General features: G+C 36.5%; 2 protein-coding genes across 2 annotated transcripts; one reads left to right on the top strand and one right to left on the bottom strand.

The window, feature by feature from the left end:
- Positions 1 to 17,275: 17,275 nt before the first annotated feature.
- Positions 17,276 to 18,024, bottom strand: LOC129249863 (tigger transposable element-derived protein 4-like). The gene is made up of 2 exons (XM_054889530.1): positions 17,894 to 18,024; positions 17,276 to 17,834 (listed from the first exon to the last, which is right to left on the bottom strand). Exons 1-2 carry the CDS (start codon positions 18,022 to 18,024, stop codon positions 17,276 to 17,278), a joined length of 690 nt encoding a protein of 229 aa, XP_054745505.1.
- Positions 18,025 to 31,305: 13,281 nt separating this feature from the next.
- On the top strand, positions 31,306 to 32,249 carry LOC129250551 (putative nuclease HARBI1). The gene is made up of 5 exons (XM_054890172.1): positions 31,306 to 31,364; positions 31,420 to 31,597; positions 31,656 to 31,846; positions 31,909 to 32,058; positions 32,126 to 32,249. The coding sequence occupies exons 1-5, from the start codon at positions 31,306 to 31,308 to the stop codon at positions 32,247 to 32,249; spliced, it is 702 nt and encodes a 233-aa protein (XP_054746147.1).
- Positions 32,250 to 72,089: the final 39,840 nt, after the last annotated feature.

Genomic DNA, 72,089 nt, shown 5'->3' with positions numbered 1-72,089 from the left:
TAAAGTAAATGATTTAATAGAAAATAACAAAAAGCAGTTTACAACAAATTCTCAAATATTTAAAACAATTAAGGAATTAACACGGATATTAAAACAATTACAAGGTAGCTCTAATGAAAAAACTATATTAAAACAAAGAAATAAGTTAATAATTAATGAACTCGAAAATACAGTGGAAACAATTACATTGTCAAAAGTAGGAATATTGAATCCATTAATTTTGGATATAGCAGAAATAAAAGAAATAGTTAGCGAAGAAAGAGTTAATGTATATTAACAATATCAGACCTTATGGATGTTTCAAACTTTAAAATTGCACAAAAAAACAATTTAATAGTTATTTATATTAAGTATCCAAAAGTAAAAAATGTATGTAAATTATTTAAGGCAATAGCTGTGGCACAGAAAGATGGAAAATTGTGGATTGAAAATGAAATAATAAAATGTGAAAATAAATTTTATTCAGTAAAATTTTGTAAAAAAGAATTAAATGATGCATTTTGTATGATAAATGAAAATAATACATGTTTGTCAGATATGTTGAATAATAGACACGCTAATTGTACAAAAATAAATGAAAAAAATGAGCTAATAAAAATTGTAAAAGATGGTGCTATAATTGCATCAGGCACTCATACAGTAAATAATCATACAATAGATGGAGTTTATTTGATAACATTTCAGGATAATGTAACAATTGATAGTAAAAAATACGAAAATCCAACAGGAAAAATCTTAAACTATTTAAAAGATGGAAAATTTAAACCAATTTTTGTAAAAGAATACATTGAAACAAAAAATATTGATCTGAAATTGGACAATGTTAATATACTTACTCCAATGAAACAGGAAATAAAAAGAAACCCCATTTGGTGGTCATTTACGGCTTTGGTATTAATAACAATAACAACATATTTTGTCTATAAATTGATTATTTATATTAATTTTCAAATTCAATTGAAAAAATCAAAAGAAAAAGAAAAAATATTATTGAAGTTGTCAAATCAAATCAACCACTTAACAGCTTTATATTCGAAGACGGGACGCTTCGATTTAGAAGGGGGGGAGTTAACACCACCCATACCACACACTACTTACCAATAATGTAAACATTTAACCATAATTTAAAACCACACACAAAACCATAATTTAAGACCACACACAAATCCATAATTTAAGACCACACTCAAATTACCAATAATGTAAACATTTAACCATAATTTAAGACCACACTCAAATTACCAATAATGTAAACATTTAACCATAATTTAAGACCACACACAAATTCCCAATAAATAATAGAAGCACTTATGTATTAATAGCGAAAGTGTCAAATATGTCATTGACACTTTGCCAATGAGGGAAGCGGCCGTCACCTAACACTTACGGTCCGCTTTCCATAGAATTAAGATAAACATAGAATCCTAAGCCTCACACATATAAGCTAGGGTTACGAATGTATTAGTAAGAAAATATGTTATAAATAGGAAGGAATGAATAAAGAGACGAGACTTATTATTGAAACACCAAGCAAGGTGGTTTACTTTTTAAAAACCTTCCGCGCTCCGTGCGAACGTTAAGTTGCATACATTCAGACTTTGGATGAAGCCGAAAGTGCCGAACATTTAATATTGAAGTAATCACTGAAGCTTCTTTGAACTGTGCTCACCTACAATACTGTTCATAACAGCAGGGACCAAAGCCGCAAATTGTTAAACTAATATTATTCAGTCAATATGCATATCTTATTTCTAAAATTTACTACATACTTCTCCTCCTGAACATTAAAATTGACTTATCGAATATTAATCTTGTTTAGGCCACACCCCAAAATCTAATAAATGTTTAGCCCCCATAATGTTAATTGCGCCTACCGTTCCGACTGTTGAAAACCACCGATTCCCGTCGCTGCAACGTTAAGACCGTTAACCTCGGCATTTCCCCGCCGAACAGTTAAAATGTTTACTGTGTTAAACGCTGTTCGGCGAGGTTACTTTCGCCTTAATTTTAAAATTCAATTTCACTGCAATTTTAGTACAACAAGGACCAGGACGTGTCAGCCGACAGAGGTAAGGATAATTCCGAGTCATCATACATTATCTTATTATACATACATATACATATTAGTATATTAATACATACATAAAAAAAATAAATAAATAATTGGCGCGTACACTTCTGTTAGGTGTTTGGCCGAGCTCCTCCTCCTATTTGTGGTGTGCGTCTTGATGTTTTTCTACAAATGGAGGGACCTACAGTTTCAAGCCGACTCCGAACGGCAGATATTTTTATGAGGAGCTTTTTTCATAGCAGAAATACACTCGGAGGTTTGCCATTGCCTGCCGAGGGGCGACCGCTATTAGAAAAATGTTTTTATTAATTTTGCTTTCACCGAGATTCGAACCAACGACCTCTCTGTGAATTCCGAATGGGAATCACGCACCAACCCATTCGGCTACGGCGGCCATAAACCGTGTCATATTGTATCAAATATATAATATATGTAGGTACATTCATAGATTCCAAATATTAATAAAAAATTATAATAACACGCTTCTTTTCTCACTCTTTAAAAAAAATAAAAGTGGGGGCCCCACAGTTTAAACCTCGCACCTGCGTCGCCCTCCAATGATAAACATGGTCCTTCGAGTCGGATTCTTAAATTAACAAGCAATTCTTAAACCAGCACCTACACCAGTACCTATCACCAACCAGCAACTCAAACAAGGCAACGGAATCACCAATCAAACCAAAAAAAAAAGGCAGTGGTCAAAACATTCCTATTCCAGCATACAAAGGTACGTGGAATTTCTTGCACACATTTTTTTTGGTAATATAGAAAAAGTAATAACCATAAAAATAAAAATGAAAGAGTTCAACGACTCCGTCTGTCCGCAAATACACAATAAAAATATAAGTGCGCGAGTTACCAACGGGAGCTGGATGGTGTGTGTGTGGGTTTTGTCACTGCACATAAAACGTCTGCTCAATTCGAATGAAAAACAGAAGTGATATTTTATTTTAATGTTTTCAGGAGGATGGTTCCATGTGTAGAAGTACACGCAAGTGGGGAAAGTTATTGATCGCCATTCACTTGGGAGTTGCCAGGACGATTCTTCTGCATATGGTTCAAGCAGCTCACAACGTCCGAGATTAGCCCACGTATCTTCTAGGTACTTCCGAACACTCGTTCGGGAGTGAGCTAACGTGAGAAGGCGAAGCATTCCAGGATAGCTGGTTGTGCGCCAGGCTTGGGACCCGCCACGAAAAATCCCCCCAAATGAAAAGACTCACAAGCCCTGGATGAAAACTAAATTTCCTGATGACGAAATAAGGATAACGATTTGAGGGCATGCACCTGGAATGTCCGGTCCCTGGTTGATGTCCTCGTGAGAGTAAAGGCTGACATAACTGCCATTCAAGAAATGCGATGGACGGGGCAAGGCAAGAAAACTATAGGACCTTGCGACGTGAACTACAGCTGCCATGTAAAGAAGCCCGAATTCGCTGTCGGATTTGTTGCGGGAGAGAGACTTCGTCGCCAAATACTGTCGTTCACTCCGGTGGACGAGCGTCTCACAATAATCCGCATCAAAGCCCGCTTTTTTTACATCTCGCTAATTTGCGCCCACGCCCGATGAAGAGGAAGGAAGATGCGACCAAAGATTCCTTCTATGAGCGCCTGGAACGTTCCTATGAGCGCTTCCCTCGCCATGACATAAACATTGTGCTTGGTGACTTCAACGCCAGGGTGGGCAAGGAGGGAATTTTTGGTCCCACAGTCGGAAAATTCAGCCTGCACAACGAAACATCCGGTAACGGACAGAGGCTGATCGACTTCGCCGGGCCCGAAACGTGGTAGTCTGCAGCAAGAGATTCCAGCATAAAAAAATACACCAAGCTGCCTGTCTGTCTCCTGATCGAAAAACACGAAACCAGATCGATCATGTTGGGATAGATGGAAGACACGCTTCTAGTGTATAAGATATACGTACGATCCGAGGTCTCAACATCGACTCGGATTCCGGCGAACCCGAAAAAACAATTGGTACGACGAGGAATGTCATGCTGCCACAGAAAGAAAGGATGCCGCCTATAGAGCCACGCTGCGGATCGGGCGCAACGCGAGCCATGTGGATCGCTACAGAGAGCTGAAAAAGGAAGAGAGACGTATTATCCGAAAGAAGAAACGAGAGGCCGAAATACGTGAGTGCGAAGAACTTGAAATGCTGGCCAACAGGAACAACGCCCGAAAATTCTACCAGAAAGTTTGGCGGGTTACAGAAGGTTTTAAGACCGGGGCGTTTTCCTGTAAGAACAAAGACGGCGAACTGGTGACTGACATCCAGAGCAATCTTAAATTATGGAGGGAGCACTTCTTGAACCTGTTAAACACTGACAGCTGCGCTTCTCACAGAGAATGTGAAGATCCCGATACCCCAATCGACGACGACGGAATTGTCGTTCCGCTACCCGACCATGACGAGGTGAAAATAATAATGAAAATAACGCGACTAAAGAACAACAAAGCCCTGGGCGCCGACGGAGTGCCGGCTGAGCTATTCAAACATGGCGGCGAGGAGCTGATAAGGTGCATGCATCAGCTCCTATGCAAAATATGGTCGGATGAAAGCATGCCTGCCGATTGGAATTTAAGTGTGCTCTGCGCAATCCATAAGAGTGGTGATCCTGCAATCTGTGCCAATTAATGCGGGATTAGTCTTCTAAATATCGCCTATAAGGTTCTAGAGAGTGTATTGTGTGAAAGGCTGAAGCCCACCGTCAACCAACTGGTTGGACCTTATCAGTGTGGCTTGAGACCTGGAAAGTCTACCATCGACCAAATATTTACAATACGCCAAATCTTGGAAAAGACCCACGAAAGGAGAATGGACACACACCATCTCTTCGTCGATTTCAAAGTTGCATTCGACAGTACGGAAAGGAGTTACTTGTATGCCGCGATGTCTGAATTTGGTATGCCCGCAAAAAAAATTCGGCTATGCAAGATGGCGTTGCTCAACACCAGCAGCGCCGTCAGAACTGGGAAGGACCTCTTCGAGCCGTTTGATACCAAACGAGGTTTCAGACAGGGTGACTCCCTGTCGTGTGACTTCTTTAACCTGATGTTGGAGAGCATCGTACGAGCCGCAGAACTGAATCGCTGAGGCACAATATTTTATAAGAGCGTACAATTGTTGGCGTATGCCGATGATATCGATATCACCGGCCTTAACCACCGCGCTGTTAGTTCTGCCTTCTCCAAACTGGATAAAGAGGCAAAGCGAATGGGTTTGGTGGTGAACGAGGACAAAATGAAGTACCTCCTGTATTCAAACAAACAGTCGGCGCGCTCGCGTATCGGCACCCACGTCACTGTTGACAGTTATAATTTCGAGGTTGTAAAAGACTTCGTCTATTTAGGAACCAGCATTAACACCGATAACAATGTCAGCCTTGAAATCCAACGTAGAATCTCTCTTGCCAACAAGTGCTACTTTGGACTAAGTAGACAACTGTGCAGTAAAGTCCTCTCTCGACGAACAAAACTAACACTCTACAAGACTCTCATCATGCCCGTCCTAACGTATAGCGCAGAAGCTTCGACGATGACAACATCCGATGAAGCGATGCTAGGAGTGTTCGAGAGAAAGATTCTGCGTAAGATTTTTGTACCTTTGCACGTTGGCAATGGCGAATATCGCAGACGATGGAACGATGAGCTGTATGAGCTTTACGACATCATAGACATAGTGCAGAGAATAAAGATCCAGCGGCTACGTTGGCTGGGTCATGTCGTCCGAATGGATACAAACGCTCCGGCTTTGAAATTATTCGATGCGGTACCAGCTGGTGCCAGCAAGGAAGGCCTCCTCTTCGTTGGAAAGATCAGGTGGAGAAAGACTTGGCTTCACTTGGTGTGTCCAATTGGCGCCGGTTAGGACGAGAAAGAAACGACTGGCACGCGTTGTTAAACTCGGCCAAAATCGCGTAAGCGGTTATCGCGCCAATTAAGAAGAAGAAGAATGCATCGTGAGATAGGTCATTGTTGCTGCAGTGCATATGAATATATGTATGTAACACTATACGAATTGAAGATGCAATTGAACTTTTGCAAAAATATAAGTAACATAATATACATATGAACATATATATTGATATACATACATTAGGGCGGGTCGATTTAAAAATCGCTCATTGCTCTGTGAAAATCGTATTCTAGGGATCAAAATAAGAAACTTTGCTGAAGGAACCATACCTCTAAAACGAATTCTGATGTCCCCCATTTCAAAATATCACCATTTTTGGCCTTTACATGAAAAAATCAGCTAAATGGCTATGTGATTTCTTTATTTTTATTTATTTATAATAATATCTATTTTGTCTCTTAAGAAATTTATTTAGTCAGAATATATGTAAATGAAAAAATTAATTTAAGTGAGTTATAGAAAAGAAACTAAAAAGTTCGACCCAGATTGGGGGACATCAGAATTCGTTTTAGGGGTATGGTTCCTTCGGCAAAGTTTCTTAGTTTGATCCCTAGAATATGATTTTCACAGAGCAATGGGCGATTTTTTTGCCTTCCCACAAAAGACACTAAAAGTTCGACCCAAATTGGGGGACATCAGAATTCGTTTTAGAGGTATGGTTCCTTCGGCAAAGTTTCTTATTTTGATCCCTAGAATATGATTTTCACTGAGCAATGGGCGATTTTTTTGCCTCCCCACAAATCGACCCGGCCTAACATACATATATATTCATCCATATACCACTATGTTCTTTGAATTCTTGTCTAGAATTAATTTCGACTCGAAAAATCAGTAAAAATTTTCATCGAATTTGTATGAAGTTTTAAATTTACTAAAACGCACAGAACAAAATGTGAGGTCGTTTTATGATGTATTTTGTTTAAATTCTTCTTTTTAAATTAAATCAACAAACATTAAAGTTACTTTGATTTGAAATGTTGGCGCACAATTTCAAATCTTTATTTGCATTGTATTTGTTTGAAAATATAAATTGAATAAATTTTCGTTTATCAAGGGAACATAGAAATGCACAAGGAAATGCCTTGCAAAATGCTGTCGGCATTCGTCAATTTGATTTCATACAGAAACCAAAAACTGAGCAGAGCCAATGCACTTGTACATAATCCACTGTAACCAGCTCTGTTAAGAAGTTCCCCGCTGCCGAGTTGAGCGAGGTGAAAAAGTCTTCGCGGTTTCACTTCATTTTTGACAATTCACACTATTCGTAGCTCGTGAGACTTCTCTATAGGTACATTAACGTTCTCTGCGAATAGTACGCGAAAATTGTAGGAAGTTGGACACATAGAATAATCGACGACAAAAGTCGGGGATGTAAACCTTTAGATAACTCAGTTTCTCTCTGACCACGGTTATTTCAGGCAATACCTTTTCAACATGGGCAAAGTCGATTCTGCCGCCTGTATGTGCGATGACGGTTAATTAGATGACGCAACCCACACATTTTTTGAATCGTAATAGGAATTGTAACAGCCAAAAATATAGTCTCAACAATGATAAAAAAAGAAGAAAACCGCGAAAAAATAGTTTTCTATATTAAAAGATAGCTTTCTACAGAAAACATTTTACGCAGGAAAAAGCGCGATATGTGACATTTGGACGCCCATATCTTTTCTCCAACCAAATTCTCAAAACGTAAAAATTCCAATACTTCTTTCCTTGGAGCGAACAATCCATTCATGGAATAATCGCGGCTTAAACATCAGACTTCCGTGAACATTTTAAGATCTTAATATCTGACATTAGTACTTTTTGAAAATGACATAAATTTCCTGTGAATAAGGTAGTAATACCCTTCCACTATTTTTTTTTAATTATCTCTTCTCTAGTCTAAAAAATTGCTTAAAAATTGTGAGTTCAGAGGGAGTTTATGAATTATTAGATGAATGAAATTATGAACATCGTACTTTTTTAGCTGATCCACAAAACCATGACGTTTGCACCATCTGTACATACCACAGCGAATATACGTAATTCTACTTCAGCTAGAAGTTTTTCATAAACGATGTCCAGCACTAAGCCACCAATCACGTTTCTGTAAAAAACAAGTTTGGAAAATAAAAGCTGAGAATAAATGCTCATCTTCTTCTTGTTAATTGGCGCGATAACCGCATGACAAAGCGCGCCAGTCGTTTCTTTCTAGTGCTAACCGGCGCCAATTGGACACATCAAGTGAAGCTAAGTGTAAAGCGGAGCGTTTGTATTCATTCGAACGACATGACCCAGCCAACGTAGCCGCTGGATCTTTATTCGCTGCGCTATGTCTATGTCGTCGTAGAGCTCATACAGCTCATCGTTCCATCGTTCCATCGTCTGCAATATTCGCCGTTGCCAACGTGCAAAGGTCCAAAAATCTTACGCAGAATCTTTCTCTCAAACACTCCAAACGTCGCTTCATCGGATGTTGTCATCGTCCAAGCTTCTGCGCCATACGTTAGGACAGGCATGATGAGAGCCTTGTAGAGTGTTAGTTTTGTTCATCGAGAGAGGACTTTACTACTCATTTGCCTGCTTCGTTCAAAGTAGCACTTGTTGGCAATAGAGATTCTATGTTGGATTTCCAAATATACGAAGTCTCTTACAACTTCGAAATTATAAGTGTCAACAGTGACGTGGGTGCCATACGCGCATTTTGCTCTCATTTACCACCAGACTCAGACTTATTCTCCTTTTTAAACTACAATCTGGTAAATATAAACAATAAGTAATTATTTTTAAAGTTGTATTGGAATTCTTTGTTCTCTAACGAATGCTAAATAAACATTCAATTTTGCTTCAGATTATGCTACATTATATAATTTTCTTAGTGTTATAATTATTGTTATTATTATTATTATTAATTATTAATTATAATTTTTTCTTCTTGTTTTGTTAAATTGTGAGTTCTGTTAGAGTTAATCGTTTTAATATTCGTTCTCCCGCTGTCTCCGAGTGTGGTAGTTTGCGCATTTGTTCATTTAGATGATTTGTCAGTCGTTGTATATGCGTGATGCTTGATGTATTTTCTAATTGTGTCATCTATTGTGTCGATATTTAGGTCGCTGTGGATCACGTCCTTTGGTATATACCAGTCTGCTTTTGTTATTGTTCGTAGTATTTTAGATTGGGTCCTTTGAATTATTTTGATATTGGATTTTTTTGCTGTGCCCCAGATTTCTAGCCCATATTTCCAAATGGGTGAGATTATAGCTTTATATATCCCTACATTGTTGTTAAGGCTTAGTTTTGAATTTTTAGCCAACAGCCAGTATAGTTGCCTGAACTTGTTTTTGATTTCATTTCGCTTGTTTTCTATATGTCGTTTCCAACTTAGTTTTTCATCTATAGTTATGCCAAGGTACTTTGCACTAGGAAGGATTTATATTTCATTGTTTTTAGTGTTAGTTTGAGTTTCTTAGGCTTTCTTTTTGTATAAATTACTTGTCCATTTTATCTTTGTTGACTTCTATTCCCCATTTATCGAGAAATGATACAGTGTCATTTATAGTTTGTTGAAGTATGTCAGTAGCTTTTTTTCTATTTTATCTGATGCCATTAAAACCGTGTCATTCGCGAATGTGGCTATCATGCAATTTTTTGTTGTTTGGATCGGTATATCTGCTGTAAATATCAGGTAAAATGGAGGGCCTAGGACACTAACTTGGGGTACACCTGCTGTCATTTCCATCATGCTTGAGCATTCGTCTTCAAACTTTATAAACAATGTCGGTTTTCCAGGTAGCTTTTGAGAATGGTGAAGTGATTCCGTGGTAATTTTTCGCTTAGCTTATGCAGTAGTCCCTTATGCCACACCCTGTCAAAAGCTTTTGCAATATCTAGGTAGACAGCTATGCAGAACCTTTTATTATCCATATTATTTAGTATTTGGTTTATAACTCTGTGGACTTGTTGCACAGTTGAGTGCTGTCGTCTAAATCCATATTGAAGGCTTAGTATTATATTTTTTCCTATCAGAATTTTGTCTTATCTGGCAAAGAATATTTTTTCAAACACTTTTAAAAGAATGGGCAAGAGTCTGATGTGGCTATATGATGTTGTTTCTGATGCATTTTTACTTGGTTTGGGGATTGCCGTTATTTGTGGAACCTTCCAGAGGCGTGGGAAGCATTGTGTCCTTAATATGCTGTTGAATATTTGTCGTATACATGTGGGTAGTTCTTTTAGTATTTTACCATTTTTTAGATCGTAGCCTGTTACTGTTCAGATTTTTCAAATGATATTTGATTTCTGCTGAGGCTGTCATTTTCATTTTCTTTTCTGGGTTACTCGTATTTACATTTTGTTCAATGTCTTGATTGTCTTTTTCGTTTGAGAATATTGTTTTAAAGCGTTCAGCTAGTGTGTTTGCCTTCTCTTTATTGGTCTTTGCCCAAGTTCCGTGTTGTGTTTTGATGCGAGGTTTATGTGGAACTGCTTTGACTAAGATTTTAGTTGCTTTCCATAGAGAATTATTGTTGCCGTGACCCCCAAGTTATGTATGTAATTTTCAAGCTTTTTATTTTGGTGTTGTTTTAATAATGCTTTTAATTCAGTTGATGATTTGTTAAGTTTTGTCTTATCTTCGAGATGTTTAGTAGTTTGCCACTTTTTACGGAGTTTCCTTTTTTGTTGTATTTTTTGTTTGATATGTATTGGAATATACTCATTTTGTAGAATTTTTATAGTTGGTGTCGAAAGGGTGAGGGCTTTGATGATGGAATCGTTGAAAAAAGTTATTGCTGAGTCAATTTCGTTTTCCGTTTTTAATGAAATATTTATAGTCAATTGTGCTTCCACACTTTGTCGAAAATAATTCAAGTCTGTTTTATTATTATATAGTGATGTAAAAGCTTGTTGGTGTAGATTTCCAAGAATTGTCATTAGGAGTGGTGAATGATCCGACGATAGCTCCAAACATGACTTAATGGTCAGATGGGCTTCGGGAATATTTTTAACAATACATAAATCAATTAAATCTGGTTGTTTTCTGATATCTGTAGGGCAGTATGTCGGCTCTCCGGTGCTTATGAAGTGTCCATTGTTTTCTCTTATAGCGTCTAATAATTTTGGGCCTTTAGAAGTTATTAACCTTCATCCCTAAAACGAACTTTTCGCATTGTAGTCACCTCCAGCGATATATTGACTTCCTAGTCCGTTTAAATAGTCCAGATATTGATCTTTTGTGTTATAGAATTTTGGCGGACAGTATACTGCTGATATTGTTATTGGTCAATTTGAGCTATTTATTGAAACTGTTGTTGCTTGTATGTAATTTTTTCTATAACCATCAAATTCGTAGCATTTAATTGTATTTTTGATGATTAGTGCAGCTCCTCCGTGAGCCTTGTTATCTGAGTGATTTGTGTAGTCTATGTTGTAATTAGGTATATTTTCAAAAGTTTTGTGAGTTGCATCAGTCTCGGATATTAGCATAATATCAATTGCTTTATCCAGAATAAAAGCCTTGAGTTCTAATGCGTGGAGCGTAAGTCTGTTTGCGTTCAAATTGCAATTTTTATTTTACTTAGTGCGTCCATCTAGCTTCGATACCAGTATGGTTACAATGTTCATCATGATGGCCATTTGTGTTATTAATTGTTTCATCATAGTTTTAAGTTCAGTTAAATCATCGTTCTTTGATGTGGTAGTATTAGAGTTGTTAAATTCATTTGTTAAGGTTTTCGTTGATGTTGCTTGTGCATAAGAAACGCCTGGTATAAGGGTTTGATTTGTATTTGTGCCAAGGTTTTTCTGGTGAGGTTCATTATTGCTTTGTTCTTATGCAGCATGAATTTCTTTGTGGCGTAGTGTCGGATCTCTTTGTATTAGGAGTCTTTTGTAGATTTTGCAGCCTCTATAATTATCTGTAGGGTTTTTGCCACAATGAGCACATTTAATTTGGTCTCTTCCCACTTTGTTCTTAATTTTACACATATTTGTCTTGTGTTTGCCGGCACATTTTACGCAGACTGGATCCACCATACAGTAGTTTTTTGTATGTCCGTATCTCTGACAGTTTGCACATTGAGGAATTGTTCTTTTTTGACGCGGTGGCTTCAACTAATTTTACAGTGGAGTAGATGAGTTATACTGTATATGTCTTTATTGTTTTCGTTTAATTTTAGCTCAATTGGAAATAGTGACAGAGGTTGTTTTATTCCTGAAGCGCTTTTTATTTGTATGTTGTGAATATTTGTTGTTTCATGACCTAGTTCAAAAAGTTAATTTTTTATGTCTTCGATAGGAGTCGAGTGATGCATCTGTCGTAAAAATACTCTAAACCCTTGTTGCTTTTTTGGTCTAAATGTATAAACATTTTTTTTTTTTGTTTATATTTGTATACAGTGAAATTCCTTATAACCGGACACTTACCGTCGCAGTGTTTTTGTCCGGCTATGGGAGATGTCCGCTTATAAGGGATGAAGTAACAAAATATATACCACACATATAAAAAAGAATATTTGCATACTTTAGTATTACATATAAATACTTATATGTACATATATCGATTAAGTACAAGCAGAGAATGTTAATGCAATGAGAAGGTGCAAATGTTACTGTAAGCTTTTTTTAGTACAATTGAGATCTGAAAGATTTGTAATAAGGTCATTTAGCACACCGAGTTTATAGACACCTCACTGACTTTTGCCCACACAAAAATTAGAAACACCACACATCTTTCACCTCAACACACAACACATTTCTCACCTCGACATTAAACCAATTAAATTTGTACTATTTTCGTATTTTTGAAATAATAAGCGAATACGTAAAATTTATTACATAATTTTTTTTTTTCAATTACATTAAAAAAAAAAACGATTTTAAAAAATAAAATTTATAAAAAAAAGTTTGCACCGGGAATTGAACTCGAGTCTAACATGTGGCGAGGAAAAATAGGCGGTGCGTTTATTTCTTCGACTGCTTATTTTTTGACCATTTTGTTACTTTTGAAATGATAAGCGGATACATAAAATTTATTAAAAATTTTTTTACGATTACATTAAAAAAAAAATTTAAAAACGAAAAAAAAAATTTGCACCGAGAATTGATGCCGAGTCACGTGGGGAGGATAAATACATTAAACTAATTAAATTTTTACTATTTTCGTATTTTTTGAAATAATAAGCGAATACGTAAAATTTATTACATAATTTTTTTTAATTACATAAAAAAACGAATTTAAAAAAAAAAGTTAATAAAAAAAGGTTTGCACTGGGAATTGAAATCGAGCCTAACATGTGGCGAGGAAAAATAGGCGGTGCATTTATTTCTTCGACCGCTTATTTTTTTACCATTTTGTTACTTTTGAAATGATAAGCGGATACATAAAATTTATTAAAAATTTTTTACGATTACATTAAAAAAACACATTTAAAAAAAAAAAAAAAATTGGCGCCGAGAATTGATGCCGAGTCACATGGGGAGGATAAATACGCAGTGCGTTTATTTCTGCGCCTGCGTTGTGAACCAAGGTTTTGTGCATGCGCGCGACGCGAATTAATTTTAATAAAGTTCTGAAAGTAATTCATGAAGTTTTTCATTACATACATTCATAAATGAACGTATACTCTATATGTACATAAATGATGGTATATGACAATATACATACATACATAATATGTATGTACATGTCAATAGGAGGTATTTGCATTAAGAAAAAAAAAAAACGGTTTAAGATAAATCAACACTTATTTTATATTGTATGCCAATTTATAGTTTATGTATTCGACAGCATTTACATACATATGTAGGTATGTACATTTGTATATTATATGAAAAACAATAATGCACAAGCGCAAGAACATCATCTTCCTTTCATACATATGTACATATGCATGTATGCCCAAATAACCTTGACTTATGTATGTACACAAGTCACAGCACATCACATTCTTACAAGACAAATACACATACGCACTAGCGAGTTTCTTCCTAACAAGTGCAAAAACAATTCTGCTCTATGTATGTATTATGTCCTAGCATATATACATACATATATACCTACTTGCCTTCTAAACTTCCTACAAAATAATTGTATTCATATGTTACTACATCCATGCACGTTCATACATTCATGCATATGTATATGCGCGAGCACAGCTCTCCCTTCTTGCTTCCGTGTACTTTTGTCTTTCACCAGTCGATATTCCTAATATTGTACTTACAAAAACACGATATGTACTTTGATAGACGCAAAAGCAACAGCAAGCGCAACGCCATGGCCGCTTTGCCACCGCACATTCTAAAATGTTCTAGAACACAACAAAAACACATACCTCACATGCGCATGTCGCCCAAAGCTAAAATCTAAGCCTGGCGACTACAAAAATAAAATACATTCGTAGACGCAGTCGCAGCGGCCATAATTCTATCAGCGACTGCGCTGAACAATTTAGAAGAAAAACAAAAAGTTCATTCATAAGTTAGAGCTCATATTTCAATTTCATTGATAAAACGAGCCGCCCATATGCCAATTTTCGCGACCATTCGAAAATAGTCAATATTGGAATATTTCGCGTGGAATTATTTGCCAATATTTGATAAATCTTAAATTTTTGTCATGTCGAGTGGCCGCGGCTCCGTATGTATGTATGCACCCTTATATGTATGTAAATATGTCTTCTAACTGTGCGACAGTCGAGAGTTAATGCGACTTCCAGCGAATCACACATTGCTGTCCGCAAAGCCGCAAGTATGTACCTTATGATCAGAAAGTACCGGGAATGTTTAAATTAAACAAAACAGAGTTAAATTTAAGGCAAATTTATATTATCTTCTTCAAAATATGACCCGTCTGAAGCAACACACATGTGCCAACGTTTAACCCAGTCCTCCAAACACCCCCGGCAGGCCGATTTGTATTCTCTTTGATCAGTGCGATGGCGCGTTATCATCATGCAAAATCTGAGAATTGTTTGCTCACATTTCCGGCGGTTTGCAACACACAGCATCTCTCTAAGGTTTCAAAACGGATAAATAATATTCTCTATTGACTGTCTGGCCCGATGGAAGGTACTCATGGTGGACTATGCCTTGGCAATCGAAGGAAGCAGTCAACATCACCTTCCCGGTTCTTTTTGCTCATAGGGTATACATATCCCATGTGTCAAGTGTGCGCAGAAGCTTGTGTTCTGGGTTTTGTTAGAATGGTGGTGGTTTGTGCATATATTTAAACACATATGTGAGTATGCGCGTTAGGCTTCCTGGATGGATATTAGAATATTTTCTCTTCAATATGTGTATGTAAGTAGTTCAGATTTGACTGAAGAAATTAAATATAGGAATGCATATTCATATGATTGACTTTATGGCTGTTTTACATATAAATCAATTCAAATGAATAATGTTATATAGAAAATAAATTTCTAAATAACTGGTATTAGAAAAACCTGAATACACTATTTTAAATCAATTTCAATTAAACCAAATATAAAAAATGAAATAAAAATATCGAATAAAAAACTGTGCACAGGATTTGAACCTGAGTCAAATATGAGACGATGTACTGCATATACGACACGTCTTTCACGATTGCGCTAAACCACAATTATTAATGATCTTTTCTAAATCACTCATTTATTCGATTCGCAGTTTTATATGTACATATTCTGCGTTAGTTGAAAGTTTGTATGCGTAATTATATGAATATGCATCTGTGTATGCGCGTTTGGCTTTCTGGACGGATATTAGAATGATATTTTCTCATCAATATAATTTGGATTTGATGAAATAGATTATAGACATATGTACATATTTTCTGTTTTGATTGATTTATATAAAAATCAGGTCATATCCAGTATGAACTATTTTATACCGAAAAGAAATTTCCATTTATAAAATACAAAAAACAGTATTTTAAAGAAATTTTAATTAAAATAAACTCAAAAATTTTACCACACTTTCCTGGTTTGAATTGTAAAAAAAAAAAATGTGCAAGAAAAAAAATATGACTTCAGGATTTGAACCTGAATTATATACGTGCCAAAAAACAAAACGAATAATTCCGCCGACTTTAGCTTCTGCACCACAAACTAACTACCGCGCGGTCTTCTTAATCGCAATTTTATTCGCTTCGATTTCCTTAGTAGTGTGCCGAAAAATCTTATGAACGTCCTCAATAGTATGGTAAACGCAGAAAATATCTGAATTCTTGGCCTAGCGTGGTAAGTAAATATAGAAACCCTCCACTCGCGTCACTCGCGTGGTAAATATCTGCAATTGCGACCTCTTCAGGAAAGTTGAATTTGAAATGACCTTATTATGAATCTATAAATTAGAACTCGAAAAAAGCTCATTTAACATTTGTTCCTTCTCATTGCATTAACATTCTCTGGTACAAGTCTTTTCATTTCAATACTAGTTTGATTGAAAAAATTCGGTAATGCTTGATTGCTTAAACATTGATTGCTTTAATTTAAAATGTTCATTTTCAAAGTGACTCTCGATATTTTTAATGTGCTGAAAAGCTGCATAGTCATTTTTTGCAAATTGTTTCAACCCCGCAACAAGTTTTAAAGCCTCATCATACGATGTTATAGGCTCACTTATTTCTTCTGAAAATTCATCTTCTGAATCACTTATGTCCATAGTATCATCTTGTTGGTCAAATTGAATTTCTATATTGTTGTCCTCAGTGAAAACATTTTGAGAAAACCTTCCAAATCATTTGCCAAGTCTAGTCCTTCCAGAAGCCTAGTATAGATTGCCAGTGGAATATCATCTTCAGAATCAAAATCTGGAAGATCGTTATAAGTTTCCAAAAATCCTGCTTTACGGAAGCAATTTCGGACGGTTGTGCCTTCCACTTTATCCCAAGATGCTTTGATGAAATACACAGCTTCTAGTACATTAATCGATTTTGAAAGCTCTGAGGCTGAACTTGTCAAGGCTGGCATTGGCTGAGGCTGAATAGTCAATTTTAGATAGCAAGTGTTTTAAAACTAAGCTTCTATACAAAGTTTTAAAATTTTGGATTATATCTTGATCAAGGGGTTGCCTAACTGCCGTTGTATTTGGCGGCAAGAAAATAAGTTTTATGTTGGTTAAGTTTAATTCCTTTGGGTGAGAAGCCACGTTATCTAAAAACAAGATAATTTTTCGATTCTGGGCTTTCATTCTTCGATTGAACTGCTGCAGCCATTCACTCATTACACATCGAGTCATCCATGCTTTTTAATTAGAATTCCAATCCTTTGGCAGTTTTGTGATTGGAACATGTTTAAAAGATCGAGGACGGGCTGCTTTACCTATATCCAAAAGCAGCTCCTTATCTCTAGCCATGTTAGCACAGAACAAAATTGTGAGTCTTTCCTTTGATAGTGTACCGCCCACGCATTTTTCGGATTTAAGAGCGAGGGTTTTGTCAGGTAAGGCACGAAAAAAAGCCCACTTTCGTCTGTGTTGTAAATGTCTTGAGGCTTGCAACCGGTCAACAGAGATGGCAGTTTTGTCCTAAACTGTTCGACACCGTCCTGGTTTACATCTGCAGCTTCACCAGATACGCATTTGAAAGCAACATTATTCCTTATTCGCCATTTGTTTAACCATCCATCTGAAGCATTAAAATTAGGTACGCCCAGTTTGCCAGCAATTTCCATTGCCTTTGCTTTCAAAATGGGACCAAAAATCGGAATGTTTTGACTTCTAGCCTTAGCGAACCAATTTAAACACATCTTGTCTATTTCAGAGCCGCCTTCTTTAAGAAAGCTTCGCTTTTGATGAACATTAACTCCAGACTCCCATTTAGAACGAATTTTTTCTTTATTTTTATTGATTTCAGCAGCTTGTGTTTTGCCAATAGTGAACCTTTCAAAGCAAAAGAAACGTGTACCTACCATTAAATTTTTGGGCTCACTATACTTTACCTTTTTGCAATTCCACGTACTGATAATTTATCTTTTTCGAAAACATTAATAATTTCCACTTTTTCTTTAATAGAAAGTACGTTCTTTTTCGGCGCCATATTATTACGAACTTTGAACGCAACCATTCGCATGCAAATGACTTAACAAACTGAATGGAAAACTACTGTTAATTTAAAACACAGGGCTTGAATGTGTGCATACATGTTAAAAGGGGAATCACCTATTTCATTTTTATAATGAACAACAAAGCTTGCTTGTGATATTTTTGAATTTTGTCCGTTTATGAGAAATTTTTTTATGAAAATGGTTTGAAATACTTTGTCCGCGTCCGGTTATTAGAGTGTCCGTTTATTAGGATGATATTTGCATGAAAAAATGAATGAAAAACCTGTGTGCCCAAAATTTGTCCGGTTATTGGAGCTGTCCGGTTATAAGGACTGTCCGTAATGGGGAATTTCACTGTAATGTGTTGTTTCTTTCGGTTGTATTTTAGTTTCGTTTCGGCTAAGAACTTTTATTTCAAATTTAGTATTTGACAGGGAATTTAAAGCCTTTGTTAGAGTATTCATTTTCTACATTTTGTACATATATTGGTGGCGGTTTTTGTGCACGCTGCGTACCTGGAGCTTTTTCTACTGGGTTGCTTTCTAGCTCATTGATATTTGGTTCGTTATCTACATCCAAGAGATTGAACCTATTTGATGAAGCTGGATTGCCTAACCTATACTCTTGTAGAGTTGTTTGTGTAGAGCTTTGCATTTTATTCTTTTGTTTTTTGTTCTTACTTGAGAGTTCGAATTTGTTTGGCGATTGCTTATCGCGGTTTCTCTTTAACTCTGATTGCAAAAAGTCTTTTTTCTCATTTTGAATTTGCATTCTTGTATTGTGCGTTGCTGGTGATGACGATGCGATCAATGTAGTTGGTGCGCTACATTCAGCACTACGTGTTGCGGTTTGAATGAGAGTTTAATGTGTAGGGATCGGTTTAGCAGAAGTGGATGAAGTTTTTGTTGTTGTTGAGCCTACAGCTGTTGCTGATGTGGTGACAATGGAGCAGTGAGTACCTGTTGCTGTCGTGCATGATGTTACTGCTGTTTCTTGCGGATAGTATAGTAGTCTTTATTGCTGGACTCTCCAATTCTGACGGCACTGCTGGTGTTGAGCAACGTCATCTTGCAAAGCCAAATTAGTTTTGTGGGGATACCAAATTCAGACATCGCGGCATACAAGTAACTCCTTTCCGTACTGTCGAATGCAGCTTTGTAATCGACGAAAAGATGGTGTGTGTCGATTCTCCTCTCGTGGGTCTTTTCAAAGATTTGGCGTATTGTAAATATTTAGTCGATGGTAGACTTTCCAGGTCTAAAGCCACACTGATAAGGTCCAATCAGTTGGTTGACGGTGGGCTTCAGCCTTTCACACAATACGCTCCCTAGAACCTTATAGGCGATATTTAGAAGACAAGTCCCGGGATAATTGGCACAGATTGCAGGATCACCCTTCTTTTGGATTGGTCAGAGTACACTTAAATTCCAATCGGCAGGCATACTTTCATCCGGCCATATTTTGCATAGAAGCTGACGTATGCACCTTACCAGCTCCTCGCCGCCATGTTTGAATAGCTCAGCCGTCAGTCCGGCGTCCGGCGCCTGCGGCTTTGTTGTTCTTTAGTCGCGTTATTTTCATTATTATTTTCACCTCGTCATGGTCGGGTAGCGGAACGACAATTCCGTCGCCGACGATTGGGGTATCGGGATCTTCACATTCTCTGTGACATGCGCAGTTGTCACTGTTTAACAGGTTCGAGAAGTGTTTCCTCCATAATTTAAGCATGATCTGGACATCAGTCACCAGATCGCCGTCTTTGTTCTTACAAGAAAACGCCCCGGTCTTAAAACCTTCTGTAACCCGCCGAACTTTCTGGTAGAACTTTCGGGCGTTGTTCCTATTGGCCAGCATCTCATGCTCCCCGCACTCACGTATTTCGGCCTCTCGTTTCTTCTTTCGGGTCATACGTCTCTCTTCCTTTTTTAGCTCTCTGTAGCGGTCCCACATGGCTCGCGTTGCGCCCGATCGCAGCGTGGCTCTATAGGCGGCATCCTTTCTCTCTGCGGCAGCATGACATTCCTCCATGCGGGAGCAATAAGAATACAAAGTTTTCCTCTTTCGCTCAATTATTAAAAAGCAATAAGCGGCAGAAATAAACCAATTCTAGCGATGCAATTACGATTTCTGTTGCTCCTACAAATTCTAAACTTCCACTTGTAATCTCTAACTCACGTCCTCAAACCTTTGTTGCTCTACAGTTCACTTTCAACAACATTCATAACAAAAAGGGAAATAAACTCCTGCTCATCACTAACTAACAGGCCTCTCTCAATGGGTCCGTTGAGGCAACGAATTTGACTGAAGGCGTTGTGATAGGCCTATAACACATTACCAGACTTCATCAGTGAACTCCAATCACAATCTCACCACACTCAAAACTCAACTCTCAGCAATACACAAACCAACTCAATAGCATGTATTTATAGTGCATAGCATGCATAGTGGGTGTAGACCTGTTCGTGTGTGTAGACGTGATTTTTACTGCCCTCCGCGTTTTTAAGTTTTCTCACTCTACGATGGACATTTAATTTACCAATTTTTGTATTTTAACATGCTCGAGATAGTGACTCTTTTATTCGATAATTATTCAAAATACGTTACACTTGCATTTATATATAAAATGCCTTGTGTGTGCGGATTAAAGGTTGAACGCAACCGAGCTAAAGTACAGTGCGGAAAATGTAACGCATTTTTTTATTTGGATTGTGTTGATGTTTGCCAGCTGATTTAGTATTCCTTCTCAGCTCGGACAATAAGTTTTTTTGTAAAACCTGTGCGGCCGCTCGCCGAAAGGCTATCCGCTCTCCTACTCCTTCCGTTAATGGAGAAACATCAAAAATCATAATATCGCTAAAATTAATAATTGCAGTATTCCACCGGTACAACTAATGCCTAATGAGCCTCAACTGCTAAGTGATAAAGAAATTGAAAATATTTCACCAATTTCCCTACAAACCGTTCTTAATGAGATTGCTGCTCTTGAAGCTGAGTATCGAAAAAACTGAAGCACTGCACTCAGAATTGAGAGCCATGCATAATAATAGCATCGAAGGTGTCACCTCTACTCTTGCCTTGCTTACTACCGAGGTTAACGAACTCCGTGGTTATATACATGCATGCAATTGTCATGTTAAGAAAGCTTCAAAATAACTCTCCTACACCTGCTGTAAATGCGAATGCTATCTCGCCCTCTCACGCAACTAGTGTTTTAAATGACACTAATGCTGCAAACAGTCACCGACGTAAACGTAGTCCCCTGTCAGCTGTTTCGATCAAACTAATGAGTGCCCCACGTAAATTAAATATTACTTCCCTTCCAAAATTAATTACATCCCTTCTGAGGATTGCTCTTTCTCCACACAGTGTTGCCAAACAGTACATTTCGAAATCATTTACAAAATAAACTTAGAAAAATTTTAATTTTTGTTAAAATAATTTAAAAATACTGTTGAATAATGTTAATTATAGATAAATGAACTATATGAATTTGTTGGTTTTTGGCTTTGGCTTATTAAACAATGAAAAATTGTAACTGATAACGCGGATGTGTGAAAAAGTGTGTAAGCAAAAGTATCAATGGCAGCATTGTGTAGATACAACCAAACACATACGTACACAAACCGATGTATTGTGTAAATATGTAACTACGGGATGAGTTTTGCTCAATTTTGTGCTCTCTAGGGGCTACGGTAAGGAACTACGATACGTAGGGGACTGTTTTCAGCATTAGTGTATTGACGCCGACTTATGCACCCACTGCTACGCTCAGTTATGCTGCTGCTGCCGCTGCTAATATCAACATATCAACTCCACCTACTCTCTCTGCTTCCTTAACTAATGCTGATGGTGCTGCTGCTCACATTAACATGTCGACTGCGGGAGCCAAACAAAGTACATAGCGAACAAATGCATACTCAAACTTCGTGGACAACTATTCAAGAGCGAAGGCGTAAAAATAATAAAAGATCTCGGGATGTAGTTATTGGTCTTAATTCAAGTACTGAGCTGGATGTAATAGCTACGAATAAGTGCTCACATCTTGCGTCCTTTAAATTTTATGTAACTGAGGATAATATAATTTCTTATGTTGCTAAAAATTGAAATATCGATAAAAATCTAGTTCTATGTTGTATGCTGACAAAAAGGATTCTGATATCCATAGTAAAAAAAAAATTAATTTTAAGCTTGGAATTCCGCCATCATTGTTTGACGAAATTCTAAAACCGTCTGTTTGGCCTGCCGACGTCAAGGTACGCCCTTTCAATTTTTTTCATAAGGTTCTGGATTGAAATTTCATTCACAAATAAAATTTGATAAATGCGGTTAACCTCTTTTTATATACGTACATCAACGTTGTCAAGGCGTGGTTTCTTCGAAAAGTAATGACGGATGTCCATTTTTGCTATTTCACTCAAATGTTTGCTATTTCACTGGGTTTCGACGTCCAAAAAGCATCATGTCACTTTAATGCTTAACGTTGAGTTTTACGAGCTTGCGAGTAGTAAACAAGACGAGACAATAGCTTTCAATTTCTCCTCTTGTGACTTTTCTACGTTAAACAGCATTTTACATGACATCAATTGGGAAGATTGGCTTTCTGGGTTAGATATTGTTCAGTGCTATTCTACCTTCAACCCTTTCGGTACGGAACTTTATGCGCAGTAGTAGATTTCGCTTAATGCAAAAAAGGAGTTGCTTGGGCACCAAATAAAATTTCTTTGGTGTCGAAAGGGACGTGGGATAAGAGGCTGATTGGGGGGGTGGTGGTTAACCATTGTACCATCCGGGATGTTATGTGGTACATATGTGTACCAACTACAAAACATACTAGACCATATTTTTTCTTACAAAAATAGAACGAAATAATTCATTTTTTTGCATGTAAATAATATACAAAATTAGCAATTTTATAAAGAATCAAACAATTAGTAATCAAATACATAGATGGTAATTCAAAGCAATGTAATAATTTTAAATAAAATTATGTATGAAATGATGCAAAGCAAAACTTGTCAAGGGAACTTGGCACTCCTTACATATTGCTTTTGTACGTGTTTGTTTTTTTATTTGCTGCAACTAATACAACGCCGTCGAGTATCGCCTTCAATAGGTAGATGTTTCTGTCCTGTAACCCGACGTACTGGTCCTGGCCCTACCGACCTAGGAACAGATGTGACTTTGGAGCCTTCATCTATGAGTGTCTCTGCCAAGGTCACCAAAAACGATTTGAAAGGCATTTTTCCCCTTCTAAGTTCATTATAAATGATCCAAGCGCTTACGGCTGCCATCATAAGAAAGCGGTAAAAAACCTTCTTCCACCATTTATCCGACTTCCGATCATATTCGTAAAGTCCACTTATTTGATCGGCTAAATCGACACCTCCCATAATTTGACGATAAAATTGAATTGCGTTTGGACATGCCACTTGGATCTTTTCCTCAGTTTTTAAAGTTTTTGTAACAAACGCCATGGCTGGTTCGTGGCAATTTCTTATTACCGAAACCCCCTTCGTGTCCTGCCATTTTACGCATATAAGACCAGATGATGCACTTTTGAATTCTGCTTCTCCCCGCTCAAGTTTCTTACTTGTAAACTCGGGAACGGTTTTTCTGTTACGAATTGCAGTACCAACGGCTGGATAAGGTAAAGTATTTAACAGATTAAGTGATGTGAAAAAGCGATCGAAATACAAAGTAACATCATTTTCTGCGACTGAGCTGATGAGTTTAGTTACAAATCTTTCTCCAAGGGTTCCCGAGTGTTCTTCAAGGTCTTTTCCACAATAAATATTGAAATCGTACGTGTAACCTGTTACAGCGTCACACCTAAGCCACATTTGTATACCTCTTTTCACCGGTTTTAGGGGCATGTATTGCTTCAGTGAACTGCGGCTCTTGAATTTTGTCATCGATTCGTCTATACTTTGGAAGCTGCTGTCGTGTCTACACTTTTGGAAAGTTTTTTTAGACATTCTACCAAATCGTCTAGGTAATAAGTCTTACTAGAGTCTAATGGTTTTTCCGGGCATGTGAAATACATCTTAGATGTGATAAATAGGAATCGATCCCTAGCAATTGCTTCTTGAATAGATTTATTACCCAGAGATTTATGAAGGGACCAATAATCTTTCACGCAAGGAAGTCGATTATAATGCATGTATAATGAACATGCATTCAACAATTACTTTTATTTCGCCAGCATTAGTTCTAGTCAGTTTTGGTTTTTTCTTGCTGATTGTTCACTTTCTAGTATCTGTATACGCTCAATCGTGCAGTGAGCTATGTATAGATAAAGGGATTTCGGTATAAGTTTTTGAAAAGTGTTACCAATACTTGCTGTGCGAGGTATATCTGATGAAATTTTGCAATACGGGAAGTGCTTGCAGTTCGCTTAGGACCAAAATCTTCCGGAGACTTCCAGTCAAAATTTTCATCGTGTGGTTGGTATCGAATGTGTTTGTATCGAATTCATTTATATCCCCTATATCCTCGTTTATGATGTCATTATCTAAGCCTTCCGCACTGGAAGAGCTTGACTTATAGTTTTCGCTTGGAACAAGGTTATCAGAGCTTCCGGATGAAAAGTCTTCCAAATCGCTGCAACTTTCATCTTTCTCCTCCAACAACTTACGTATGTCGTCCTGGTTCATGTTACTGACTAAATTCTGTGTGGAATCTATTGAAAAATAAGTTGCATTCACCGGACTACTGGTACTAATATGTACCAATTAAGAAGACTACTGGTACACATACGTACCACCTGTAGAATTTGCACTAAAATAACACTTTTATTTACATTTCTTACCGGATTTACTTCAAATATGTGGTATAATCCTTAGTTCTCTAAAATATGTTGTTATCTGCCAATAAATCTCTATGAATGCACAAATATCTTTCACAAAACGTCCACGCGCTGCACTTTTCAAATACTCTCAATAGAAATAACATGAATCTGAGCATAACGGGAATGTAAAACTGTACTCTAAAGGCACGTGCGGATTGCGAAAAGCTCAACAGATGCACAGTGGCGTTGGCGGACAAAATTCAAAAACTCATTTAATTAAGCTGAAAATATATATTTAGGGGTTTTAAGGATCAGTGATGACGAATCTGACCTTAGTTTTAGAAAATTTTAAATTCATTGAATACTATATTATAAATACATTTTTACTCCCGTAATTCGCAGATGAGTTCATTTTTACATTTTTCACGACCCCAGAGAGTACCACGTGGAGGTTTACGGTAAGGTTATTCTCTCCTCATTTTTTTTTTTTTTTGTTTTTAGATTTTTTTTATTTAAAAATTTTTTTTTTCAATTTTAATTTTTAATTTTTTTTTATTTTTAATTTAAAAAATTTTTTTTTGTTTTAGTTTTTAAATTTTTTTGGATATTTAGTTGTTTTTTTGTTTTTCATTTTTAATTTTTTTTATGATTCAAAATCCTCCGTTTCTGATGAGCTGTTTTCTGAGGCTGGATCATTTTTCAAATTTAAAAGCGCAAGAACCTTTTTTGAAAATGGTTTTGGCTTGTTTTTCGGAACCTTAGTTTTTGATATTATAACTACATCTGATGAACAAAGCAAAGCATTTAATAAATCTGTCATTGTGTCAGTTCTCGACATTTTTCGTGTATTGTTTTGTCTAAAATTTTTCAAATCCTTATTGCGTGCTTCCTGAGCCTCTTTGGAGAGGCAGCAAAGCATGTTTAATAATTAAACTCCCATGAATTAATATTTTGTGCACGGAAGCCGGCATGTAATACCAATCATATAGTTGGACAAATAGTTTAGCAGAATCAAGGGCATATTTTTGAAATGCTTCAATATTAATCTTAAGACCAGACGATAATGTTTGTAAAATAGTGTCAAACCGCTTGATGAAATGAATATCAATTCCAGTAATTTCTGATGATACTTCAGGATCATTAAAAAACCGGCGAGCCGTGTTCCCATCATTTGTCGTTCCACTACCACCCGTTTAAGGAATATCCACCAATAACCCCAATAATCCCGACTTTTGAGTGCTGCTTGGACAGATGTCCTTTTATTTTTTAAACTATTTTTTTCTTCTAGACTTCTAGCCTGCCATTTTTTGAACTCTAATCGATATGATATGTGTAGTAAACATTCGAAAAATCTTATCCATGCATGTAAAGTGGGCAAGCCAAACTGAAATGTAGATGGATCGGTTTCCTTTAGAATTGATTCTTCGATTTTGTTCATCATTATTGGCGTTGACCCACATACATAGCATTTTTGAGATGATAATGTGTGGGTAAGAGCATTGTATACTTTGCCATCTACCATGGTGAGTAGCATTTTATGCTTGTCTTTGCTATGTCTTTTTCTGTCTTTTACACAAAATTGCATAAGCCATATGTAACGTTTTGCCTGTGGGTAAATGCACAAAAGCTACATTATTTTTAATTTGCGCAACTTTGCGCAACAGGTTTCAGTTTGAGATCATAGCTGAAATATGTAGCTACATCACACATGTTGATTTCAAGTGGACCGGTGTGGACCACTCGAAAAAATGATCTTTAAAAAAAAATTTTTCGAAAAATTTTGAAATTTCAAAAAAAAAATTGGATTTTGTACCACAACTTAAGAGAATTACTACTGTTTCCGTTAATAATTATATTCAATTATATATTTTTTTTCAATATTTGGTTAACAATCAAATGGTAATATTTATTTGCAGACATGAAAATGAATCTCTTGTATGAAGTACGATTTACATACAATTTCATGTTTAAAGTCAAAAAACTACAATGAAAAATATTTTAAATTAAGTAATATTTTCAGGAAATCTGCCTTGAATATTTAAGAAAACATCTGCATTATCAAATTTTTATTTCAAAAATGTTGAAAAATTTAATTTTGTCCGGCCGCCGGACCACTGTGAGATGGCACGGTACATTTCGAAACTCGATTGATTGTAAATTAAACATTTTAGGCACGTTTAAACTTTGGTACCAGCCGTACCGAAAGGGTTAAGGCGCAGTTGCTCTAAATTTTTATGAAATATGTATCACAATTTAAAAAACAATCTTTTAAATTTCCACGGTACACTTATCAACTTAAAAAACTTAAAAATAAGCTTCACAAGCAATTTTTAGAATCTAAGAACAGCCAGAAGATTCGCCACTCGACCCTCACTCCTGCTCTCAGAGAGAACTGCCCAACAAACCGGCATGCACGAGCAATGAAGCAACATTTCTCGTTCCCTACGTACCACCGCCGAAGAAGAAATCGGATTCCGGCGAACCCGAAAAAACAATTGGTACGACGAGGAATGTCATGCTGCCACAGAAAGAAAGGATGCCGCCTATAGAGCCACGCTGCGGATCGGGCGCAACGCGATCCATGTGGGATCACTACCGTGAGCTAAAAACGGAAGAGAGACGTATTATCCGACAGAAGAAACGAGAGGTCAAATAACATGAGTGCGAGGAGCTTGAGATGCTGGCCAATAGGAACAACGCCCGAAAATTCTATCAGAAAGTCCGGCGGCTTACAGAAGGTTTTAAGACCGGGGCGTTTTCCTGTAAGAACAAAGACGGCGAACTGGTGACTGACATCCAGAGCAATCTTAAATTATGGAGGGAACACTTCCCGAACCTGTTAAACAGTGATAGCTGTGCATGTCACAGAGAATGTGAAGATCCCAATACCCCAATCGTTGACGACGGAATTGACGTCCCGCTACCTGACCATGGCGAGGTGAGAATAGCAATAGTGCGGCTAAAGAACAACAAAGCCGCAGGCGCCGACGGCCGCCATATGCAAAATATTGTGTGGATGAAAGCGTGCCTGCCGATTGGAATTTAAGTGTGGTGTGCCCAATCCCTGCAATCTGTGGCAATTGCGGTGGGATTAGACTTCTAAATATAGCCTATAACTTCTAGCGAGCGTATTGTGTGAAAGGCTGAAGCCCACCGTCAACCAACTGATTGGACCTTATCAGTGTGGCTTTAGACCTGGAAAGTCTACCATCGACCAAATATTTACAATACACCAAATCTTGAAAAAGACCCACGAAAGGAGAATCGACACACACCATTTTTTCGTCGATTTCAAAGCTGCATTCGCCAGTACGAAAAGGAGTTATCTGTATGCCGCGATGTCTGAATTTGGTATCCCCACAAAACTAATACGGCTATGCAAGATGACGTTGCTCAACACCAGCAGCGCCTTTAACGTGATGTTGGAGAGCATCGTACGAGCGCAGAACTTAATCGCTCAGGCACAATATTTTATAAGAGCGTACAATTGTTGGCGTATGCCGATGATATTGGCATCATCGGCCTTAACAACCGTGTTGTTAGTTCTGCCTTCTCCAAACTGGATAAGGAGTCCAAGCGAATGGGTTTGGTGGTGAACGAGGACAAAACGAAGTACCTCCTGTCTTCAAACAAACAGTCGGCGCATTCGCGCATCGGCACCCACGTCACTGTAGACAGTTATAATTTCGAGATTGCAAAAGACTTCGTTTATTTAGGAACCATCATTAACACCGATAACAATGTCAGCCTTGGAATCCAACGTAGAATCTCTCTTGCCAACAAGTGCTTCTTTGGACTAAGTAGGCAAATGAGTAGTGAAGCCCTCTCTCGACGAACAAAACTAACACTCTACAAGGTTCTCATCATGCCCGTCCTAACGTATGGCGCAGAAGCTTGGACGATGACAACATCTGCGTAAGATTTTTGGACCTTTGCACGTTGGCAACGGCGAATATCGCAGACGATGGAACGATGAGCTGTATGAGCTTTACGACGACATAGACATAGCGCAGCGAATAAAGATTCAGCGGCTACTTTGGCTGGGTCATAAGTAAAAAACCTGTTTCGCACTTTTGGTTTCTTGCAAAATAAAAAATTTTCAACTACTTTTTTGCAATTGTTTCTGCATAAAGTCGCTCGTGTTAGTAATTACAATTATTGTGAACCCAGAACCATTCAAATCGGCTAACACGAGCGACTTTATGCAGAAACAATTGCAAAAAAGTAGTTGAAAATTTTTTAGTTTGCAAAAAACAAAAAGTGCGAAACAGGTTTTTGCTCAAAAATTCATTACTCAAAAACAACTCATTTTAGTTACTGGGCATTCAGGTAAATTGAAGTTTGAAGTGTCCTCTTGATTTGGAAAAAGTTATAAAAAAAAAACTACACTTTTTGAAATATTGAATTTCGAAAAAATTTCAATTTTTTTTCTTTTTTGCAAAATAAAAAAATTTCAACTACTTTTTTGCAATTATTTCTACATGAAGTCGCTCGTGTAAGTAATGACAATCATTTTGAACCCAAAATTATTAAAATCGGTTTATTTTTGACTAAGTTATTAGCATTTAAAAAAAAAATCTTATATTATTAAAAAAAAATTGATTTTGAGCCGAAAAACAAAATTGCCGATAAAGCTTGAAAAAATTTTTTTTCGGGCGAACAAAAAAATACGGGTCTCATTATTTTGACCAGAGAGCAACATATTTGAGTTACATCGAAATCGAAGAACATGTCCCGAATAGCCCTTTTGAATTGAAATGGAAAGAATCTATATAAGAAAATTTTTTTTAATTACTCATAACTTAGTCAAAAATAAGCCGATTTGAATGGTTCTGGGTTCAAAATAATTGTAATTACTAACACGAGCGACTTTATGCAGAAACAATTGCAAAAAAGTAGTTGAAATTTTTTTATTTTGCAAAAAACAAAAAGTGCAAAACAGGTTTTTTACTCAAAAATTCATTACTCAATAACAACTCATTTTAGCTACTGGGCATTCAGCTTAATTGAAGTTTGAGGTGTCCTCTTGATTTGGAAAAAGATATAAAAAAAAAAATACACTTTTTGAAATATTGAATTTCGAAAAAATTTCAATTTTTTTCTTTTTTGCTAAATAAAAAATTTTCTACTATATTACTTTTTTGCAATTGTTTCTACATGAAGTCGCTCGTGTAAGTAATTACGATCATTTTGAACCCAAAATTATTAAAATCGGTTCATATTTGACTAAGTTATGGGCGTTTAAAAAAAATTTTTTCTTATACAATTAAAAAAAATCGAGTTTGAGCCGAACAACAAAATTGCCGATAACTCTTGAAAAATTTTTTTTCGGGCGAACAAAAAAATACTTATCTCATTATTTTGACCAGAGAGCAACATATTTAAGTTTCATCGAAATCGAAGAACATGACCCGAATAGCCCGGTTCAATTGAAATGGAAAGCATCTATAATAATTATTATTGTGTTGCTCGTCTTATTTTAGAATTTAGGGGTTGTTTGAGCGTGTGGTGATAAGTGTGTTACCATTATCTTGTTCAAAGAATCTTGGTGTTAACTTATTTCTACGATTTTCTTTCCTAAATATGCTATCATTGGTGGATAAGGGTGCTGCGGATTGCCTGGCTTCATTAAGTTTCTCCAGATTGTTTTTGGTATTTGTATGTAACATTTCCTTTTACCATAATGTTGAATTAGATTAGCCTTGATGTCATCCCAGATGGGTCCAGTGTCGGACATTTTTAAAGCGTCATTACCTCTACTCACGATTTTATTCCTGATGGCTCTTAGTAGAAGAGAGCTGTATGGTGTCTGGTCTATTCCATTAATCAATTTGATTACTTCTTCCATTAACGATGAAGTCTTGCAGTTGATTAGGGGTTCCGTCAAAGGTTGGTAGCTCTTTGATGAAAACAAGGATGTCAGTTGGATTTGAAGATGTTTGTATGTAGGCCATGTTGCTTATTGTAGGCGCCCCGTTTGAATTCGATATAGTAGTGGGAAGTGATACCGAGGCGTTGCTAGGGTTTTCGCTTATTTGTTTTGGAATTCGTCTGCCAGATGTTCTTGTTGTGGTGCTGCGGAATATAGATCTTCTTTATCTGATAATTGGAATAAATTAACTGAAATCGAATGAAATTTATGTTAACGTGATTTTTGTAACGTCAACGTTTGTTTGGAAACTGCATAACGATTGATTCCGTTCCATTTGGCAATGTACTTTTTTTTATGAGTTTGGTTCTGCTGTGGTAACGATTATCAACGGTTGATTCCGATACATTTGGCAATGCATATTATACACAGTTAAGTTTTATTTTCTACTGCACTTTACTTATGAAACAATAAGATAATGATACTTATGCCCGAATTCTGTAAGCAGTCTCAAGTCACTAATTGAGACTTTTCGTGGTGAAATTTGATTTTGAGACTAGTTGGTATTCAGTAAGCAATCTCACGTCATTAGTCTCAAAAAAAAGTCACTAATTAGTGATCTACTTCTGAGCAGCTCACAAAACGAAAAATATGGAAGAGGAATTAATTATTTTATATATATTGCAAAAAAAACGCGAAAATGAAGCGAAGTAATATAAAAATTTCTTAAGAACACGAATAATTGTGTATTTATTGACGTTTTAGAAACATGCGTAGACGGATTCTGGCAAGTTTACGCAGCAGGGAAGACCCATTCCTTCTGGAAGAAGACGTTTTCAGGAGGTTTTTAAGATTCCCGAAATCCTTCTGCTGGGAGCTTATTCAAGATCTCAAACCACTTGACAAGTTTGAGCGGAGTTCGAGAATTCCATTTGAACTTCGGGTGAGCTTGATATAGTAATAAAAATATATAGGTAGGCTTTACAACATATTACTTTCAGTTTGTTTCAGTACTATATTTTCTGGCAAATGGCTCCTACCAAAGCGTTATTGGAAACTGCCACTTCTCGGCAATGAGTCAACCAAGCGTGTCGAGATGTATTGAGCAAATTTGCAAGATGGTAGTGGAACACAAACACTTTGAAATTAGTTTTCCCAATGAGGCGGAGCATTACAACAGCATAAAGAGGGGGTAAGTTTTAAACATGGTACAAAATATGCATTTGCACCATTTCAACGGCTTAAAATTTGCAGCTTCCATAACAAATTCGGAATAAAAGGCGTCATAGGTGCTATTGACTGCACACATATTGCAATACTTTCCCCGCAATCTTTAATTGCTGGAGTAGTACCTCATGAGTATATGAATCGCAAGGGATACTACAGCATTAATGTTGAAGCCGTGAGTTTATAAAAAATAAATACTGGTTTATCAACATTTTGTAATGTTTATAACTAATAACCCCATTCCTTGCAACGACGAACTAATTTTTCAAAACGTCAATGCACGATTCCCGGGATCTTGTCATGACGCCGGTATATGGACAACTTCGCCGGTGAGAATCAAACTCATCAGGGAACACATTGTGGATTAGAGTAGTTATAAGTAGATCCATTCCTGAGCCGGCTGCGCCAGTTACCAACGAGAGCTGGATGGTGTGTGTGTGTGTGGGTTTTGCCACTGCACGCAAACCGTGTGCTGAATTCGAATGCAAAAACAGAAGTGATATTTTATTTCAGTATTTTAAGTTTCTTACATTTAAAGGTGCTTGTGTGTTTTTACAAAGAATCAAGGTATATGTGGTTGCGTGTTGTTGAGTTCCGTTCCAGGGAATTTTTGAGTTTCTTACATTTATATGTGTTTGTGTGTTTTTGCAAAGGACCAATGTTTATGTGTTTGTGTGTTGTTGAGTCTCGTTCCAGGGAACTAGTGGCTGGGGTGTTGGGTTAGTAACTCGCACGGCAGTTATTTTCAATCTAAACTCACTAAAAGCGCATTGTTGGGAATTTCTTCAATTTTCTTATTCCATTTATTTTGTTTGCACGTTCCCGCTGTGAAGCTGAATACACAACTACACAAACAACGCTGCGTTAATATAAAATTGATCCCAGCTCACTTTTGCTACGGTATATATACATATGCACTTATTATGGTTTGGGTGGAGAACTTCATTTATATATAAACACTAGTAAACCCGGCCCCCTTCGCTGGGCACACTAAAATAGAATAGATATGGTTTAGAACAGAAAATATATGATTTCATATTATTTATTTCTTTATTCTTTATTCAAGCGCTTTGGCATAAACAATATTTTTTGTTTTTCTATTTGTTTTTGAGTAAATATAAAATATAAATTGAAAATCAGGAAAAAAGAAGATTGTTTTTAAATTTCAAATCAACGCATATGAATAAACAGTCGTCTTTTTTCCTGATCATCCATGAATTTTTCGTTTCAATTTATATGTTTAAGCATTGGAGCTTTTTTAACCATTATCCATTTATATTTTTCAGAAAAAAAAACGAAAAAAATTGTTTTTTCCTCGAACACATAATTTCATTCGGATTTCACATTAAATTCTCAAATTTCGTAAGAAATTATTCACTGTTCCAAAATCCACTCCAAAAAAATTCACAAACAATTTTTACATGTTGCACTTACGTTTTTTTCTTATGGCATCCAAATCAGAAAGAAATATTGACACATTGTAACTCACACTGTCAATTTGACAGTTCAGTTCCGCCCCAAGCGTTAAAAAAGTAAACGACATTATGGCTGGTTCAAAAGAACGCTGTACCCGTTGCCCGTGCTCCGAATTACAACCAAACTTTACGAAACCTATTTTCAATACTTACTTAACAATGTGTGTAAGTTTGGTTTAATTCGGTGCAAAGACACGGCGGGTCCACGTTTTGGCATATATTTCGAGACCCTAGTCATCAATAGGTATGAAAATTACCCCGTATTAAAGCACTTATCAATAGCTTTCATTTGATACCCATATTGTACAAACACATTCTAGGGTCCACGTTTTGGTCTCTATCTCGAGACCCTAGTCACGGAGCGGATGGAAATACTCTGAACTAAAGCATTCACCAACAGCTTCCATTTGATACCCGTATTGTACATACACATCCGAAGGTTACCCGGGTCCTCGTTTTGACCTATATCTCGAGACCCTATCTACCAATAGGTATCCAAACTATACGGCAACCATCTTCCATACCTCCTTAACAATGTGTGTAAGTTTGGTTTAATTCGGTGCAAAGACACGGCGGGTCCACGTTTTGGCATATATTGCCAGACCCTAGTCATCAATAGGTATGAAAATTACCCCGTATTAAAGCACTTATCAACAGCTTTCATTTGATACCCATATTGTACATACACAACCAAAGGTTACCCGGGTGCACGTTTTGACCTATATCTCGAGACCCCAGTCACGGAGCGGCATGAAAAATACTCTGTACTAAAGCATTCACCAACAGCTTCAATTTGATACCCATATTGTACAAACACATTCTAGGGTCCACGTTTTGGTCTCTATCTCGAGACCCTAGTCACGGAGCGGCATGAAAAATACTCTGTACTAAAGCATTCACCAACAGCTTCCATTTGATACCCATATTGTACATACACATCCGAAGGTTACCCGGGTCCACGTTTTGACCTATATCTCGAGACCCTATCTACCAATAGGTATCCAAACTATACGGCAACCATCTTCCATACCTCCTTAACAATGTGTGTAAGTTTGGTTTAATTCGGTGCAAAGACACGGCGGGTCCACGTTTTGGCATATATTGCCAGACCCTAGTCATCAATAGGTATGAAAATTACCCCGTATTAAAGCACTTATCAACAGCTTTCATTTGATACCCATATTGTACATACACAACCAAAGGTTACCCGGGTGCACGTTTTGACCTATATCTCGAGACCCCAGTCACGGAGCGGCATGAAAAATACTCTGTACTAAGGCATTCACCAACAGCTTCAATTTGATACCCATATTGTACAAACACATTCTAGGGTCCACGTTTTGGTCTCTATTTCGAGACCCTAGTCACGGAGCGGCATGAAAAATACTCTGTACTAAAGCATTCACCAACAGCTTCCATTTGATACCCATATTGTACATACACATCCGAAGGTTACCCGGGTCCACGTTTTGACCTATATCTCGAACCCTATCCACCAATAGGTATCCAAACTATACGGAAATCATCTTCAATACCTTCTTAACAATGTGTGTAAGTTTGGTTTAATTCGGTGCAGACACGGCCGGTTAGCGAACACACACAAAAAGATGACTTTATTTTATATATAAGATTTTTTTCAGTTTGTATCCGAAAAATCCAAATATCTTACGGAACCCTATTTTTTTCCAAAATAAAATGTAATCCATGTTACTCTTGGATAATGTAGTTTTCGAATGGTGAAAGAATTTTTAAAATCGGTCCAGTAGTTTTTGAGCCTATTCGTTACAAACAAACAAAGTTTTCCTCTTTATAATATTAGTATAGATTAACTTAATAGCCTCATTGTTATTTTTGTTTACTACTTAAATTATTTTTATCGCTTCAGGCTTGGTTTCTTTGTGATTACTTCGTAAAAATGAATGTGATACTTTATCAAGGACTAGCAAACCCGGCCCCCTTCGCTGGGCACACTAAAATAGAATAGATATGGTTTAGAACAGAAAATATATGATTTTCATATAATTTATTTCTTTATTCTTTATTCAAGCGCTTTGGCATAAACAATATTTTTTGTTTTTCTATTTGTTTTTGAGTAAATATAAAATATAAATTGAAAATCAGGAAAAAAGAAGATTGTTTTTAAATTTCAAATCAACGCATATGAATAAACAATCGTCTTTTTGCTGATCATGCATGAATTTTTCGTTTCAATTTATATGTTTAAGCATTGGAGCTTTTTTAACCACTATCCATTTATATTTTTCAGGAAAAAAAACGAAAGAAATTGTTTTTTGCACGAACACATAATTTCATTCGGATTTCACATTAAATTCTCAAATTTCGTAAGAAATTATTCACTGTTCCAAAATCCACTCCAAAAAAATTCACAAACAATTTTTACATGTTGCACTTACGTTTTTTCCTTATGGCATCCAAATCAGAAAGAAATATTGACACATTGTAACTCACACTGTCAATTTGACAGTTCAGTTCCGCCCCAAGCGTTAAAAAAGAAAACGACATTATGGCTGGTTCAAAAGAACGCTGTACCCGTTGCCAGTGCTCCGAATTACAACCAAACTTTACGAAACCTATTTTCAATACTTACTTAACAATGTGTGTAAGTTTGGTTTAATTCGGTGCAAAGACACGGCGGGTCCACGTTTTGGCATATATTTCGAGACCCTGGTCATCAATAGGTATGAAAATTACCCCGTATTAAAGCACTTATCAACAGCTTTCATTTGATACCCATATTGTACATATACAACCAAAGGTTACCCGGGTCCACGTTTTGACCTATATCTCGAGACCCCAGTCATGGAGCGGCATGAAAGATGCTCTGTACGAAAGCACTTACCAACAGCGTTCATTTGATACCCATATTGTACATACACGTCCGAAGGTTACCCGGGTCCACGTTTTGACCTATATCTCGAGACCCTATCTACCAATAGGTATTCAAACTATACGAAAATCATCTTCAATACCTACTTAACAATGTGTGTAAGTTTGGTTTAATTCGGTGCAAAGACACGGCGAGTCCACGTTTTGGCATATATTTCCAGACCCTAGTCATCAAAAGGTATGAAAATTACCCCGTATTAAAGCACTTATCAACAGCTTTCGTTTTGACCTATATCTCGAGACCCCAGTCACGGAGCGGCATGAGAAATACTCTGGACTAAAGCATTCACCAACAGCTTCCATTTGATACCCATATTGTACATACACATCCGAAGGTTACCCGGGTCCACGTTTTGACCTTTATCTCGAGCCCTATTTCCAAAATAAAGTATAATCCATGTTACTCGTGGATGATGTAGCTTTCGAATGGTGAAAGAATTTTTAAAATCGGTCCAGTAGTTTTTGAGCCTATTCATTACAAACAAACAAACAAAGTTTTCCTCTTTATAATATAATATTAGTATAGATAATATATTATTTTTTAATATATATTTAAATATATATGTAATACAAAATATTGGACTGTAATCTCGGTGGTGCATTTGGGCTTGGGTCTCGTTACAAATTCGTCTCCATTTCGTGAAGGAGCAATTTCTTATACTGCGCAGTTCGTATCACATACGTACAATATGGATACATACATATATTCGTGTAGTCGACGCCGTGACGGAATTCGAATCCGATTTTAATGGCACACCGTCAAGTGACCATTCGAAATTTTCACTACGGATCCTACAGGAGGAGTTAAAAGCAATGTGGGAAAAAGAAAAAGCGGCTTACGAGAACTTGCTTTCAACTGAAACTATTACTCCTAAGGATCTTGCCGCGATAAGAAAGAAAAACAAAATGTGTTACCACACATATATGCGCGGCATGTCGACTATGACTGATCTCTCTGCGAGGCTGGAAAAAGCAGACCAGGAAGGCGAAAATTTAGCAGTGATGTCCACTACGCGTACTTGGTTGTCGGATCCGGGATGTAGTTTTACCACTCGTCCCATTCTCCATTCGTTTGGTGGTAGGTTGCCCTCCTTAATGGTGACAAGGTCACCTACCTTGATGTTAGGCTTTTATGTTTCCACTTTGTGCGTTTTTGCATTTCGATGAGGAATTCGCTTTTCCATAGTTTGCAAAAAGTTTGATGGAGGGCCTTCAAAACCTGCCGCCGATTCACTGTTGGTCTGACTGTTTCGGCTCGATGAAGATGACATCATGCGGGCAGGCGGTCGTCTGGGCGCATCTCTCAACTTATCATATAACGAGCTCCTATCATCTTTCCATAAAATAGCAGGTTATCACGCCTAATAACCAAACTCATTCACGAAATATCACTGCACTCGAACTCAGTACTGGATACCGCGAGTTAAAAATATGATTCGATCCATCATCCATAATTGTAAGGTCTGCACGATCTATAAAAAACGATCGCAAACCCAACTTATGCGAATTCTTCCTCAGGTACGCACCACTTTTTCGCGTGCTTTCACCAATACAGGAATAGACTTTGCAGGTCCATTTGACATGAAAAGCTTTCGCGGCAAAGGATGTCGCATTTCCAAAGGCTACGTCTGTCTATTCATTTGTTTTTCCACCAATTAGAGACCACCAATGACCTAAGTACCCCACGGTCTCTACGATCAGAATTTAAAGCATTTATTGCGGATGCACGCAGCCACACGATTTCAAAATAAGCCAACCAAGCATTAACATGGCACTTCATACCTGCCGCAGCCCCTCATACGGGCGGACTGTGGGAAGCAGGTGTAAAAGCTTCAAAGCCCACTTCAAAAAGATTGCCTCTGGTCTGAAATATACTTTTGGGGAGTTTAATACACTCTTATGCCGAATTGAGTCCTGTCTCAATTCGCGACCCTTAAGTCCCTCTTCCAATGAGCCATCCGATCTAGAGCCTCGCACTCCTGGTCACTTTCTGGTTGGCGGACACCTCCTAGCTCCGCCAGAAACAGAAACCAGCGTGTCATATTGCATCATACATATAGGTACATTCATAGGTACATACATATGTACAACCAAACACCAAAAAAAAAGCAGTGGGCAAAGAATTTCAAATCGAAATCAATCGACAAGCACTGTTCCAGATCTACCAAGGTATGTGGACTTTATTGCGCACACTTTTTTTTGGTAAAAAATAATAATAAAGACCATGTTTATCATCGGAGGGCGACGCAGGTGCGAGGTTTAAAATGTTGGGCCTCCACGGTCGCTCCGATGATATTTTTTTTGAAGAGTTATTATCATTTTTTTATTAATATTTGGATGTACATATGTATTAATGAATATACTTATATGTATGGTACAATATGACACGGTTTATGTATGTAATAATATACTAATATGTATATGTATGTATAATATGATAATATCTAATGATGGCCCGGAATTATCCTTACCTCTGTCGGCTTACCCTTGTTGTACTAAAATCGCAGTGAAATTGAAATTTAAAATTAAGGCGAAAGTAACCTCGCCGAACAGCGTTTAACACAGTAAACATTTTAACTGTTCGGCGCGGAAATGCCGAGGTTAACGGCCTTAACGTTGCAGCGACGGGAACCGGTGGTTTGCAACAGTCGGAACGGTAGGCGCAATTAACATTATGGTGGATAAACATTTATTAGACTTTAGGGTGTGGCCTAAACAAATGTACAAATGTACTACTTCATAGTATAGACCTAAAAATATGTTTAAGTAAATTATGAACGAATTTTGTTGACTCATCATAGTTCATAATTTTGGCACAATGCTGTGCCTATGAATGTACACAGGATTTCTTGAGACTTTTTAGCGAACCGTAATATTTTTTGCTGTGTGAAGTGCACGCAGCCGCATATGTACAGATACATATATAAATTCACATATTTGATTTGGTTGAACGGAATTCAACAAAGTTTTAACTGCTGTTTAATTTGTCCAGTTGAGTATATTTCTGTTAACGTTTGGTAAAAAATATGTCTGTGGTGAATCACGGGCGCAAAATGAGTACCCCTCAAAATTCCATGTGTTCCCGCCATTGAGACTTCTCTATACATTAACGTTCTCTGTGAGAGAAACTGTATCAACGTTCTCTGGTATTATGTTGTTGCATTTGATATGCTATATTTCGTTTATTATAAGTCTAAAAGGTAATTATTGTTTTTACAAACCACTTAGATCTAATATGAGCTTAAATTACTATTATATTACTATAAATATTAAATAAATTAGAATAAAGAGTTTAGAAATTTATGAAATTCATTCTTTTAAACCGAAAAGTCAAACGGAATAGAACTCGAGAGCTCATTGAATTATCTTAAAGCGCGTGCAATAGGAGCGTTACGCGCATAATTCGTGTTAACACATTCGCATCGGGCTATTTTTAACACACTTTTATTAGGACGGGTTGTATGTATGTATGTAACGGAATCTTTGAGCTTAATTTTCACTGACTTCTAAAAATCTGATCGACTTGAAATTTTGCACACCTATCAAGGACCGATGACAATGCAATAATTTGATAAAAGTTTTCCATTATCCTTGTTAGGATTGCCAGGATTAATATTTTCTTTTTTTTACTGTGGGCAAAAAGTAAGGTGAATTTGGTTGTAAAATGAAAAATCTTTATCTATTCTTGTAAATCAGTTTCTCAGGCTCCCTCCACGAAATAAGTTCTTAATCCCGATTACTTCTTTATCACGGCCGATAACTGCATAGCTTTAGACTCACAGTCGATAAGAAAGGAATTAAATATAACACGAATATATCGAATCATTTATTCACTGACTGCAATGATAACAATAATTTTCATTCATAATAAATAAAAATAGTTTAAAGAAACTAAAAAATTCGCTTTTTTGCTAATCGAACTAAAAAGTAGAAAATAAAAAATAGTTTAAAAAAACTAAAAAACAAGCTTTTATTGCTAATCGAACTAAAAAGTAGAAAATAAATTTTAATGACAAAGAGGCCTATAATGAAGCAATAGCAAATCGAACGATCAGTCATAGTCAACTACCTCAGAACAAAATTATAACAAAAATTAAGATACAAATAGAATAATTAACACACTTCTATTAGCTCGGGTTGTATGTATGTAACGGAATCTTTGAGCTTAATTTTCACTGGCTTCTAAAAATCTGATGGACTCGGATTCAGATCTAGATGACTAGATAGGAAACTCTTTTTCTCGTGAGAGCGCTGAAAAATGTTCATTTTATATAACATTTCCCAATATTGCCACACCGGTAGAAACATGAATTGGGTATTTTTTTAAACAAAAATTTTTTTAAATAAAAAATAGTTAAAAAAAAACTAAAAAACACGCTTTTTTGCTAATCGAACTAAAAGGTAGAAAATAAAAAATAGTTTAAAAAAACTAAAAAACAAGCTTTTATTGCTAATCGAACTAAAAAGTAGAAAATAAATTTTAATGACAAAGGGACCTATAATGAAGTAATAGCAAATCGAACGATCAGTCATAGTCAACTACCTCAGAACAGAATTATAACAAAAATTAAGATACAAATAGAATAATTCAAATTAGAGTTAAAAGCGTGGGATGCTTGATATAGTAAATATTACAATCATTCTATTGGCAACTATATTACCTATGTACAGAGGGTTATGAAAGTGAAGCAAAATGCATCCCACGCTTTTAACTCTAATTTGAATTACTCTATTTGTATCTTAATTTTTGTTATAATTCTGTTCTGAGGTAGTTGACTATGACTGATCGTTCGATTTGCTATTACTTCATTATAGGTCCCTTTGTCATTAAAATTTATTTTCTACGTTTTAGTTCGATTAGCAATAAAAGCGTGTGTTTTAGTTTTTTTAAACTATTTTTTATTCCTTAATTTTCATAGAAATCGGGGTATTTTAGCAATGTAAAGATATTTAAAAATATATGTCCAACTGCGATAATTATTTATGTAATTATTATATTTTATAGAAATTTTCAGAAGTTGTACATAAGAAGTATTAGTATTTTTTTTAGTATGATAGTCGGTGAAACAGCTTCCTTTGTATAATACTAGCAAGCCCGGCCCCCTTCGCTGGGTACACTAAAATAGAATAGATATGGTTTAGAACAGAAAATATATGATTTCATATTATTTATTTCTTTATTCTTTATTCAAGCGCTTTGGCATAAACAATATTTTTTGTTTTTCTATTTGTTTTTGAGTAAATATAAAATATAAATTGAAAATCAGGAAAAAAGAAGATTGTTTTTAAATTTCAAATCAACGCATATGAATAACTAAGAAACAATAGTCTTTTTTCCTGATCATCCATGAATTTTTCGTTTCAATTTATATGTTTAAGCATTGGAGCTTTTTTAACCATTATCCATTTATATTTTTCAGAAAAAAAAAAACGAAAAAAATTGTTTTTTCCACGAACACATAATTTCATTCGGATTTCACATTAAATTCTCAAATTGCCCGTGCTCCGAATTACAACCAAACTTTACGAAACCCATTTTCAATACTTACTTAACAATGTGTGTAAGTTTGGTTTAATTCGGTGCAAAGACACGGCGGGTCCACGTTTTGGCATATATTTCGAGACCCTAGTCATCAATAGGTATGAAAATTACCCCGTATTAAAGCACTTATCAACAGCTTTCATTTGATACCCATATTGTACATACACAACCAAAGGTTACCCGGGTGCACGTTTTGACCTATATCTCGAGACCCCAGTCACGGAGCGGCATGAAAAATACTCTGTACTAAAGCATTCACCAACAGCTTTCATTTGATACCCATATTGTACATACACGTCCGAAGGTTACCCGGGTCCACGTTTTGACCTATATCTCGAGACCCTATCTACCAATAGGTATTCAAACTATACGAAAATCATCTTCAATACCTACTTAACAATGTGTGTATATTAAGTTTGGTTTAATTCGGTGCAAAGACACGGCGGGTCCACGTTTTGGCATATATTGCCAGACCCTAGTCATCAATAGGTATGAAAATTACCCCGTATTAAAGCACTTATCAACAGCTTTCATTTGATACCCATATTGTACATACACAACCAAAGGTTATCCGGGTCCACGTTTTGACCTATATCTCGAGACCCCAGTCACGGAGCGGCATGAAAAATACTCTGGACTAAAGCATTCACCAACAGCTTCCATTTGATACCCATATTGTACATACACATCCGAAGGTTAGCCGGGTCCACGTTTTGACCTTTATCTCGAGCCCTATTTCCAAAATAAAATATAATCCATGTTACTCGTGGATGATGTAGCTTTCGAATGGTGAAAGAATTTTTAAAATCGGTCCAGTAGTTTTTGAGCCTATTCATTACAAACAAACAAACAAAGTTTTCCTCTTTATAATATTAGTATAGATAACGGTACTTCACAGAATTTGCATACATATCGTGTTTCGCTCCTTACCCCATGTGCTTTACATACTAGACATATTCTTGTGGGATATTTTTTGTTCTTTGTTGGCTTTATTGTCTCCAGGGTGTGTTTTTTCATGTCACCAGACAATCTACCAGGTGGTGTTGAAGTTGGACCAGTAGCTCGTGATGAAATGCAGCATCAACTTTTTCAGTTAACCAGGCCCTCGCAACTGCTAATAAATATTTTTTATACACAAGTTTTTATTTATATTTATCGCTTTGTACATTACAAAGCTCTTTAATAGTGTAATATTCATTATATTATATATAGTGCTTCCTTTTTGGTCCATTTGGTTGTTTTTCGTATGATAGAATAATAGGAAAGGTATTGATCTGCACGATCAACACCTTTCATGAATTTGTTGTATTCTATGATGCATAGTGGTTTCACAATATTCTCTTTGGTTTTTCTATTATGCTTTCCAGTCGCTACTACTTCAGCAGAATTAATTGTACCTATCATTTTTATCTCTCTTTTATCTTTAAATATCAACCACAGACAGTTACAGTGGTGAAAGAATTTTTAAAATCGGTTCAGTAGTTTTTGAGCCTATTCATTACAAACAAACAAACAAACAAACAAAGTTTTCCTCTTTATAATATTAGTATAGATAACGGTACTTCACAAAATTTGCATACATATCGTGTTTCGCTCCTTACCCCATGTGTTTTACATACTAGACATATTCTTGTGGGATATTTTTTGTTCTTTGTTGGCTTTATTGTCTCCAGGGTGTGTTTTTTCATGTCACCAGACAATCTACCAGGTGGTGTTGAAGTTGGACCATTAGCTCGTGATGAAATGCAGCATCAACTTTTTCAGTTAACCAGGCCCTCGCAACTGCTAATAAATATTTTTTATACACAAGTTTTTTATTTATATTTATCGCTTTGTACATTACAAAGCTCTTTAATAGTGTAATATTCATTATATTATATATAGTGCTGCCTTTTTGGTCCATTTGGTTGTTTTTCGTATGATAGAATAATAGGAAAGGTATTGATCTGCACGATCAACACCTTTCATGAATTTGTTGTATTCTATGATGCATAGTGGTTTCACAATATTCTCTTTGGTTTTTCTATTATGCTTTCCAGTCGCTACTACTTCAGCAGAATTAATTGTACCTATCATTTTTATCTCTCTTTTATCTTTAAATATCCACAACAGACAGTTACCATTGTTTATTTAGGATCGGAATAGGAGAAACAACCCGAAATGAGATATTCGACCTAAAAGAGAGACAAAGGAGACCGGGGTGTAGATATCCTTGGAGAAAATATTTCCGTTCAGTCCTGGAAAGCACACTTCTCACAAAACGAGAATCATCGTTTCCCGACGTCAACGTTTTTCTTTTGTAAACGAGAATTCTCATTTCCCGATGCGAATGTGTTAAGAAATTTAAGATGAAATTGATAAGTACTGCGTAACGATCTAGTAGGAATACGTAACGATTTAGTAGGAATATGAAAGTGAATGCATCGTAATAGGGACGGACAGTCAATTTCTCCTTTAATTGCACTAAAAATAAAAGACAGTGAGAGTATAGACTTTCTACTTTCTGGAGACTTTAAGTTAATTAAAATCAAACGGGAATCATAGGAAGGGATTGGATTTGAGAATTTCAACGACTTGAGAGCATATTTAAGGAACACCTTCTGTACACGTTCAATTCTCTCAAAAGCAAAATGGTGGCAAGGCCTCCAGATAAACGTTACATATTCTAATCTAGAGCGAACAAAGGAAGTAACAAGTAATTTGTGAGTGTAAGGATCCGAGATCATCGAGATATTACGCCGTACAAAACCTAAGATTGAGTAAGAAGTGGACATAATAAAGTTAATATGACTTTTGAAAGAAAAATGTGAGTCAAAGATCACCCCTAGCTCTTTGAATTCATGGACAGATTTAAGTAAAGTATTATCAATGCTGTAAAATGACTGGAAAACATTTTGAGTTTTAGCGAAGGTGACATGAAAACATTTCTTAATACAGGGTGGCGCACGAATCGTGCTACAAAAACAAAACGTAATAACTTTTTTTCTAATCAATGTATTTAACTTTTTGTTTTTTTATTGTATAGATAATTCAATTTTATTTTATGTAACTAATTACAATAGTTTTGAAAATAATAGAACGTAAATGACCTCCATGCTCATTCACGCATATGCGACACCTGATGAGAAAATTGTTCATTGCGCACTGAAGGGTTGAAGTCGGGATCGCCTCAATTATTGTTGTGATGGACTGCTTCAATTCAGTCAAATTACTTGGTTTTGCTTTATACACCTCTTGTTTGAGATAACCCCATAAAAAAAATCTGGTGCAGTGTGGTCAGGTGACCTTGGGGGCCAGCGGAAAGTGGAATTTCTGGATATCAATTTATTTCTAAATTTTCGTTGGAGCTCCTCCATAACCGGTCTGGCTATATGTGCAGTTGCTCCATCTTGCTGGAACCAAATGCTGTTAAAAGGGATACGTCTTCGCCGCAGTTCTGGATAAAAAAACTCCTTCAACATGTTTAAATAACGGTCCCCATTTACAGTCGCTGTTACACCGTTTTCTTCGAAGAAGTATGGCCCGACAATGCACCTTGATGAAACTGCGCACCAAACTGTGACTCGTTCTGGGTGCAATTCCATCTCATGGAGTATTTGCGGATTTGATTGACTCCGTATACGGCAATTTTGCTTGTTTACATTGCCGTTTAGATCAAAATGGGCCTCATCAGACATAAACAAGCAATTTATGAAGTTGTTGTCTTCTTCGGCAATTTCAATAATTTTTTGGCAAAATTCCAGGCGAATAGGCAAATCCAGAGGGTTTAATTTGCTTGTGATTTGAACTTTGTACGGAAACAAGTTTAAGTCATCATGAACTATCAGCTGCAATGACCGTCTGCTAACTCCAATTTGCGCCGACAAGTTACGAGTCGAAACTCTTGGATTTGCCTGAATTGACGATGCTACAGCCGCGATTGTGGCTTCGACCCGAACATGGGGATCTCGATGGTACGGTCTGCGTGCGATGCTTCCAGATTCAGCAAACATGTTCACCAGCCTCATAATGGTCCATCTGCTCGGGGGAGTGCCGCCAAACTCCCGCCTAAATTCCCTTTGGACGGAAATGATGGACTGCAAAGCATGGTACCGCTGCACTATCCAAATCCTCTTTTCGGTATCCCAAGCCTCCATTTTTTGTAAATCTAAATACTAATCTGCAAAATAAAAAAAAAAAAGCCGATTACTCACACAGAAAAAAAGTTATTACGTTTTGTTGTTGTAGCACGATTCGTGCGCCACCCTGTATTTAGAGAGATGCCAGAGCTACTGCACCAGCGAACGAGCTCATTAATTTCCGTTTGTAACATAGGAACATCCTCATTTTTTCTAATGGCCGAAAATATTTTCAAACCATCGGCATACAAAAGAAAGTTGGCAAATGAAAAACAGGTACAAATATCATTAATAAATAGAACGAAGAGAAGAGGCCCTAAAATACTGCCTTGTGGCACCCCTGAAGATGCAATGAAAGGTTCCGAACATTCAGCCTCAATCGTAACCTCACATCGTCTATCGGATAGATAAGATTTCAACTATTGAAAGAAAACAGAATGGAAACCAAGCGAGACTTGTTTACGTAATAGAATTGTATGAGAAACTCTATCAAAAGCTTTAGAAAAGTCCGTGTAAACACAATAGACTTGAAAACCTTCAGCAAAAGTTCCAAAGCATTATTCACCAAAGGCAGCCAGGTTGGAAACTGTAGACCATGCTGATTAGGCGAGATTAGGCTCTTACTTGCAAAGTATATTTTTTCTTTTACAATTCCTTCGAAAAGTTTAGAAATAATAGAAAGCTTTGAGATCGGCCTATAGTTGCACACATCATTCTTTTTGCCATTTTTGAAAATATGGGTGATAGTTGTGATTTTCCAACCGTTGATAAAAACTCCCGAAGATAGAGATTAATTAAAAACTAATTTAAGAGGAATGACAATAGCCGGGCAGTTTTTAAGAAAAATTACGGACAGCCCATCCTTATCAGTCTGCGAAGAAGGTTTTAAACCCAAAATTGTATTCTCAATGTCCAGAGAAACAAGGTTTAAATAGCCAAAATTCAAAGATGAAAGTGGATTATCATGACAAGGAGAAAACGAATACCTACCATCACTAGTGAAATTAGATTTGAAAAAATCGGCAAACAAATTGGCTACGTCCACAGGAGTAGACGCTGATTTGTCATTAAAACGAACCGCAGAAGGGACTCCAGAGCTTAACTTTTTAGATTTAACAAATCGCCAAAAGGCCTTAGGATTAGACTTAATATTCTCTTCAAACTGAAGAATATAAAGGGTGATTTTTTAGCTATTATCTTTTTAAACAGTTGGTCTATAATTTAACCATGAAGCGTCTTACAAACGAACAACGCTGGCAAATCATTGATTTTCATTATAAAAATGTGTGTTCTGTTAAGACAGTTTAACCCTTTCAATACTGACGGGACACATACGTCCCAATGCACGTGCTAGGTCAGTAAGTGGAAAAACGACAATTATAGATCTACTGAGTGTTCATTACGGGTGGGACAATGTTTTCCCAGGACATTTTCTCAATTCCTAGAAATAATTTCTTTATTTATACAAGAGGACATACTATTTAGATCACTAGTAATAACTTTTCATGGTTAAATATTTTTTCCCCTTAAAAAACTCCGTATTGAAAGGGTTAAAGTCGAAAAATTGTGTTCAGCGACGAAGCTCATTTTTGGATCAATAGGGACGTAAACAGCAGAATTGTCGATTTTGGAGTGAAGATCAGCCTGATGAATTGCAAGAGCTACCAATGTATCCAGAAAAGGTTACAGTTTGGTGCGGTTTATGGGCTGGCGGTATCATTGGACCGTACTTCTTCAAAGATGCTGCGAATTGTAACGTAACTATGAATGGTGAGCCATACGGTGAAATGATATCCAACTTTTTTTTGCCCAAAATGCAAGAGCTTGACTTGCATGACATATGGTTTCAGCAAGACGGTGCCACATGCCACACAGCACGCGTAACAATCGTAATTGTTGAGAGGCGAGTTCGGTGAACATTTTATTTCACGTTCGGGATCTGTCAATTGGTCACCCAGATCGTGCGATATAACGCCTTTAGATTATTTTTTTCGGGGCTATGTTAAAGCTCATGTCTATTCAGACAAACCTGCTTCAATTAACGCATTGGAAGACAACATTAAAGCATTTATATGTGAGATACCGGCCGAAACATTGGAAAGAGTATGCCAAAATTGGACTAAGCGGATGGACCATTTGAACCGCAGTCGCGGTCAACATTTGCATGAAATAATCTTCAAACATTAAATTATATGATATAATTATATGACACATATGATTTATCGATTTAAATAAAAATTTCATGCATTTTTCTGAATTTGACGTGTGTTTTTTTTAAAACTTTCCTATAGCTCTTAAAAATCACCCTATAGTTCCTGTATACAAATTTATTTAAACAGTTGAATTTTTTTAAGCAATCCTTGTACTTTATAAAGATAGATTCATTCTTAGATTCTAAAAATTGCTTGTGAAGCTTATTTTTAAGTTTTTTAAGTTGATAAGTGTACCGTGGAAGTTTAAAAGATTGTTTTTAACATACTTTTATTAGGACGGGTTGTATGTATGTATGTAACGGAATCTTTGAGCTTAATTTTCACTGACTTCTAAAAATCTGATCGACTTGAAATTTTGCACACCTATCAAGGACCGATGACAATGCAATAATTTGATAAAAGTTTTCCATTATCCTTATTAGGATTGCCAGGATTAATATTTTCTTTTTTTTTACTGTGGGCAAAAAGTAAGGTGAATTTGGTTGTAAAATGAAAAATCTTTATCTATTCTTGTAAATCAGTTTCTCAGGCTCCCTCCACGAAATAAGTTCTTAATCCCGATTACTTCTTTATCACGGCCGATAACTGCATAGCTTTAGACTCACAGTCGATAAGAAAGGAATTAAATATAACAAGAATATATCGAATCATTTATTCACTGACTGCAATGATAACAATTGCTAATCGAACTAAAAAGTAGAAAATAAAAAATAGTTTAAAAAAACTAAAAAACAAGCTTTTATTGCTAATCGAACTAAAAAGTAGAAAATAAATTTTAATGACAAAGAGGCCTATAATGAAGTAATAGCAAATCGAACGATCAGTCATAGTCAACTACCTCAGAACAAAATTATAACAAAAATTAAGATACAAATAGAATAATTAACACACTTTTATTAGCTCGGGTTGTATGTATGTAACGGAATCTTTGAGCTTAATTTTCACTGGCTTCTAAAAATCTGATGGACTCGGATTCAGATCTAGATGACTAGATGGGAAACTCTTTTTCTCGTGAGAGCGCTGAAAAATGTTCATTTTTTATAACATTTCCCAATATTGCCACACCGGTAGAAACATGAATTGGGTATTTTTTTAAACAAAAATTGGGAATTTTTAGTTTCCACACCACCATTGAGGTTAGTATTTAGTGTGCGGTTGTGTTATAGTATATTACTCGTAAACACCTACATATACTACAAATAAAAAATATTTTTTATTCCTTAATTTTCATAGAAATCGGGGTATTTTAGCAATGTAAAGATATTTAAAAATATATGTCCAACTGCGATAATTATTTATGTAATTATTATATTTTATAGAAATTTTCAGAAGTTGTACATAAGAAGTATTAGTATTTTTTTTTAGTATGATAGTCGGTGAAACAGCTTCCTTTGTATAATACTAGCAAACCCGGCCCCCTTCGCTGGGCACACTAAAATAGAATAGATATGGTTTAGAACAGAAAATATATGATTTCATATTATTTATTTCTTTATTCTTTATTCAAGCGCTTTGGCATAAACAATATTTTTTGTTTTGCTATTTGTTTTTGAGTAAATATAAAATATAAATTGAAAATCAGAAAAAAAGAAGATTGTTTTTAAATTTCAAATCAACGCATATGAATAAACAGTCGTCTTTTTTCCTGATCATCCATGAATTTTTCGTTTCAATTTATATGTTTAAGCATTGGAGCTTTTGAACCATTATCCATTTATATTTTTCAGAAAAAAAACGAAAAAAATTGTTTTTTCCACGAACACATAATTTCATTCGGATTTCACATTAAATTCTCAAATTTCGTAAGAAATTATTCACTGTTCCAAAATCCACTCCAAAAAAATTCACAAACAATTTTTACATGTTGCACTTACGTTTTTTCCTTATGGCATCCAAATCAGAAAGAAATATTGACACATTGTAACTCACACTGTCAATTTGACAGTTCAGTTCCGCCCCAAGCGTTAAAAAAGTAAACGACATTATGGCTGGTTCAAAAGAACGCTGTACCCGTTGCCAGTGCTCCGAATTACAACCAAACTTTACGAAACCTATTTTCAATACTTACTTAACAATGTGTGTAAGTTTGGTTTAATTCGGTGCAAAGACACGGCGGGTCCACGTTTTGGCATATATTTCGAGACCCTGGTCATCAATAGGTATGAAAATTACCCCGTATTAAAGCACTTATCAACAGCTTTCATTTGATACCCATATTGTACATACACAACCAAAGGTTACCCGGGTCCACGTTTTGACCTATATCTCGAGACCCCAGTCATGGAGCGGCATGAAAGATGCTCTGTACGAAAGCACTTACCAACAGCGTTCATTTGATACCCATATTGTACATACACGTCCGAAGGTTACCCGGGTCTACGTTTTGACCTATATCTCGAGACCCTATCTACCAATAGGTATTCAAACTATACGAAAATCATCTTCAATACCTACTTAACAATGTGTGTAAGTTTGGTTTAATTCGGTGCAAAGACACGGCGGGTCCACGTTTTGGCATATATTTCCAGACCCTAGTCATCAATAGGTATGAAAATTACCCCGTATTAAAGCACTTATCAACAGCTTTCATTTGATACCCATATTGTACATACACAACCAAAGGTTATCCGGGTCCACGTTTTGACCTATATCTCGAGACCCCAGTCCCGGAGCGGCATGAAAAATACTCTGGACTAAAGCATTCACCAACAGCTTCCATTTGATACCCATATTGTACATACACATCCGAAGGTTACCCGGGTCCACGTTTTGACCTTTATCTCGAGCCCTATTTCCAAAATAAAATATAATCCATGTTACTCGTGGATGATGTAGCTTTCGAATGGTGAAAGAATTTTTAAAATCGGTTTAGTATATTAGTTTTTGAGCCTATTCATTACAAACAAACAAACAAACAAACAAACAAAGTTTTCCTCTTTATAATATTAGTATGGATAACGGTACTTCACAGAATTTGCATACATATCGTGTTTCGCTCCTTACCCCATGTGTTTTACATACTAGACATATTCTTGTGGGATATTTTTTGTTCTTTGTTGGCTTTATTGTCTCCAGGGTGTGTTTTTTCATGTCACCAGACAATCTACCAGGTGGTGTTGAAGTTGGACCAGTAGCTCGTGATGAAATGCAGCATCAACTTTTTCAGTTAACCAGGCCCTCGCAACTGCTAATAAATATTTTTTATACACAAGTTTTTTATTTATATTTATCGCTTTGTACATTACAAAGCTCTTTAATAGTGTAATATTCATTATATTATATATAGTGCTGCCTTTTTGGTCCATTTGGTTGTTTTTCGTATGATAGAATAATAGGAAAGGTATTGATCTGCACGATCAACACCTTTCATGAATTTGTTGTATTCTATGATGCATAGTGGTTTCACAATATTCTCTTTGGTTTTTCTATTATGCTTTCCAGTCGCTACTACTTCAGCAGAATTAATTGTACCTATCATTTTTATCTCTCTTTTATCTTTAAATATCAACAACAGACAGTTACCTTTGTTTATTTAGGATCGGAATAGGAGAAACAACCCGAAATGAGATATTCGACCTAAAAGAGAGACAAAGGAGACCGGGGTGTAGATATCCTTGGAGAAAATATTTCCGTTCAGTCCTGGAAAGCACACTTCTCACAAAACGAGAATCATCGTTTCCCGACGTCAACGTTTTTCTTTTGTAAACGAGAATTCTCATTTCCCGATGCGAATGTGTTAAGAAATTTAAGATGAAATGGATAAGTACTGCGTAACGGTCTAGTAGGAATACGTAACGATTTAGTAGGAATATGAAAGTGAATGCATCGTAATAGGGACGGACAGTCAATTTCTCCTTTAATTGCACTAAAAATAAAAGACAGTGAGAGTATAGACTTTCTACTCTCTGGAGACTTTAAGTTAATTAAAATCAAACGGGAATGATAGGAAGGGATAGGATTTGAGAATTTCAACGACTTCAGAGCATATTTAAGGAACACCTTCTGTACACGTTCAATTCTCTCAAAAGCAAAATGGTGGCAAGGCCTCCAGATAAACGTTACATATTCTAATCTAGAGCGAACAAAGGAAGTAACAAGTAATTTGTGAGTGTAAGGATCCGAGATCATCGAGATATTACGCCGTACAAAACCTAAGATTGAGTAAGAAGTGGACATAATAAAGTTAATATGACTTTTGAAAGAAAAATGTGAGTCAAAGATCACCCCTAGCTCTTTGAATTCATGGACAGATTGAAGTAAAGTATTATCAATGCTGTAAAATGACTGGAAAACATTTTGAGTTTTAGCGAAGGTGACATGAAAACATTTCTTAATACAAGGTGGCGCACGAATCGTGCTACAAAAACAAAACGTAATAACTTTTTTTCTAATCAATGTATTTAACTTTTTGTTTTTTTATTGTATAGATAATTCAATTTTATTTTATGTAACTAATTACAATAGTTTTGAAAATAATAGAACGTAAATGACCTCCATGCTCATTCACGCATATGCGACACCTGATGAGAAAATTGTTCATTGCGCACTGAAGGGTTGAAGTCGGGATCGCCTCAATTATTGTTGTGATGGACTGCTTCAATTCAGTCAAATTACTTGGTTTTGCTTTATACACCTCTTGTTTGAGATAACCCCATAAAAAAAAATCTGGTGCAGTGAGGTCAGGTGACCTTGGGGGCCAGCGGAAAGTGGAATTTCTGGATATCAATGTATTTCTAAATTTTCGTTGGAGCTCCTCCATAACCGGTCTGGCTATATGTGCAGTTGCTCCATCTTGCTGGAACCAAATGCTGTTAAAAGGGATACGTCTTCGCCGCAGTTCTGGATAAAAAAACTCCTTCAACATGTTTAAATAACGGTCCCCATTTACAGTCGCTGTTACACCGTTTTCTTCGAAGAAGTATGGCCCGACAATGCACCTTGATGAAACTGCGCACCACACTATGACTCGTTCTGGGTGCAGTTCCATTTCATGGAGTATTTGCGGATTTGATTGACTCCATATACGGCAATTTTGCTTGTTTACATTGCCGTTTAGATCAAAATGGGCCTCATCAGACATAAACAAGCAATTTATGAAGTTGTTGTCTTCTTCGGCCATTTCAATAATTTTTTGGCAAAATTCCAGGCGAATAGGCAAATCCAGAGGGTTTAATTTGCTTGTGATTTGAACTTTGTACGGAAACAAGTTTAAGTCATCATGAACTATCCGCTGCAATGACCGTCTGCTAACTCCAATTTGCGCCGACAAGTTACGAGTCGAAACTCTTGGATTTGCCTGAATTGACGATGCTACAGCCGCGATTGTGGCTTCGACCCGAACATGGGGATCTCGATGGTACGGTCTGCGTGCGATGCTTCCAGATTCAGCAAACATGTTCACCAGCCTCATAATGGTCCATCTGCTCGGGGGAGTGCCGCCAAACTCCCGCCTAAATTCCCTTTGGACGGAAATGATGGACTGCAAAGCATGGTACCGCTGCACTATCCAAATCCTCTTTTCGGTATCCCAAGCCTCCATTTTTTGTAAATCTAAATACTAATCTGCAAAATATAAAAAAATAAAAAGCCGATTACTCACACAGAAAAAAGTTATTACGTTTTGTTGTTGTAGCACGATTCGTGCGCCACCCTGTATTTAGAGAGATGCCAGAGCTACTGCACCAGCGAACGAGCTCATTAATTTCCGTTTGTAACATAGGAACATCCTCATTTTTTCTAATGGCCGAAAATATTTTCAAACCATCGGCATACAAAAGAAAGTTGGCAAATGAAAAACAGGTACAAATATCATTAATAAATAGAACGAAGAGAAGAGGCCCTAAAATACTGCCTTGTGGCACCCCTGAAGATGCAATGAAAGGTTCCGAACATTCAGCCTCAATCGTAACCTCACATCGTCTATCGGATAGATAAGATTTCAACTATTGAAAGAAAACAGAATGGAAACCAAGCGAGACTTGTTTACGTAATAGAATTGTATGAGAAACTCTATCAAAAGCTTTAGAAAAGTCCGTGTAAACACAATAGACTTGAAAACCTTCAGCAAAAGTTCCAAAGCATTATTCACCAAAGGCAGCCAGGTTGGAAACTGTAGACCATGCTGATTAGGCGAGATTAGGCTCTTACTTGCAAAGTATATTTTTTCTTTTACAATTCCTTCGAAAAGTTTAGAAATAATAGAAAGCTTTGAGATCGGCCTATAGTTGCACACATCATTCTTTTTGCCATTTTTGAAAATATGGGTGATAGTTGTGATTTTCCAACCGTTGATAAAAACTCCCGAAGATAGAGATTAATTAAAAACTAATTTAAGAGGAATGACAATAGCCGGGCAGTTTTTAAGAAAAATTACGGACAGCCCATCCTTATCAGTCTGCGAAGAAGGTTTTAAACCCAAAATTGTATTCTCAATGTCCAGAGAAACAAGGTTTAAATAGCCAAAATTCAAAGATGAAAGTGGATTATCATGACAAGGAGAAAACGAATACCTACCATCACTAGTGAAATTAGATTTGAAAAAATCGGCAAACAAATTGGCTACGTCCACAGGAGTAGACGCTGATTTGTCATTAAAACGAACCGCAGAAGGGACTCCAGAGCTTAACTTTTTAGATTTAACAAATCGCCAAAAGGCCTTAGGATTAGACTTAATATTCTCTTCAAACTGAAGAATATAAAGGGTGATTTTTTAGCTATTATCTTTTTAAACAGTTGGTCTATAATTTAACCATGAAGCGTCTTACAAACGAACAACGCTGGCAAATCATTGATTTTCATTATAAAAATGTGTGTTCTGTTAAGAAAGTTTAACCCTTTCAATACTGACGGGACACATACGTCCCAATGCACGTGCTAGGTCAGTAAGTGGAAAAACGACAATTATAGATCTACTGAGTGTTCATTACGGGTGGGACAATGTTTTCCCAGGACATTTTCTCAATTCCTAGAAATAATTTCTTTATTTATACAAGAGGACATACTATTTAGATCACTAGTAATAACTTTTCATGGTTAAATATTTTTTCCCCTTAAAAAACTCCGTATTGAAAGGGTTTAAGTCGAAAAATTGTGTTCAGCGACGAAGCTCATTTTTGGATCAATGGGGACGTAAACAGCAGAATTGTCGATTTTGGAGTGAAGATCAGCCTGATGAATTGCAAGAGCTACCAATGTATCCAGAAAAGGTTACAGTTTGGTGCGGTTTATGGGCTGGCGGTATCATTGGACCGTACTTCTTCAAAGATGCTGCGAATTGTAACGTAACTATGAATGGTGAGCCTACGGTGAAATGATATCCAACTTTTTTTTGCCCAAAATGCAAGAGCTTGACTTGCATGACATATGGTTTCAGCAAGACGGTGCCACATGCCACACAGCACGCGTAACAATCGTAATTGTTGAGAGGCGAGTTCGGTGAACATTTTATTTCACGTTCGGGATCTGTCAATTGGTCACCCAGATCGTGCGATATAACGCCTTTAGATTATTTTTTTCGGGGCTATGTTAAAGCTCATGTCTATTCAGACAAACCTGCTTCAATTAACGCATTGGAAGACAACATTAAAGCATTTATATGTGAGATACCGGCCGAAACATTGGAAAGAGTATGCCAAAATTGGACTAAGCGGATGGACCATTTGAACCGCAGTCGCGGTCAACATTTGCATGAAATAATCTTCAAACATTAAATTATATGATATAATTATATGACACATATGATTTATCGATTTAAATAAAAATTTCATGCATTTTTCTGAATTTGACGTGTGTTTTTTTTAAAACTTTCCTATAGCTCTTAAAAATCACCCTATAGTTCCTGTATACAAATTTATTTAAACAGTTGAATTTTTTTAAGCAATCCTTGTACTTTATAAAGATAGATTCATTCTTAGATTCTAAAAATTGCTTGTGAAGCTTATTTTTAAGTTTTTTAAGTTGATAAGTGTACCGTGGAAGTTTAAAAGATTGTTTTTAACATACTTTTATTAGGACGGGTTGTATGTATGTATGTAACGGAATCTTTGAGCTTAATTTTCACTGACTTCTAAAAATCTGATCGACTTGAAATTTTGCACACCTATCAAGGACCGATGACAATGCAATAATTTGATAAAAGTTTTCCATTATCCTTATTAGGATTGCCAGGATTAATATTTTCTTTTTTTTACTGTGGGCAAAAAGTAAGGTGAATTTGGTTGTAAAATGAAAAATCTTTATCTATTCTTGTAAATCAGTTTCTCAGGCTCCCTCCACGAAATAAGTTCTTAATCCCGATTACTTCTTTATCACGGCCGATAACTGCATAGCTTTAGACTCACAGTCGATAAGAAAGGAATTAAATATAACAAGAATATATCGAATCATTTATTCACTGACTGCAATGATAACAATTGCTAATCGAACTAAAAAGTAGAAAATAAAAAATAGTTTAAAAAAACTAAAAAACAAGCTTTTATTGCTAATCGAACTAAAAAGTAGAAAATAAATTTTAATGACAAAGAGGCCTATAATGAAGTAATAGCAAATCGAACGATCAATCATAGTCAACTACCTCAGAACAAAATTATAACAAAAATTAAGATACAAATAGAATAATTAACACACTTTTATTAGCTCGGGTTGTATGTATGTAACGGAATCTTTGAGCTTAATTTTCACTGGCTTCTAAAAATCTGATGGACTCGGATTCAGATCTAGATGACTAGATGGGAAACTCTTTTTCTCGTGAGAGCGCTGAAAAATGTTCATTTTTTATAACATTTCCCAATATTGCCACACCGGTAGAAACATGAATTGGGTATTTTTTTAAACAAAAATTGGGAATTTTTAGTTTCCACACCACCATTGAGGTTAGTATTTAGTGTGCGGTTGTGTTATAGTATATTACTCGTAAACACCTACATATACTACAAATAAAAAATATTTTTTATTCCTTAATTTTCATAGAAATCGGGGTATTTTAGCAATGTAAAGATATTTAAAAATATATGTCCAACTGCGATAATTATTTATGTAATTATTATATTTTATAGAAATTTTCAGAAGTTGTACATAAGAAGTATTAGTATTTTTTTTTAGTATGATAGTCGGTGAAACAGCTTCCTTTGTATAATACTAGCAAACCCGGCCCCCTTCGCTGGGCACACTAAAATAGAATAGATATGGTTTAGAACAGAAAATATATGATTTCATATTATTTATTTCTTTATTCTTTATTCAAGCGCTTTGGCATAAACAATATTTTTTGTTTTTCTATTTGTTTTTGAGTAAATATAAAATATAAATTGAAAATCAGGAAAAAAGAAGATTGTTTTTAAATTTCAAATCAACGCATATAAATAACTAAGAAACAATAGTCTTTTTTCCTGATCATCCATGAATTTTTCGTTTCAATTTATATGTTTAAGCATTGGAGCTTTTTTAACCATTATCCATTTATATTTTTCAGAAAAAAAAACGAAAAAAATTGTTTTTTCCACGAACACATAATTTCATTCGGATTTCACATTAAATTCTCAAATTTCGTAAGAAATTATTCACTGTTCCAAAATCCACTCCAAAAAAATTCACAAACAATTTTTACATGTTGCACTTACGTTTTTTCCTTATGGCATCCAAATCAGAAAGAAATATTGACACATTGTAACTCACACTGTCAATTTGACAGTACAGTTCCGCCCCAAGCGTTAAAAAAGTAAACGACATTATGGCTGGTTCAAAAGAACGCTGTACCCGTTGCCCGTGCTCCGAATTACAACCAAACTTTACGAAACCCATTTTCAATACTTACTTAACAATGTGTGTAAGTTTGGTTTAATTCGGTGCAAAGACACGGCGGGTCCACGTTTTGGCATATATTTCGAGACCCTAGTCATCAATAGGTATGAAAATTACCCCGTATTAAAGCACTTATCAACAGCTTTCATTTGATACCCATATTGTACATACACAACCAAAGGTTACCCGGGTGCACGTTTTGACCTATATCTCGAGACCCCAGTCACGGAGCGGCATGAAAAATACTCTGTACTAAAGCATTCACCAACAGCTTTCATTTGATACCCATATTGTACATACACGTCCGAAGGTTACCCGGGTCCACGTTTTGACCTATATCTCGAGACCTTCAATACCTACTTAACAATGTGTGTAAGTTTGGTTTAATTCGGTGCAAAGACACGGCGGGTCCACGTTTTGGCATATATTTCCAGACCCTAGTCATCAATAGGTATGAAAATTACCCCGTATTAAAGCACTTATCAACAGCTTTCATTTGATACCCATATTGTACATAAACAACCAAAGTTTATCCGGGTCCACGTTTTGACCTATATCTCGAGACCCCAGTCACGGAGCGGCATGAAAAATACTCTGGACTAAAGCATTCACCAACAGCTTCCATTTGATACCCATATTGTACATACACATCCGAAGGTTACCCGGGTCCACGTTTTGACCTTTATCTCGAGCCCTATTTCCAAAATAAAATATAATCCATGTTACTCGTGGATGATGTAGCTTTCGAATGGTGAAAGAATTTTTAAAATCGGTTCAGTAGTTTTTGAGCCTATTCATTACAAACAAACAAACAAACAAAGTTTTCCTCTTTATAATATTAGTATAGATAACGGTACTTCACAGAATTTGCATACATATCGTGTTTCGCTCCTTACCCCATGTGTTTTACATACTAGACATATTCTTGTGGGATATTTTTTGTTCTTTGTTGGCTTTATTGTCTCCAGGGTGTGTTTTTTCATGTCACCAGACAATCTACCAGGTGGTGTTGAAGTTGGACCAGTAGCTCGTGATGAAATGCAGCATCAACTTTTTCAGTTAACCAGGCCCTCGCAACTGCTAATAAATATTTTTTATACACAAGTTTTTTATTTATATTTATCGCTTTGTACATTACAAAGCTCTTTAATAGTGTAATATTCATTATATTATATATAGTGCTGCCTTTTTGGTCCATTTGGTTGTTTTTCGTATGATAGAATAATAGGAAAGGTATTGATCTGCACGATCAACACCTTTCATGAATTTGTTGTATTCTATGATGCATAGTGGTTTCACAATATTCTCTTTGGTTTTTCTATTATGCTTTCCAGTCGCTACTACTTCAGCAGAATTAATTGTACCTATCATTTTTATCTCTCTTTTATCTTTAAATATCAACAACAGACAGTTACCTTTGTTTATTTAGGATCGGAATAGGAGAAACAACCCGAAATGAGATATTCGACCTAAAAGAGAGACAAAGGAGACCGGGGTGTAGATATCCTTGGAGAAAATATTTCCGTTCAGTCCTGGAAAGCACACTTCTCACAAAACGAGAATCATCGTTTCCCGACGTCAACGTTTTTCTTTTGTAAACGAGAATTCTCATTTCCCGATGCGAATGTGTTAAGAAATTTAAGATGAAATGGATAAGTACTGCGTAACGATCTAGTAGGAATACGTAACGATTTAGTAGGAATATGAAAGTGAATGCATCGTAATAGGGACGGACAGTCAATTTCTCCTTTAATTGCACTAAAAATAAAAGACAGTGAGAGTATAGACTTTCTACTCTCTGGAGACTTTAAGTTAATTAAAATCAAACGGGAATGATAGGAAGGGATAGGATTTGAGAATTTCAACGACTTGAGAGCATATTTAAGGAACACCTTCAATTCTCTCAAAAGCAAAATGGAGGCAAGGCCTCCAGATAAACGTTACATATTCTAATCTAGAGCGAACAAAGGAAGTAACAAGTAATTTGTGAGTGTAAGGATCCGAGATCATCGAGATATTACGCCGTACAAAACCTAAGATTGAGTAAGAAGTGGACATAATAAAGTTAATATGACTTTTGAAAGAAAAATGTGAGTCAAAGATCACCCCTAGCTCTTTGAATTCTTGGACAGATTGAAGTAAAGTATTATCAATGCTGTAAAATGACTGGAAAACATTTTGAGTTTTAGCGAAGGTGACATGAAAACATTTCTTAATACAGGGTGGCGCACGAATCGTGCTACAAAAACAAAACGTAATAACTTTTTTTCTAATCAATGTATTTAACTTTTTGTTTTTTTATTGTATAGATAATTCAATTTTATTTTATGTAACTAATTACAATAGTTTTGAAAATAATAGAACGTAAATGACCTCCATGCTCATTCACGCATATGCGACACCTGATGAGAAAATTGTTCATTGCGCACTGAAGGGTTGAAGTCGGGATCGCCTCAATTATTGTTGTGATGGACTGCTTCAATTCAGTCAAATTACTTGGTTTTGCTTTATACACCTCTTGTTTGAGATAACCCCATAAAAAAAAATCTGGTGCAGTGTGGTCAGGTGACCTTGGGGGCCAGCGGAAAGTGGAATTTCTGGATATCAATTTATTTCTAAATTTTCGTTGGAGCTCCTCCATAACCGGTCTGGCTATATGTGCAGTTGCTCCATCTTGCTGGAACCAAATGCTGTTAAAAGGGATACGTCTTCGCCGCAGTTCTGGATAAAAAAACTCCTTCAACATGTTTAAATAACGGTCCCCATTTACAGTCGCTGTTACACCGTTTTCTTCGAAGAAGTATGGCCCGACAATGCACCTTGATGAAACTGCGCACCAAACTGTGACTCGTTCTGGGTGCAATTCCATCTCATGGAGTATTTGCGGATTTGATTGACTCCGTATACGGCAATTTTGCTTGTTTACATTGCCGTTTAGATCAAAATGGGCCTCATCAGACATAAACAAGCAATTTATGAAGTTGTTGTCTTCTTCGGCAATTTCAATAATTTTTTGGCAAAATTCCAGGCGAATAGGCAAATCCAGAGGGTTTAATTTGCTTGTGATTTGAACTTTGTACGGAAACAAGTTTAAGTCATCATGAACTATCAGCTGCAATGACCGTCTGCTAACTCCAATTTGCGCCGACAAGTTACGAGTCGAAACTCTTGGATTTGCCTGAATTGACGATGCTACAGCCGCGATTGTGGCTTCGACCCGAACATGGGGATCTCGATGGTACGGTCTGCGTGCGATGCTTCCAGATTCAGCAAACATGATCACCAGCCTCATAATGGTCCATCTGCTCGGGGGAGTGCCGCCAAACTGCCGCCTAAATTCCCTTTCGACGGAAATGATGGACTGCAAAGCATGGTACCGCTGCACTATCCAAATCCTCTTTTCGGTATCCCAAGCCTCCATTTTTTGTAAATCTAAATACTAATCTGCAAAATAAAAAAAAAAGCCGATTACTCACACAGAAAAAAAGTTATTACGTTTTGTTGTTGTAGCACGATTCGTGCGCCACCCTGTATTTAGAGAGATGCCAGAGCTACTGCACCAGCGAACGAGCTCATTCATTTCCGTTTGTAACATAGGAACATCCTCATTTTTTCTAATGGCCGAAAATATTTTCAAACCATCGGCATACAAAAGAAAGTTGGCAAATGAAAAACAGGTACAAATATCATTAATAAATAGAACGAAGAGAAGAGGCCCTAAAATACTGCCTTGTGGCACCCCTGAAGATGCAATGAAAGGTTCCGAACATTCAGCCTCAATCGTAACCTCACATCGTCTATCGGATATATAAGATTTCAACTATTGAAAGAAAACAGAATGGAAACCAAGCGAGACTTGTTTACGTAATAGAATTGTATGAGAAACTCTATCAAAAGCTTTAGAAAAGTCCGTGTAAACACAATAGACTTGAAAACCTTCAGCAAAAGTTGCAAAGCATTATTCACCAAAGGCAGCCAGGTTGGAAACTGTAGACCATGCTGATTAGTCGAGATTAGACTCTTACTTGCAAAGTATATTTTTTCTTTTACAATTCCTTCGAAAAGTTTAGAAATAATAGAAAGCTTTGAGATCGGCCTATAGTTGCACACATCATTCTTTTTGCCATTTTTGAAAATATGGGTGATAGTTGTGATTTTCCAACCGTTGATAAAAACTCCCGAAGATAGAGATTAATTAAAAACTAATTTAAGAGGAATGACAATAGCCGGGCAGTTTTTAAGAAAAATTACGGACAGCCCATCCTTATCAGTCTGCGAAGAAGGTTTTAAACCCAAAATTGTATTCTCAATGTCCAGAGAAACAAGGTTTAAATAGCCAAAATTCAAAGATGAAAGTGGATTATCATGACAAGGAGAAAACGAATACCTACCATCACTAGTGAAATTAGATTTGAAAAAATCGGCAAACAAATTGGCTATGTCCACAGGAGTAGACGCTGATTTGTCATTAAAACGAACCGCAGAAGGGACTCCAGAGCTTAACTTTTTAGATTTAACAAATCGCCAAAAGGCCTTAGGATTAGACTTAATATTCTCTTCAAACTGAAGAATATAAAGGGTGATTTTTTAGCTATTATCTTTTTAAACAGTTGGTCTATAATTTAACCATGAAGCGTCTTACAAACGAACAACGCTGGCAAATCATTGATTTTCATTATAAAAATGTGTGTTCTGTTAAGACAGTTTAACCCTTTCAATACTGACGGGACACATACGTCCCAATGCACGTGCTAGGTCAGTAAGTGGAAAAACAACAATTATAGATCTACTGAGTGTTCATTACGGGTGGGACAATGTTTTCCCAGGACATTTTCTCAATTCCTAGAAATAATTTCTTTATTTATACAAGAGGACATACTATTTAGATCACTAGTAATAACTTTTCATGGTTAAATATTTTTTCCCCTTAAAAAACTCCGTATTGAAAGGGTTAAAGTCGAAAAATTGTGTTCAGCGACGAAGCTCATTTTTGGATCAATAGGGACGTAAACAGCAGAATTGTCGATTTTGGAGTGAAGATCAGCCTGATGAATTGCAAGAGCTACCAATGTATCCAGAAAAGGTTACAGTTTGGTGCGGTTTATGGGCTGGCGGTATCATTGGACCGTACTTCTTCAAAGATGCTGCGAATTGTAACGTAACTATGAATGGTGAGCCATACGGTGAAATGATATCCAACTTTTTTTTGCCCAAAATGCAAGAGCTTGACTTGCATGACATATGGTTTCAGCAAGATGGTGCCACATGCCGAGTTCGGTGAACATTTTATTTCACGTTCGGGATCTGTCAATTGGTCACCCAGATCGTGCGATATAACGCCTTTAGATTATTTTTTTCGGGGCTATGTTAAAGCTCATGTCTATTCAGACAAACCTGCTTCAATTAACGCATTGGAAGACAACATTAAAGCATTTATATGTGAGATACCGGCCGAAACATTGGAAAGAGTATGCCAAAATTGGACTAAGCGGATGGACCATTTGAACCGCAGTCGCGGTCAACATTTGCATGAAATAATCTTCAAACATTAAATTATATGATATAATTATATGACACATATGATTTATCGATTTAAATAAAAATTTCATGCATTTTTCTGAATTTGACGTGTGTTTTTTTTAAAACTTTCCTATAGCTCTTAAAAATCACCCTATAGTTCCTGTATACAAATTTATTTAAACAGTTGAATTTTTTTAAGCAATCCTTGTACTTTATAAAGATAGATTCATTCTTAGATTCTAAAAATTGCTTGTGAAGCTTATTTTTAAGTTTTTTAAGTTGATAAGTGTACCGTGGAAGTTTAAAAGATTGTTTTTAACATACTTTTATTAGGACGGGTTGTATGTATGTATGTAACAGAATCTTTGAGCTTAATTTTCACTGACTTCTAAAAATCTGATCGACTTGAAATTTTGCACACCTATCAAGGACCGATGGCAATGCAATAATTTGATAAAAGTTTTCCATTATCCTTATTAGGATTGCCAGGATTAATATTTTCTTTTTTTTACTGTGGGCAAAAAGTAAGGTGAATTTGGTTGTAAAATGAAAAATCTTTATCTATTCTTGTAAATCAGTTTCTCAGGCTCCCTCCACGAAATAAGTTCTTAATCCCGATTACTTCTTTATCACGGCCGATAACTGCATAGCTTTAGACTCACAGTCGATAAGAAAGGAATTAAATATAACAAGAATATATCGAATCATTTATTCACTGACTGCAATGATAACAATAATTTTCATTCATAATAAATAAAAATAGTTTAAAGAAACTAAAAAATTCGCTTTTTTGCTAATCGAACTAAAAAGTAGAAAATAAAAAATAGTTTAAAAGAACTAAAAAACAATCGAACTAAAAAGTAGAAAATAAATTTTAATGACAAAGGGACCTATAATGAAGTAATAGCAAATCGAACGATCAGTCATAGTCAACTACCTCAGAACAGAATTATAACAAAAATTAAGATACAAATAGAATAATTCAAATTAGAGTTAAAAGCGTGGGATGCTTGATATAGTAAATATTACAATCATTCTATTGGCAACTACCTATGTACAGAAGGTTATGAAAGTGAAGCAAAATGCATCCTACGCTTTTAACTCTAATTTGAATTACTCTATTTGTATCTTAGTTTTTGTTATAATTCTGTTCTGAGGTATTTGACTATGACTGATCGTTCGATTTGCTATTACTTCATTATAGGTCCCTTTGTCATTAAAATTTATTTTCTACTTTTTAGTTCGATTAGCAATAAAAGCGTGTTTTTTAGTTTTTTTAAACTATTTTTTTTTTAAATTGTGGTACATATTTCATAAAAATTTAGAGCAACTGCGCCTTAACCCTTTCGGTACGGCTGGTACCAAAGTTTAAACGTCCCTAAAATGTTTAATTTACAATCAATCGAGTTTCGAAATGTACCGTGCCATCTGTTGAGCTTTTCGCAATCCGCACGTGCCTTTAGAGTACAGTTTTACATTCCCGTTATGCTCAGATTCATGTTGTTTCTATTGAGAGTATTTGAAAAGTGCAGCGCGTGGACGTTTTGTGAAAGATATTTGTGCATTTATAGAAATTTATTGGCAGATAACAACATATTTTAGAGAACTAAGGATTATACCACATATTTGAAGTAAATCCGGTAAGAACATGTAAATAAAAGTGTTATTTTAGTGCAAATTCTACAGGTGGTACGTATGTGTACCAGTAGTCTTCTTAATTGGTACATATTAGTACCAGTAGTCCGGTGAATACAACTTATTTTTCAATAGATTCCACACAGAATTTAGTCAGTAACATGAACCAGGACGACATACGTAAGTTGTTGGAGGAGAAAGATGAAAGTTGCAGCGATTTGGAAGACTTTTCATCCGGAAGCTCTGATAACCTTGTTCCAAGCGAAAACTATAAGTCAAGCTCTTCCAGTGCGGAAGGCTTAGATAATGACAACATAAACGAGGATATAGGGGATATAAATGAATTCGATAGAAACACATTCGATACCAACCACACGATGAAAATTTTGACTGGAAGTCTCCGGAAGATTTTGGTCCTAAGCGAACTGCAAGCACTTCCCGTATTGCAAAATTTCATCAGATATACCTCGCACAGCAAGTATTGGTAACACTTTTCAAAAACTTATACCGAAATCCCTTTATCTGTACATAGCTCACTGCACGATTGAGCGTATGCAGATACTAGAAAGTGAACAATCAGCAAGAAAAAACCAAAACTGACTAGAACTAATGCTGGCGAAATAAAAGTAATTGTTGGATGCATGTTCATTAAACATGATTATTGGTCCCTTCATAAATCTCTGGGTAATAAATCAATTCAAGAAGCAATTGCTAGGGATCGATTCTTATTTATCACATCTAAGATGTATTTCACATGCCCGGAAAAACCACTAGACTGTAGTAAGACTTATTACCTAGACGATTTGGTAGAATGTCTAAAAAAACTTTCCAAAAGTGTAGACAAGACAGCAGCTTCCAAAGTATAGACGAATCGATGACAAAAGTCAAGGGCCGCAGTTCACTGAAGCAATACATGCCCCTAAAACCGGTGAAAAGAGGTATACAAATGTGGCTTAGGTGTGACGCTGTAACAGGTTACACGTACGATTTCAATATTTATTGTGGAAAAGACCTTGAAGAACACTCGGGAACCCTTGGAGAAAGATTTGTAACTAAACTCATCAGCTCAGTCGCAGAAAATGATGTTACTTTGTATTTCGATCGCTTTTTCACATCACTTAATCTGTTAAATACTTTACCTTATCCAGCCGTTGGTACTGCAATTCGTAACAGAAAAACCGTTCCCGAGTTTACAAGTAAGAAACTTGAGCGGGGAGAAGCAGAATTCAAAAGTGCATCATCTGGTCTTATATGCGTAAAATGGCAGGACACGAAGGGGGTTTCGGTAATAAGAAATTGCCACGAACCAGCCATGGCGTTTGTTACAAAAACTTTAAAAACTGAGGAAAAAATCCAAGTGGCATGTCCAAACGCAATTCAATTTTATCGTCAAATTATGGGAGGTGTCGATTTAGCCGATCAAATGAGTGGACTTTACGAATATGATCAGAAGTCGGATAAATGGTGGAAGAAGGTTTTTTACCGCTTTCTTATGATGGCAGCCGTAAGCGCTTGGATCATTTATAATGAACTTAGAAGGGGAAAAATGCCTTTCAAATCGTTTTTGGTGACCTTGGCAGAGACACTCATAGATGAAGGCTCCAAAGTCACATCTGTTCCTAGGTCGGTAGGGCCAGGACTAGTACGTCGGGTTACAGGACAGAAACATCTACCTATTGAAGGCGATACTCGACGGCGTTGTATTAGTTGCAGCAAATAAAAAAACAAACACGTACAAAAGCAATATGTAAGGAGTGCCAAGTTCCCTTGACAAGTTTTGCTTTGCATCATTTCATACATAATTTTATTTAAAATTATTACATTGCTTTGAATTACCATCTATGTATTTGATTACTAATTGTTTGATTCTTTATAAAATTGCTAATTTTGTGTATTATTTACATGCAAAAAAATGAATTATTTCGTTCTATTATTGTAAGAAAAAATATGGTCTAGTATGTTTTGTAGTTGGTACACATATGTACCACATAACATCCCGGATGGTACAATGGTTAACCACCACCCCCCCAGTCAGCCTCTTATCCCACGTCCCTTTCGACACCAAAGAAATTTTATTTGGTGCCCAAGCAACTCCTTTTTTGCATTAAGCGAAATCTACTACTGCGCATAAAGTTCCGTACCGAAAGGGTTGAAGGTAGAATAGCACTGAACAATATCTAACCCAGAAAGCCAATCTTCCCAATTGATGTCATGTAAAATGCTGTTTAACGTAGAAAAGTCACAAGAGGAGAAATTGAAAGCTATTGTCTTGTCTTGTTTACTACTCGCAAGCTCGTAAAACTCAACGTTAAGCATTAAAGTGACATGATGCTTTTTGGACGTCGAAACCCAGTGAAATAGCAAACAATTGAGTGAAATAGCAAAAATGGACATCCGTCATTACTTTTCGAAGAAACCACGCCTTGACAACGTTGATGTACGTATATAAAAAGAGGTTAACCGCATTTATCAAATTTTATTTGTGAATGAAATTTCAATCCAGAACCTTATGAAAAAAATTGAAAGGGCGTACCTTGACGTCGGCAGGCCAAACAGACGGTTTTAGAATTTCGTCAAACAATGATGGCGGAATTCCAAGCTTAAAATAAATTTTTTTTTTACTATGGATATCAGAATCCTTTTTGTCAGCATACAACATAGAACTAGATTTTTATCGATATTTCAATTTTTAGCAACATAAGAAATTATATTATCCTCAGTTACATAAAATTTAAAGGACGCAAGATGTGAGCACTTATTCGTAGCTATTACATCCAGCTCAGTACTTGAATTAAGACCAATAACTACATCCCGAGATCTTTTATTATTTTTACGCCTTCGCTCTTGAATAGTTGTCCACGAAGTTTGAGTATGCATTTGTTCGCTATGTACTTTGTTTGGCTCCCGCAGTCGACATGTTAATGTGAGCAGCAGCACCATCAGCATTAGTTAAGGAAGCAGAGAGAGTAGGTGGAGTTGATATGTTGATATTAGCAGCGGCAGCAGCAGCATAACTGAGCGTAGCAGTGGGTGCATAAGTCGGCGTCAATACACTAATGCTGAAAACAGTCCCCTACGTATCGTAGTTCCTTACCGTAGCCCCTAGAGAGCACAAAATTGAGCAAAACTCATCCCGTAGTTACATATTTACACAATACATCGGTTTGTGTACGTATGTGTTTGGTTGTATCTACACAATGCTGCCATTGATACTTTTGCTTACACACTTTTTCACACATCCGCGTTATCAGTTACAATTTTTCATTGTTTAATAAGCCAAAGCCAAAAACCAACAAATTCATATAGTTCATTTATCTATAATTAACATTATTCAACAGTATTTTTAAATTATTTTAACAAAAATTAAAATTTTTCTAAGTTTATTTTGTAAATGATTTCGAAATGTACTGTTTGGCAACACTGTGTGGAGAAAGAGCAATCCTCAGAAGGGATGTAATTAATTTTGGAAGGGAAGTAATATTTAATTTACGTGGGGCACTCATTAGTTTGATCGAAACAGCTGACAGGGGACTACGTTTACGTCGGTGACTGTTTGCAGCATTAGTGTCATTTAAAACACTAGTTGCGTGAGAGGGCGAGATAGCATTCGCATTTACAGCAGGTGTAGGAGAGTTATTTTGAAGCTTTCTTAACATGACAATTGCATGCATGTATATAACCACGGAGTTCGTTAACCTCGGTAGTAAGCAAGGCAAGAGTAGAGGTGACACCTTCGATGCTATTATTATGCATGGCTCTCAATTCTGAGTGCAGTGCTTCAGTTTTTTCGATACTCAGCTTCAAGAGCAGCAATCTCATTAAGAACGGTTTGTAGGGAAATTGGTGAAATATTTTCAATTTCTTTATCACTTAGCAGTTGAGGCTCATTAGGCATTAGTTGTACCGGTGGAATACTGCAATTATTAATTTTAGCGATATTATGATTTTTGATGTTTCTCCATTAACGGAAGGAGTAGGAGAGCGGATAGCCTTTCGGCGAGCGGCCGCACAGGTTTTACAAAAAAACTTATTGTCCGAGCTGAGAAGGAATACTAAATCAGCTGGCAAACATCAACACAATCCAAATAAAAAAATGCGTTACATTTTCCGCACTGTACTTTAGCTCGGTTGCGTTCAACCTTTAATCCGCACACACAAGGCATTTTATATATAAATGCAAGTGTAACGTATTTTGAATAATTATCGAATAAAAGAGTCACTATCTCGAGCATGTTAAAATACAAAAATTGGTAAATTAAATGTCCATCGTAGAGTGAGAAAACTTAAAAACGCGGAGGGCAGTAAAAATCACGTCTACACACACGAACAGGTCTACACCCACTATGCATGCTATGCACTATAAATACATGCTATTGAGTTGGTTTGTGTATTGCTGAGAGTTGAGTTTTGAGTGTGGTGAGATTGTGATTGGAGTTCACTGATGAAGTCTGGTAATGTGTTATAGGCCTATCACAACGCCTTCAGTCAAATTCGTTGCCTCAACGGACCCATTGAGAGAGGCCTGTTAGTTAGTGATGAGCAGGAGTTTATTTCCCTTTTTGTTATGAATGTTGTTGAAAGTGAACTGTAGAGCAACAAAGGTTTGAGGACGTGAGTTAGAGATTACAAGTGGAAGTTTAGAATTTGTAGGAGCAACAGAAATCGTAATTGCATCGCTAGAATTGGTTTATTTCTGCCGCTTATTGCTTTTTAATAATTGAGCGAAAGAGGAAAACTTTGTATTCTTATTGCTCCCGCATGGAGGAATGTCATGCTGCCGCAGAGAGAAAGGATGCCGCCTATAGAGCCACGCTGCGATCGGGCGCAACGCGAGCCATGTGGGACCGCTACAGAGAGCTAAAAAAGGAAGAGAGACGTATGACCCGAAAGAAGAAACGAGAGGCCGAAATACGTGAGTGCGGGGAGCATGAGATGCTGGCCAATAGGAACAACGCCCGAAAGTTCTACCAGAAAGTTCGGCGGGTTACAGAAGGTTTTAAGACCGGGGCGTTTTCTTGTAAGAACAAAGACGGCGATCTGGTGACTGATGTCCAGATCATGCTTAAATTATGGAGGGAACACTTCTCGAACCTGTTAAACAGTGACAGCTGCGCTTGTCACTGAAAATGTGAAGATCCCGATACCCCAATCGTCGGCGACGGAATTGTCGTTCCGCTACCCGACCATGACGAGGTGAAAATAATAATGAAAATAACGCGACTAAAGAACAACAAAGCCGCAGGCGCCGGACGCCGGACTGACGGCTGAGCTATTCAAACATGGCGGCGAGGAGCTGGTAAGGTGCATACGTCAGCTTCTATGCAAAATATGGCCGGATGAAAGTATGCTTGTCGATTGGAATTTAAGTGTACTCTGACCAATCCAAAAGAAGGGTGATCCTGCAATCTGTGCCAATTATCCCGGGACTTGTCTTCTAAATATCGCCTATAAGGTTCTAGGGAGCGTATTGTGTGAAAGGCTGAAGCCCACCGTCAACCAACTGATTGGACCTTATCAGTGTGGCTTTAGACCTGGAAAGTCTACCATCGACTAAATATTTACAATACGCCAAATCTTTGAAAAGACCCACGAGAGGAGAATCGACACACACCATCTTTTCGTCGATTACAAAGCTGCATTCGACAGTACGGAAAGGAGTTACTTGTATGCCGCGATGTCTGAATTTGGTATCCCCACAAAACTAATTTGGCTTTGCAAGATGACGTTGCTCAACACCAGCAGTGCCGTCAGAATTGGAGAGTCCAGCAATAAAGACTACTATACTATCCGCAAGAAACAGCAGTAACATCATGCACGACAGCAACAGGTACTCACTGCTCCATTGTCACCACATCAGCAACAGCTGTAGGCTCAACAACAACAAAAACTTCATCCACTTCTGCTAAACCGATCCCTACACATTAAACTCTCATTCAAACCGCAACACGTAGTGCTGAATGTAGCGCACCAACTACATTGATCGCATCGTCATCACCAGCAACGCACAATACAAGAATGCAAATTCAAAATGAGAAAAAAGACTTTTTGCAATCAGAGTTAAAGAGAAACCGCGATAAGCAATCGCCAAACAAATTCGAACTCTCAAGTAAGAACAAAAAACAAAAGAATAAAATGCAAAGCTCTACACAAACAACTCTACAAGAGTATAGGTTAGGCAATCCAGCTTCATCAAATAGGTTCAATCTCTTGGATGTAGATAACGAACCAAATATCAATGAGCTAGAAAGCAACCCAGTAGAAAAAGCTCCAGGTACGCAGCGTGCACAAAAACCGCCACCAATATATGTACAAAATGTAGAAAATGAATACTCTAACAAAGGCTTTAAATTCCCTGTCAAATACTAAATTTGAAATAAAAGTTCTTAGCCGAAACGAAACTAAAATACAACCGAAAGAAAGAACACTAAAATTAAACGAAAACAATAAAGACATATACAGTATAACTCATCTACTCCACTGTAAAATTAGTTTGAAGCCACCGCGTCAAAAAAGAACAATTCCTCAATGTGCAAACTGTCAGAGATACGGACATACAAAAAACTACTGTATGGTGGATCCAGTCTGCGTAAAATGTGCCGGCAAACACAAGACAAATATGTGTAAAATTAAGAACAAAGTGGGAAGAGACCAAATTAAATGTGCTCATTGTGGCAAAAACCATACAGATAATTATAGAGGCTGCAAAATCTACAAAAGACTCCTAATACAAAGAGATCCGACACTACGCCACAAAGAAATTCACGCTGCATAAGAACAAAGCAATAATGAACCTCACCAGAAAAACCTTGGCACAAATACAAATCAAACCCTTATACCAGGCGTTTCTTATGCACAAGCAACATCAACGAAAACCTTAACAAATGAATTTAACAACCCTAATACTACCACATCAAGGAACGATGATTTAACTGAACTTAAAACTATGATGAAACAATTAATAACACAAATGGCCATCATGATGAACATTGTAACCATACTG

Source organism: Anastrepha obliqua, chromosome 6 (genome assembly GCF_027943255.1).
Source record: "Anastrepha obliqua isolate idAnaObli1 chromosome 6, idAnaObli1_1.0, whole genome shotgun sequence".
Classification (NCBI taxonomy): domain Eukaryota; kingdom Metazoa; phylum Arthropoda; class Insecta; order Diptera; family Tephritidae; genus Anastrepha; species Anastrepha obliqua.
Note: the sequence above shows the minus strand (reverse complement) of the source record. Positions and strands in the feature narration are given on the sequence as shown.

Bases quoted from the DNA above. Each gene is read 5' to 3' on its own strand.
- LOC129249863 (XM_054889530.1), bottom strand. From the start codon at position 18,024: ATGCGAATGGTTGCGTTCAAAGTTCGTAATAATATGGCGCCGAAAAAG. The intron at 17,835-17,893 runs GTAAAGTATAGT...TTGCTTTGAAAG, and splicing joins GTACGTGGAATTGCAAAAAG to GTTCACTATTGGCAAAACAC.
- LOC129250551 (XM_054890172.1), top strand. From the start codon at position 31,306: ATGGAAGAGGAATTAATTATTTTATATATATTGCAAAAAAAACGCGAA. The intron at 31,598-31,655 runs GTGAGCTTGATA...TATTACTTTCAG, and splicing joins GAATTCCATTTGAACTTCGG to TTTGTTTCAGTACTATATTT. The intron at 32,059-32,125 runs GAGTTTATAAAA...TAACCCCATTCC, and splicing joins AGCATTAATGTTGAAGCCGT to TTGCAACGACGAACTAATTT.